General features: G+C 39.7%; 1 protein-coding gene and 2 long non-coding RNA genes across 4 annotated transcripts in view; 1 reads left to right on the forward strand and 2 right to left on the reverse strand.

Moving 5' to 3' along the window:
* The first annotated feature begins 1,885 nt into the window (after positions 1 to 1,885).
* Positions 1,886 to 14,984, forward strand: LOC137849964 (uncharacterized). Of its 2 annotated transcripts, XR_011092205.1 has the most exons (4): positions 1,886 to 2,763; positions 3,259 to 3,436; positions 4,938 to 5,011; positions 12,833 to 14,984. It is a non-coding gene; the product is annotated as an uncharacterized lncRNA (long non-coding RNA). The 2 variants fall into 2 exon arrangements; XR_011092204.1 differs by lacking the exon at positions 1,886 to 2,763 and having other exon boundaries at positions 2,772 to 3,436.
* On the reverse strand, positions 9,113 to 18,517 carry LOC137849972 (uncharacterized). The gene is made up of 2 exons (XR_011092207.1): positions 18,306 to 18,517; positions 9,113 to 12,597 (listed from the first exon to the last, which is right to left on the reverse strand). It is a non-coding gene; the product is annotated as an uncharacterized lncRNA (long non-coding RNA).
* A 36,065-nt stretch (positions 18,518 to 54,582) lies between these two features.
* Positions 54,583 to 56,711, reverse strand: part of LOC137849957 (matrix metalloproteinase-27-like) — a 7,158-nt gene continuing 5,029 nt past the window's right edge. Inside the window, exons 8-10 of the mRNA XM_068670157.1 lie at positions 56,384 to 56,543; positions 55,063 to 55,166; positions 54,583 to 54,836 (exon numbers count right to left, since the gene is read on the reverse strand). Coding sequence (XP_068526258.1) covers positions 54,736 to 54,836; positions 55,063 to 55,166; positions 56,384 to 56,543 — 365 coding nt within the window. The 3' untranslated portion in view covers positions 54,583 to 54,735. The remainder of the gene's footprint in view (positions 54,837 to 55,062; positions 55,167 to 56,383; positions 56,544 to 56,711) is intronic.

Consider the following 56,711-nt stretch of genomic DNA (forward strand, 5'->3'; position numbering starts at 1 on the left):
GAAAAGAAAGTGTAGTAGAAAGTAGGAAAGAAAGCAAATATGGACTTAGAACACACACGCTTTTTACCCAGCCTCTAGCTTTACCAAAGATACTGTCACATTTTTCCCTTTCCCATGACCCCAGTCCTTTTTCCAAAAAAGAGGCACATTGGCTTGTGGCACTTTTCTCAAGCCTTCCTTGAGAAGAATAAGTAACACCAAGCAGAGAACCAACCAGACTTCCTTATTATTAGCCAGTACTGCTGCACCACTCTGAGCCATAACACAGACCAATTAACTCAAGATTGCATCAGATCTAGACAACACACTAAAATATGGCTTAGAGCTTCAGCCTTGTGTCCTGGTTTTGTTTGGGATAGAGTTATTTTTCTTCCTAGTAGCTGGTATGGTGCTGTGGTTTGGATTCAGGAATAAGGCTGATAACAAAGGGATGTTTTAGTTGCTGTAGAGCAATGCTCACAGAGCCAAGGACTGTTCAGCTCCTGGTCCTGCCCTGCCAGCGAGGTACCTGGGGGTGCACAAGGAGCTGGGAGGAGACACAGCCAGGAGGTGGCCCAGACTGACCAAAAGGATGTCCCATACATGGCATTGTGCTCAGCAACAAAAGCTGGGTAATTTGGCTGGGGAGGGCTGCCATTGCTCAGGGACTGGCTGGGTGGGTGGTGAGCAGTTACATTGTGCAACACTTGCTTTGTTTATTATTATTATTATTATTATTATTATTATTATTATTATTATTATTATTATTATTATTATTATTATTATTATTTTTATGTACCATCCCCCTGTGTCCAGTTCTGGGGCCCTGTGTAAAAGAGGGACATGGACATACTGTAAAGGGCCACCATGCTGATGAAGGGACTGGAGCATCTCTCCTGTGACGAAAGGCTGAGAGCTGGGACTGCTCAGCCTGGAGAAGAGGGGGCTTCGGGAGATCTCGTCAATGTCTATAAATACCTGAAGGGAGGGTGGAAAGGAGATGGAGCCAGGCTCTTGTCAGTGGTGCCCAGTGCCAGAACAGGAGGCAATGGGCACAGCTGGGCACACAGGATGCTCCCTCTGAGCACCAGACAGCAACTCTGTGCTGTGCAGGTGATGGAGCCCTGGCACAGGCTGCCCAGAAAGCTTATGTATTCTTCTCTTTGGAGATCCTCAAAAGCATCCTGGACATGGGCAAGCTGGTGCAGGTGTCCCTTTTTGAGCAAATGACCTGCAGAGGTCTGTGATTCTATGACTTAGAAATTAGATTCTGTGATTCTGAGATAGCTAAAGTTGCACAGATGAAGGTGTACTGAATTGTCTTTAAAGGGCAACCACAGAAATAGAAGCTATACTGTATATTAACCTAATTCAGTGTTTATGAGGTGCTTGAAATATCAAGTACTATTAAATCCAAAATTATAGCAATAAGTTAACCTGTGACTGCTGTAGAGAGAGGAAAATGACAGACAAATCCTACAGCAAATCTGTCCTTAAAAAGAGTTGCTGTAGTCATGTGAGGTGTGTGGAAGTTTGGTATGGTTGACCAAACCATTTGAACATTGTAGAGTGAGGGAAGAGGTCACAAAACAATAGTATGCATTTTTTTTTAGATCTCAAGAAATCTAATTTTAGTAAGTTGAGTAATAAAACATGAAATGTGGCAACACCGCTTTGAGACAAAGATTGGCAAAACAACTTGCAACATTCACTTCCCTCATGGGATCACATTGTCCTTTACAGGCTCAGGCCCGGTGCATGCTGTGGTTGCTGATCTTCCAGAGCAGAGATAGAGTCCCTGGAGAAGTCAGTGTAGTACCAGTCATCCTCTTCCTCAGCTCTTTGGCCTAACTTGGTATTATGATTTCAACAGCTACTCTTATCCAATGCTGAAGGCCTGTTGTGAGAATTATAGAAAATGCTTTAAATGACCAGGTGTGATTAATATTAGACCTAACTAAGCTACCACATTTTAACAAAGACCTAGCCAAGTTCTGTCTGGCCATGTTATTAAAAATTGGGATGATTTGTACTAGTATCTCATTCAAAATGCTTAGTTTTATTTTCTTAGAAACACATGTGAATTCTTCTTATTCTTCTACGTAGAGCTGGAAACAGGGTTTCCATTTCATCATCCTGCACAGAGTAATGCAAGGGAAGCTGAACAGCATGGAGGGCAGTGGTTGTTTTTCTGAGGTTTGGTTAATAAACTATTGCTTAATATATCTCTATTTGGAATAAATACATGGACATATCAGTTCTTAGTAGGCTTTGTGAATGATTAATACTAGAAGTAGGGCCTCACAGACAAAAGAATATATAATATATATTTTTAAAATAGTGTTTTTAAATAGTGGAGTTAGGAAACAAAACCAGCTATCAGTTTTTAACTAAGCATGTAATATGAAGTACAGGTGTTATGTATAAAAGCAATGAAAACTTATGGAATTTACAGGTGCACATTAAAGCAGACTGAGATATGCATTTAAGTTCGATCTTCAAGACATGAATAGAAAAGGATGCAGTTTATAAAGGAGTTTAAATGCTGTGTCTGTGGTTAAATATTGCACATTACCATGCAGAATGAGGAATTGCTTAACAGTTGATCACAAGCTTAAAAATGTTTTCATCTTTTGAAGAAGACAAACATCATCCAGGAAGTAATACAAATGAAATCATCATTCTGCTCCATAAGGTTCTGATAAGTCTCCGAGGAAAGTTTCACGTACAGTTTTGTGCACCATGCATCTAGAAAGGCGGAGACCAGCTGAAGAGAGCACAGAGGTGAGCCACAGGAATGTTATTTAAAACATATCCTACATGGAAATGTAAGGCAGTGGGATTGCTAAGTCTAGAGGAGAGGATTGAAGAAAGATGTGACACCACTCCACAGATACATGGGTTGTACTGGCAAAGGGGAAAGAAGGAGGGAAGTTTTCTTGCTCTCTGCTGTGAAAAGACTTAGCTTAGCAGTTAGGATAAGTGCTCTAATGCCAGGGTAGTTGAGTGGTGCAGCAGAGTACCTGGTGAGACTTTAAATCTCCATTCCTGGAAACATTTAAGAAGAACAGGTTAAAAAGACATTAGTCACTTACCTACTACTCTTCTTGGAGTTTTGGAACCACGTGCACATTGGGTTTTAGAAAGACGGAATGACAACCAGAATTCTGAGTCTCTGAGCTTTAGATTTGTGGTACAAAATGAAGTGAAACATTTTACAGGTACCAATTCATTTGAACAATTATACATTCCCTGCATCATTTTCTTGCAATGCTGTAGATGCTAGTATACTGAAATATAAGTATACTTACATGAATACACACGTGCTCAAAGCTACATGCATGCGAAGGAGTGCTCAGCACTGACAATGTCCTTTTGATGCCTCTGAACATCAACATCCAAACAGGACTTTTTCCTACTTACAATTGCTTGCATGTTCTTCAGAGTCAGTAAACGGGTAAGTGAAATCTAGGAAAAAAAACTTAATCTAGCTTTACTTGCTTGCAGTTCCTATAAATACTGTGTAAAACAATTAAGTTTGTTAAAGTTAAGAAAATAATGGGTGTGCTGTACCATGGCCATGGTACAAAACCATGTACCATGGTTTTGGATCACTAAGTGTTGCATACTGTGAAAATAAACTTTTACATATCTTGAGAAAAAGATCATTTCCAAAAATAGTCAAATGTTATGAAATAGCTTCGTTTCTCAGTTTTCTTCTCTGGAGGAACTGGAAAATTTTAAAAACAAAGAATTTAAACTAATGTATAACCTGGTAGTAAATAAATGTTTTGTGTTGTTGCTGTTTTTTTTTTTTTTTCTTTTTTTTTTTTAATTTAAATTTTTATTTTTACACAATCAGGGACATAAGTTTTGGGCTTTTTTCTTCATTCTTTTTATCCAGAGACAGATTTTGGAATATATTGTCTCATTTTCAAGGCTGTGTTCTCTAAAGAATACTTACACCTGCAAAGCATATATAAAAAACAAGGCATAATACTGAATTAATCTATATTTCTAACATGTGTTACAGAAAAGCAACACAATTCTTGAATGTGCTTTACTCATCATCTAAAGATGATCCCGTTTAATCTTAAAATAAAACTTGGAGACCATCAGAATATAAATTGTATATTCAGTCTTCTCTTCTTTTGCTTTAAAACATCTGTGCCTTCAGGGTTTAAATACTGAAATAAAATGTTTGAAAGAGATATTCACCAAGCAAATACACAATTAAGCAATGTGTCCAGGTCAAGGCAGCCTTGCTTAAAAGCTCATTGTCATTAATTATGCCATTGCAGGAGCTATAAGTAATATTGAAAAAATGTTAACCAAGTGCTATGGACTATGATCCACTTTACTCTCTCACTGGCTGCAAGGATGAATGAAGATCCCTCAAAAACTTCCAGCAGTAATAGGTCTGTGTGCAGTGTCATTTAATAGACCATCACAGTTCTGGATTTACCAACCTGTGTGACTCAACTACTGAAATGTTAAACCATTCTTGCCTCTCTTGCTCCTGCCATCATTCAAAAGATGGCTGTTTTGTATTTGGTACACACTTTAAATGTATTATTTATTTATTTTTTACTGAAGCCAAATACTTCCAATGAAAAAAGACCTTACCTACATATTTAGGGAAAATGTGCACATATTTGAAAACGCTGCATTGCCCCTCACTTCTCTAAATCCTGAAATGGAACCAAAATGCTTGGATTTGTTCCAGAATACTGCAAAGTGACAAGTAATAAGAGCTGAAAATTTTCTATACTATGAACATGAGAGAGTCTGCATTTCTGGAGTGCCCTTGCCCAAGAGAACTGTCAAATTCATGAGCAGTCACATTCCAATGAACAGATCATGTCCTAACTATAGAAAAAAAGATCCATTAGGCTTAACATCAAATTTGAAAGTATATTTCAGGTTTCATAATAAACTTACTGTTTCTTATTTGACAGATGGTTAATTTGAGTCTTCTGTGATGTATTGCAATAAATCAATCATGTGGACCTCGGGATTTTTAGAGCAGAAGGTACAGTAATCAGCTATTTTGAATTTTCTCATAGTGTTAAAAAAAAAAAAAAGAAGTATTTGCTCAGGATTTACAAAGTTAATTACATATGTTTTGCCTTTTGTTTAAACCATCTTATTTACTTTTTTTTTTTTTTAATTCTGATTTGAAGTACTTACATTATGGAGAATCTTTGTGCACAACACAGTATGATATCCTACTGGTGGATCATCATTAACAACAACAACAACAAAAACCACCACCAACAACAATCAACATAAAGGAAAAAATCAGTTTTGAAATAAATATGTCTTTAACTACTGTCATTGAATTCTGTTACGGTTTTGTCTGTGGTTTCCTAGGGTACCAGCCCTGTAGTTATTTCCTTGGGAAAAGTCAAATTTGTCCTGAAATCAGGAGCACATCTGCAGAAGGGATTGAAAGGAGGGATATGCTTCAAAAGAAATGTGTATTTTTGGTCAGATGCAGTAGCAGTGTGGATGGGAAGCTGAGAGGGGTAAATGACAGAGAGAATATGTGCCATAACTTTTAACCTCCCAAGCAGATAAATCTGTTCCTGACCAGAGCTAGGAAACAGAAAAAATCATTCCTAAAATGATTCTTGTAAACTGATTGATCTTCAACCCTTTGGCATGTGTCAAAGTACAGAACTCTTGGTGAAAAAAAAAAAAAAGTAACAGTTTTGACTAATGGTTGATGTGAATATTCTTGCTGAATTGCACAGTTAGCTGCTGCATGCAAGAGGTTTTGTATTTTCACACTTCCTTGTTTGCCACATCATTGTCCTGGTCGGGATCCAAATCTCATGGAGATTAGCAGAAAGATTTCACTGGTAAGAGGCAGATGATTGAGAAAAGGGACACTTCCCATTGTCCAAAATTCCTCTTCATCTCTGTATCACCTCCTGTTTCTCTTTCACTTCCTTATAAATAACTTAGCTTAACACGAGGCTCATGAAATGGGAAAAATTTCCCATGTTGTAGTAAAATGCACAGTGCACTTTAGATGGCAGTTCTTGGAATCAGCTCCACCAATAACTACTGTAATTTGAACCCAGAGGATAATAACTGTTGAATTTTGTTAAATCGACTTTCTTTCAAGTCTATGGTACACGTTAAGTCAACAGCTTCTATGTTCTCATCTATGATATGAGCAGTACAAAGAGCTGCAGGGAATTAAAAGAATATAGGCTGATTAAACCCTCTTTTTTTTTTTTTTTTTTTTCCTCCTCTTAAAAGTGGGAGTTTCTAGGGGTTAATTTCTAAGTGCACTTATAAATAGATTCTTCTAGGATGTCTGTTTCCTGTTCAATAGAGCAAGAAATGGATCATGATTTAGTTTGCTCCTGCAATTTCTCTCTTTCATTCTCACTTGCTCCTTTATGTCCAATCATATTTGCAAAGGGTATTTGGGTATTATTTATTTTATTTTATTTTATTTTATTTTATTTTATTTTATTTTATTTTATTTTATTTTTTTTTTTCCTTTAATGCACATTTTCATTGGCTTGTTCTATTCAAACCAACACAATTGTTACAAGAGAAGGGAACTTATAGGAAGAACCAGAATAATTTAACTGTTTTGGTCATCAGACTTTCAGGACTTCTGAACATTTTCTTATCTCATTCATCAGGTTCTTTGCACAGTCAAATACAAAGACACAGTCACTTCCAAGGGGCAGATTGTCCTGTTTCACAATGACAGACACATAGGTGGGATGAAGGATCCTCTCCATCTTGTTCTCTCTCTATTGGCCATTGATGAAGTCTAGGCTAGACACCAAACTTTTACATGCCTAGACCTGAGTGAGATGACTGACTGACATTCAGTAAGAATTTCTCCCATGAAAAGGTTTTCTTTCATATAGCACGTACTACAAGCAGTTTTTGCATGTTCCAAGAATTAGGTAACTAATTTAAATGCCCTCCCATTAAACTACCTGGAAATATGGGACAAGGTGCAGAAGAACCCCCTACAGTTCAGGTTCAAACAGTTTGAGATTTGCTGGTCCACCTGGACTGTCACAAGTCCATGGGGCCATATGGGATCCATAAGAGTATGCTGAGAGAGCTGGCTGATGTGTTTGCTGGGACACTTTACTTCATCTATCAGCAGTCTTGGTCATCCAGAGAGGTCCTGGATGACTGGAGACTTGCTAACATGACACTCATCTATAAGAAGGATCATAAGGAGGACCTGTCAGCCTGACCTTGGTGCCAGGAAAGGTGATGGAATAGGTCATCTTGAATGGAATCAAGCAATGTATATGGGACACTGGGGGGTTAGGCCCAGCCAGCATGGGATCATGAAAGGCAAGTCCTGCCTGACCAACCTCATCTCCTTCTGTGACCGGGTGACCCACCTGATGGATGAGGGAAAGTTGATGTAGTCCACCTAGACTTCAGCAAGGCCTTTGACACAGTCTCCCACAGCATTCTCCTGGAGAAACTGGCAGCCCATGGCTTGGACAGGTACACACTTTGCTGGGTTAAAAACAGGCTGGCTGACCGTATGCAGAGTAGCGGTGAATGGATTGAAACCCAGCTGGCAACTGGTCACCAGTGGTGTTCCCCGGGGCTGGTGTAGTGGCCCATCCTCTGTAATATCTTTATTGATGACTTGGATGAGGGAATTGAGTGTACCCTCAGTAAATTTGCAGATGACACCAAGCTGGGGGGAAGTGTCGACCTGCTGGAGGGTAGGAAGGTCCTGCAGAGGGACCTGGACAAGAGGGGTCAATGGACAGAGGCAGAAAAGGATCTGGGAGTGCTGATTGATGCTTGCCTGAACATGGGCTGGTAGTGTGCCCAGGTGGCCAAGAAAGCCAACAACATCCTGACTTATATAAGAAACAGTGTGGTCAGCAGGACTAGGGAAGTGATTGTCTCCCTGTACTCAGCTCTGGTGAGGCTGCACCTTGAGTACTGTGCTCAGCTTTGTGCTCCTCACTACAAGAAGGACATCGAGGTGCTCGAGCATGTCTAGAGAAGGGCTATGAAGCTGGTGAATGGCCTGGAACACAAGTCCTGTTAGGAGCAGCTGAGGGAACTGGTGGTGTTTAGTCTGGAGAAGAGGAGGCTCAGTGGAGATGTCATTGCTCTCTGCAGCTGCCTGAAAGGAAGGTGTGGGGAGCTGGAGACTGGCCTCTTCTCACAGGTAACTAGTGATAGGACTAGAGGGAATGGCTTCAAGTTGCACCAGGGGAGTTTTAGGTTGGAAATTAGGAGAAATTTCTTCTTAGAAAGAGCAGTCAGGCGTTGGAACAGGTTGCCCAGGGAAGTGAAGTGATTGTGCCACCATCCCTGGGAATGTTTAAGGAAAGGTTGGTCGTGGTGTTTAGGGACATGATTTAGTGGGTGACATTGGTGGTAGGGTGATGGTTGGACCAGATGATCTTGAAGGTCTCTTCCAAACTTTATGATTCTATGATTTTGTGATACTTTGTATAAAGTACCTACCTTCTGCTCAAGGGTAGGAAGGCTCTGCAGGAGGATCTGGATAGGCTGCACCGATGGGCTGAGGTCAACTGCATGAAGTTTAACAAGGCCAAGTGCCGGGTCCTCCACCTGGGATGCAATAACCCCAAGCAGAGCTACAGGCTGGGAGATGAGTGGTTGGAGAGCTGCCAGGCAGAGAAGAACCTGGGAGTGATGGTGGACAGTCAGCTGAATATGAGCCAGCAGTGTGCTCAGGTGGCCAAGAAGGCCAACGGCATCCTGGCTTGTATCAGAAACAGTGTGACCAGCAGGGCTAGGGAGGTGATCGTCCCCCTGTACTCAGCTCTGGTGAGGCCGCACCTCGAGTACTGTGTTCAGTTTTGGGCCCCTCGCTACAAGAAGGACATCGAGGTGCTTGAGCGGGTCCAAAGAAGGGCGATGAAGCTGGTGAGGGGCCTGGAGAACAAGTCCTACGAGGAGCGGCTGAAGGAGCTGGGCTTGTTCAGCCTGGAGAAGAGGAGGCTCAGGGGTGACCTTATCGCTCTCTACAGATACCTTAAAGGAGGCTGTAGTGAGGTGGGGGTTGGCCTGTTCTCCCACATGCCTGGTGACAGGATGAGGGGGAATGGGCTTAAGTTGTGCCAGGGGAGTTTTAGGCTGGATGTTAGGAAGAACTTCTTTACTGAAAGGGTTGTTAGACACTGGAACAGGCTGCCCAGGGAGGTGGTGGAGTCACCATCCCTGGAAGTCTTCAAAAGACGTTTAAATGTAGAGCTTAGGGATATGGTTTAGTGGGGACTGTTAGTGTTAGGTTAGAGGTTGGACTCGATGATCTTGAGGTCTCTTCCAACCTAGAAATTCTGTGATAATGGTTCCTTTCTATCATGATAGAATTGCACTTTTGATGTTGTAATACTGTATAAAGCCCAAACCATTCTCTCTCCTCTATTGTGGGTGAAAGCTGACCTGTGTATCTGAAGGACCTGAGGGCAGAGCATCCACTGGCTCTTTTGCAGACCTCCCTGCTCTGCAGGACTGTCGTGGTTTAACCCGGCCGGCAGCTAAACACCACGCAGCCGTTCGCTCACCCTCCCCCCTACCTCTCTGGGACGGGGGAGAGAAATGGAAAGTGAAGCCCGTGAATTGAGATAAAGACAGTTTAATAAGACAGGAAAATAATAATAACAAAAATAATAATAACAATAACAATAATAATAATACAATGGTGATAATAGGAAAGTAATAATAATATGTACAAACAAGTGATGCACAATGCAATTGCTCACCACTCGCTGACCAATGCCCAGCCTAGCCCCGAGCAGTCCGGCCCCCTCCCCCTGGCTAGCCACCCCTATATATTGTTTAGCATGACGTCAGATGGTATGGAATACCCCTTTGGCTAGTTTGGGTCACCTGTCCTGGGTCTGTCCCCTCCCAGCTCTTACTGCACCCCCAGCCTGCCCGTTGGCAGGACAGAGCAAAAGGCTGAGATGTCCTTGGCTTAGTATAAGCACTGCTCTGCAACAATTAAAGCATCGGGGTGTTATCAGCACTCTTCTCATCCTAAGTTAAAACACAGCATTCCATCAGCTACTAGGAAGAAAATTAATTCTAACTGAAACCAGGACAAGGACACAGCAGGAAAGATGGCAGCAACCAGAGGGAGAAGAGAGCCAAGATTTGGGTTTTCACACTGGAGACATTGTTTAAGGAGTGGGAACAGCTTGACTCAAAGGCATACTTATGTACTGTGCGTTAGACTCACAATACAAAATTCACATGGAATACTAGGTATATTTGAGTACCCAAGGAAACTGTAGCATACACTAAACACATTTGCACAGAGTTTTTTTAGATTACTTTGATTTAGGTTTTGGTATTTTGCCATAGGCAGCACTTGAAGTTCATTTGGGGCTTGCACTGAAACAAGATATCCTTATTCATCAGCATTTGCGTTAGAACATGAAAATTCTTATTGCTCTTCTTAGAAGGAAACATATCCCTTCAAAATGCCTTTTGGCCAGGGGATTTACAAGAACACATAGGAAAAGCAAACACCGTCAGAAGCAGTGGTTATCCTGATACCAGAGTCTCTATTCTGCAGCTGCGCAAAGTTCAGAGTGTGACATCACCTGAATTTCTTAGAGATGTTTTGACTATTTGAGTCACCTCTTCCTTGTGCAGTTCTATATCATTGCACATAAGGAAAGTTCCAAAAATAACTGCATTGATATACAAATATTTTATTTGAGAGACTGACTCTGGAAATTCCCTTTTTGTGTGAAGAATTGCCTGCAGACATAAGGAAGCCGCAAGTATTTCCCTCCTTCAGCAGATCCTGAAGAGTTACTGTAATCTGCTTTTAAGTATTGTTTAAACAAAATGATACATTGTTTTCTCTAATTTTCCCTCTAATATGAATTCATTGTCTGAAGGTAATGGTGCATTTCAACCTAAAATCAAGGAGACAAAGATATTGACTACTGCTCAAAGTCTATCCACATCAGAGAGAAAAGGTTGCACTCTGATTAATATGAGGAAAAACAAACCAAACCAAAAAAGGCTTCTGGCTACATGTTTTTAAATCCTGCTCCTGTTCTGGAGAGACCATGAATCTATATATTTTAAAATAACAATTCTTAGTGGTCTAATTACTCCAATCATTTGAAGTTGACCAAAGAAGAATTTTGACTGACTACATGGCTTCAGGAAATTTTTAAAAATTGAATTGTTAGAATTTATTTTTTTCTAAAAATGCTCACATTCCATATCTCTCATTATTCTATATCTAGAAGCAAAATAATCAAATTTATTTCATATACTTAGTTTGAATGATGATAATAACATTGTTCTAATTTACAGAGCAAAATGGTTCTTGCTTTTGGATTACATTCAGTGGTATTTTATTGTTCAGCCCATTCTGTAAAATAGTCTAGCTGTGACTTCTGTCACTTTGTGAATGTTTTGAATGGTGTCACCACATTATGTCTTCATAATGAAGATATGAATAGAGACATAATTAGAATTTCATCTCTCCTCTGACAAGCACTTCTGAAAGTAAAAAGATATATTTCAATTATAATGTGTTAAAAGGAACATGTGTCTTCACAGTGCAGGAAGTGTTGCTCAGGCTGTTTCCTGAGCAACTGTATGAAAGTGACAGGATCAGAAGCTGTTCAGGTCAGGAATATGACAGTAGAAACAAGAGGTAATATATCTAACATCTGAAAGAAAACCTAAGAATATTGACATTTTAGGCCAATAAATAAATAAATAATAAAAGCTTCAGAATAACATGCTTTGTCATTTCTACTTTGCATTGGCACTGACTTAGGAAAGATGAGTAAGGAATGTGGCATGCAGGAACGTGGCATACAGGAAATTGCTAGTAACAGAATTTGGAGAACAGAGGAATCCTCACACTCAGACAGAAGTGAGGGCATTACTAACATCTAAATGATGGTAAGGCCCAGTCTCTTATATGCTTCTGCAATATCAAATATTAATCCTGGAAACAATGAAGCAAACAAACAAACAAAAAACCAAAATGTTTATCAAAGGCCAATTCAACATCAAACCATGACATTTCAAAGGATGACAAGAAGTATTCTTCTTACTGTTGTGGTTCAGTCTGAGCTGACACATTATCAAAGGTTGTTCCAAAGTCAAACCATGACATTTTAAAGAAATACTTGTCTTACTGTTCTGGTGGTTCAGTCTGAAGCTGACGCACATGTTATTTGTTTTGCTTTTTCATTTCAGCATCCCAGTCATGTACTTCGTCTTATATGGACTTCAACTACTGTTTTAGTTAACCAAAATAACCCACTGGAGTCAGGTTAATTCCTGAGAGCTCATGTAGGCCCCTCCAACAGACAACTTCTTCTTTCAATCTGATTTATCTCAGCAAGGACTACAGCTATTGCCTCACAAGAGGCATCAGCTCTTGCTGGCAATACTTACCTTTTCCCAACAGCTTGGTGGTCTATCTGTAGAGTCCTGCAGCTTTGTCAAGGGAATGAGAGATGAATCTGGACCAAAAAGTCTGCAGCAGTCCTCAGAGCTGACATCTCACATGCGTGACCCAGAAATCTTTCCTTCTTCACTTCAGTGTTTCTCAGTCTGTGAAATGGTCTGCAGTTACTTTGGCTGAGGGAAAATCATGATGAGTTATTCCTTTGGGTTTGTTTTGCATTTATGCAAAAATACAGCTCTGAAAACAAAACAAAACAAACCAACCAACCAAACAAACAAAAAAAACGGCCTACAAAGTTTCATGTCTTCTAACTGAACTACTCACAACCAGTTTCCTCCGCTGCTTTTCTCTGGCTCTGTGGATGTGATTCAAACTTGTGAGTGATTCATAACTACTTATATTTTACAGAGCTTAAAATCTATCCCTGAGCCCAAGATTATTATGGAGACAACAACAGGGTAATAGATGGATCACATACTTTTGGAAGAATATTGTGAATATGCTTTAAGGTTGATGAACGAAGCACTTGCACATTACAGGTGATGACTAACTCAAAACCATGATTTTGTCCAGTCATATTTCCCCCTTTTGTAATCTTACCATTAAAACCTGCTAATGTGTGGATACATCTTCTGCAAACGCAGTACAATGCATAAACATAGAGAGGTGCATTTTGCTAATACATTTCAAACACTCACAGAAATAGAATCGAGGGAACTTTTCCAGGTAAGTAAATTATCCACTAAAATAATTCATTTTCATGTTGAATAGAACAATTTGTGAGTTCAGCCTGAATTCATTAAATAATTTCATCCCTTTCCAAATGTTTTTTTTTTTTTTGTACAACTTTTAGATAAAAAAAGTACATATATATATAAACTTTTATATACATAAAGTTTTATTCTTGTTACAAAATGATGCTTCAAAGCTACATTTACCTGAACTTATTTTTAAAATTTAAAAAACACAAATGAAACCCTTCAAGTCAAGCAAAATATTTTGTTTGACTAACACAAGACACTTATAAAATTGTTTGTGCAATTTGAGCATCGAAGCAAATCAATTTATTCATTATCCAATGTCCAAATGTGCATTTCTACTCCTGAGAGGTTTCAATTAAAATATACTGCTCCAAACAAATAGTGCTTATCACTGTATGTAGCAACTCCCTTAATAATAAGTATTCTAGGATTTAATTCTTGGGTATTTGAGTGTTTTCCTTCAAACAAAGCTGTACCTTCAAATATGTTCTTTATGCCTTGAGAAAGGGAGGTACTTCATTTTTCTGAGGAGATCTGACTGGGAAAATGGTCCTTCAGATATTCTGACTGGTAAACCTTAGATTTGTATAACCAGTTCCTTGTATTTGAAATGAGATAACATGAATGTCAAAACTTTGAGAGGCTATGTCAACACATGGGCTGAATGCTTAACTTCTTTTGGTCTTACAGGCTCATCCCTGTGCGTTAACATGATTGTACATCCAGCATTGACTTAAAGCAGGAAGAACTACAAAAAGGAACAACTTTGAGTTTTGTCTGTACAGTATGTCCTAAGTTGTAGTCTCTGCAGTTCAACATATCAGATGTACTGACCCACTTTTCCTTATGTATCAATTTCTGTTAAAAAATTTGCATTTACCAGTTGAACACTTTTCATGGCAAACCAAGTGTTTTTGCTTGATTGTTCCCCATTCAATACAACCAGAACAATTATGTCCCCTAGCTTCTGGATTGTCTCCAGAACTATGTAACCTAAAGAAACTAGGACACATCAGTTTAGCATTATGAAATTTAGTGGCAGAAACAAACAAACAAACAAACAAACAAACAAAAACCACAATCTTTTCTTCTTCTCTCCCTAACCACTCAACAAGGAGGAAACAAAAAAGAAACACTATGCAAATTAATTGTTAATTAAAACCCAGTCCAAAAAATTCAGTGGAGGTGCAGCTGTGTTATATGAAACAGTGAAACAATCACTTCCTCCAATTAGAACTTAATCATGCAAAAACCAAATTCTTTCCTGAGAACACCCAGGACTTCTTAAGTTAACCATCATTTAGTGAGGATGCCAGCCCTCTGTGGTTTAAAGAAAAGAATTCTGAATTTCCCACTGTGAATCTTACTCATGTCCTCAAATCAAATTTTCCAGCCCAGTTCCTCAGCTCTAGATTTGACAAGAGTTACACAAATACACCCAGACTAGAGATTTCAAAATTATCTTGTTATGGAAATAACAATCAGTGTATAGATCTGCAGTGTATGTAGATTTGACCATTAGATTGCTAATGAGTGTGTTCATTTTTCACAGACTTATTGAAGACATGGTGGCTTTTTCTGAACTGGTCGCTTTGACAAACTCAGCTTGGCAAGTGTGATTTGTATGATTTGCAACATTGCACATAGTACATGAATTGTGCTTCAGGATTTGGCAGTAGAAGTTTGAATGACAAAACAATCAAATTATGTTGAGTTTTGTGTTAAAAGATGCACAAGCATAATTACATGCAGTGTCTGATAAGAATATTGCTGAAGTAAATCCTTAAAGATAAACAAGACATACAGTTTTGGGTTCTCTCCTTCACAGACTATTTCATAATATAGCACATTTGATTAGTTTTGGTCTTCAGATATGCATGCTTCATGTTCTGCACAATGAACAACAATCAAATAGTCATTGGGTACTGACGTTTTTGCATTGAACAAAAGGAAGAATCAAGCAGCTATTTAGGAATATGAATAAGACTTAAAACCTATACCTTCTGCCAATTTTCTAATAATGAACTGGAAATTATCATTTTGACACTAAATATGTAGTTGCTCACTTATAACTAGGATGGCAGCAGAACTGATTTGCACGGTTAGTAATGTTCAAATTCTCTTTTTGTTGCTGAGCCTACTGACAAATCAGCGCAGAAGTTTCTTTCTTCCCACCCTATCATGATATTCAGCAACTGAGAGTAATCCCTTGATCATGTGTTGCTTGATGTTGTTTGATGTTGTTTGATGATAAGACCACCTCTGATCTTAGCAGTCTGTCTTCACTCTCTTCTGATAGAATCTTATTTCAGTCGTTCATGAACAGAGTCTGAGACCTTTACAAGATGCAAAGTCAGATAGCATTAGGATGTTTACATTTTCCACATGGCCCAGTACTTCTATTGGCTATTGGTACTATTGTAATATTCCTTCATATTTATTCTTCAAAATACATATTTATTTTTTGGTGGTGGTGGTGGTGTTTTTTTTTTTTTTTTTTTTTTTTTTTTTTTTTTTTTTTTTTTTTTTCTTTCCCTTAATGTTCTATGACTTGAGTCCAGCCATTTAATTTTATGCCAGTTAAATTTATGTCTTTGATTTTTTGTTTTCCTTTGTGGATGCATCAGAGAAGGAGTGTGCAGATGAGCGCAAACCAGTTAAATGGAAAAACTCCCCACTGCCTGATTGCCTACAAAGTTTATGAGTAAGGGACTTCTCTAATATTAGCTGGTCATGTGTACTTTGTCTGTTAGCAAGAATGAAAAACAGCAGTAAGAAATTATTTATCTAATGTATACTAATGTAGGCAATAATAAATGCTTCAATCTCCTGAAACAAACAGCAAAAAATGTTAAGTCATGGGTCTTGTCTTTCTCCCAAGTGGGGATTATCTCATCCATTTCTGATCCTTATCTCAAAACTTCTTCCATGATTGAGAAACTGTTCAGCTGCTACTACCAAAGTTACACTGAGAGAGGAAGGATAATAAGTTGGGCAAATGTCTTTAGTCTAGAGATTACTTCACATGCTGGGTGGGAGGAAACCTAGATGAGCTAGACAGAGAAATGCTTAACTTTGGAGCTAGAGCATGGAAGAGGCACCTAGCTGCTGGACATAGTGACCACAGATGCTTATGGACATATTTAGAAGCTGAACTTGAGCTGGGATATGAGTTTTACTTAGCTTGAGATATCTACACTTAAGGTGGCCAATTTAAAAAAAAAACCTCTTGAGACTTCTTTTGTAATTGGTGGGAAGAGAGAGACACTCCCTATCTGCCTGCCCAGCTCACAGCAAGGCAGTCTGTATTCATTCCCATGGAAACTTTTTTTTCCTATGTCTTTCTGCTCCTACAGAAACCATTAGTAAAATGCTAGAATGAAGGATAGGGAGAAGGTGTCAAAATATTATTTGCAAACAGAATCAGTAGCTGTCCCAAAAAAACTTTGTGGAAAATATCACATCCGGCCTAACAAAGGACATAACAGGCCCACATTACTACTGCTGAGCTGGTCCTGTTCTTCGTTCATGTGATGATGAGAGGCATGATTTATCTGCTTTGCTCCAAAAGACCTCACTCGACCTTCAAAAAATTGCAAGTATTGCTATGTTTTCTTTCATAGAATCATAGATTCATAGAATGATTTGGGTTGGAAGAGTCCTTAAAAATCATCTAATTCCAACCCCCCTGCCATGTGCAGGGACACCTCCCACTAGACCAGGTTGCTCAAAGCCCCATCCAGCCTGGCCTTAAACAATTCCATGGATGGGACATCCACAAATTCTCTAGGCAACCTGTGTCAGGGCCTCACTACCTTCTAAGCAAAGAATTTCTTCCTTATATCTAATCTGAACCTACCCTCTTTTTGTTTAAATCCATTCCCCCTTCTCCTACCATTACACCCCCTGAAAAAGAGTCCCTCCCCAGCTTTCCTGCAGCATCCTTTAGGTACTGGAGGGCCATTGTAAGGTCTACCCAGACCCTTCTTTTCTCCAGGCTGAACAACCCCAACTTCCTCAGCCTGTCTTTGTAGAAGAGGTGCTCCAGCCTTAACCATCTTCATGAACCTCTTCTGGACTTGTTTTAATACTTATGTGTCCTTCTTGTGCTGGGGGCCCCAGAGCTGAATGTAGTGCTCCAGGTGGGGTCTCATGAGAGCAGAGTAGAGGGGGAGAATCCCATCCCTCACCCTGCTGGCCATGCCTCTTTTGATGCAACCCATGATACAGTTGGCTTTCTGGACTGCAAGCGCACATTGCTGGATCATGTTGAGCTTCTTGTCAACCAACACACCCAGGTCCTTATCCTCAGGACTGTTCTCAATCCATTCTCTACCGAGCCTGTATTTGTGCTTGGGATTGCTGCGACCCAGGTGCAGGACCTTACACTTGGCATTTTTGAACCTCATGAGGTTTGCACAGGCCCACTTCTCCATCCAGTCCAGGTCCCTCTGGATGGATGATATCTCTTCCCTCCAGTGTGTCAACTGCACTGCACAGCTTGGTGTCATCGGGAACCTGTTGAAGGTGCACCCGACCACACTGTCCATGTTGCCAACAAAGATTTTAAACAGTGCTGGTCCCAATGCTGACCCTTGTGGAACACCACTCATCACTGATCTTCCCCTGGATATACAACTGTTGACCACAACTCTTTTAATGTGACTGTCCAGCCAATTCCTTACCCACTGAGTGATCCATCCATCAAAACCATGTGTATGCAATTTAGAGACAAAGATATCATGAGGGACAGTGTCCAATGCTTTGCACAAATCCAGGTAGATGATGTCTGTTGCTTTTCCTCTATCCACCAATGCTGTAACCTCATTGTAGAAGGCAAACAGATTTATCAGGCATGATCTGTTCTTAGTGAAGCCATGTTGGCAGTCACCAGTCACCTCCTTATTTTCTGTGTGCCTTAGCAGAATCTCCAGGAGGATCTGTTCCATGATCTTGTTGGGCACAGAGGTGAGAATGACTGGCCTGTAGTTTCCTATGTCTTCCTTTCTTCCTTTTTTAAGAATGGGGGTTATGTTTCCCTTCTTACAGACAGTGGGAACTTCACCAGACTACCACAGCTTCTCAAATATTACGGATAGTGGCTTAGTAACTACACTCACCAGTTTCCTCAGTACCTGCAGATGCATCTCATTGGGTTCCATGGACTTCAGGTTCCTTAGATGGTCTTGAACCTAATCTTCTCCTGTGCTGGGCATTTCCTCATTCTCACAGTCCCTGCCTTTGCCTTCTGGGGCCTGAACCATGTGGCTGGAGCTTTTGACAGTGAAGACTGGGACAAAATAGTAATTAAGTACCTCTGCCTTCTCCCTGTCTCAGGTGACCAGGTCTCCCATTTCCTTCCAGAGAGGACCTACATTTTCCCTCATCATCATTTTACCACTGATGTACCTATAGAACCCTTTCTTGTTGCCCTTGATGTCCCTGGCCAAATTTAATTCTAAAAGGGCTTTGGCTTTACTAAACTGATCCCTGACTGTTCAGACAATGTCTCTGTATCCCTCCTAGGCTATCTGTCCTTGCTTTCACTCTCTGTAGGCCTTCTTTTTCTGTTTAAGTTTGGTCAGGAGCTCCTTGTTCATCCATGCAGGTCTCCTGGCATTTTCACCTGACTTCTTCTTTGTTGGGATGCATTGCTCCTGAGCTTAGAGGAGGTGATCCTTGATTATTAACCAGGTTTTTGGGGTTCCTCTTCCCTCCAGGGTTTTGTCCTATGGTACTCTACCAAGCAGATCCCTGAAGAGGGCAAAGTCTGCTCTCCCAAAGTTCAGGGCAGCGAGCTTACTGTGATCCTTCCTTGCTACCATCTGAATCCCAAACTGCACCATTTCATGGGCACTGAAGCCAAGGCTGCCCTTGAGTTTCACCTTTCCCACCAGCCCCTCCTTGTTGGTGAGAATGAGATCCAGTATACCTCTCCTCATTGGCTCCTCTGTCACTTGGAGATGAAAGTTGTCATCAATGCATGCCAGGAACCTCCTGGATTGCCTATGCTCTGCTGTGCTGTCCAACAGTTGGCTAAAGTCCCCCACAAGAACCAGGGCTTAAGAATGCAAGTCTGTTTCTATCTGTCTGTAGAGGGCTTCATCTGCTTGGTCTGCCTCATCAGGTGGCCTGTAGAAGATGCCCACTATAATGCCGCCTATTCCTGCCCTCCCTGTAATCCTGACCCATAAGCTCATTGTCAGCTCCTCATCCATCCCCAGGAAGAGCTCCAAGCACTTCAGCTGCTCATTGTCAGCACCGCCTCCTCACCTCCTCTCCCTGTCCTTCTTAAAGTCCTTCCTTTGATTCAGTCCTTTTTCTTTTAGGAAATCCCTTTCATCTTGGCAATGGCATCTTGAAAATGTTTGAAACTTGTGGCTTATTTATCTGATGTTTTTGATCTCTATGCCCCTTCGCTAGAATATATTGCCAGATGAATCTTTATCAACCCTCTTCCATTTCACATTAATCTCTTCCTTTTTTGACTTCACCATACATCCTTTGTCCCTGTCTCCTTCTATGAGTTCTTTAGCAATTGTCACATTAGACAGAGGCTCCTCAAACATACATTCTCTTTGTTTACTGTCTTCTTTATCCTGCCTATTCTGATGACATAAATACTATTAACATTGGTAAATTCTAATGGGCAATGGAGTAAATGAGAATGTAGAAGGCATGGTGACTTGGTGTGTCTTCAAGTGCCATGATCTGCTGAGGTGAGAACATCTCTCTGTGAAACGAAAAAAGAACCATATAGTCACTCAATAAAATTAACATAACACTTACATTTTTACTATTGTGGTATTATTATTATTATTATTATTATTATTATTATTATTATTATTATCCTTGACAACAGAAGAAAACATACACAAAATCTATAAAAGATGCATTTTATTTCAACTTTTTTTTCCTCTAACATTGCATTTTGAATTTTTTTCCCTTTTCTTGTTAGTTTTGTATGCTATAGATTATAAAACATGTATGCTATGATTATAAAACATGTCAAAATCCTTGTATTAAGAAAAAATACCTTGATATGTTGTGTGCAGTTAAAGTTTCTCAATACAACAAGCTGAAAGTCACTCGTAACAGATAGTTAATTGTTTCGGATTCAAACAAAAGCCAGATTGTATCTATTTATTTTAAGTCTTAGTTAAGAAGAAAAAACAACCACACATCCCTTTTCTTTTGCCTGTTTTCAAAACACATTCATTTGAAAACCTTCAGAGGCTGATGAATGTCAGAACAAATTATATAAAGATCAGAAAACCAATAGGATACAAAGAAGACTAAAAATGTGGAAAATACAAGTTTCAGGTACCTCACGAAGAGGGAGCTTTTTAGTTGCTACTAACATCCTACCAACAATCTACATCCAAATGTCCACAACAGTATCAGATTTGTGGTCAAGTGTATAAGATTTAAAAACAATAATGAAGTGCAGAAAATCTGTTTTGGTAAAGAAGACAGCTAACATTTTGCAGAAACCTACTGAAACTTGATTTTTCTTTTCTGGTTTGCTTGTTTGAAAGTTAGTTTTTAAAAAAAAAAACCTTTTTATCTTCTTTGGTTTTGCATTGTGTTGAAGACCTGATGTACTGGTATTAGTTAAACACACTGGGCACTTGGCACTGAAAAGGCTTCCTGTAGCCTTCTCCTGGCTGTAGCATTCTGCATCCAGGGGAAAGTTGAAGGCAGGAGGAGAAAATCACTTCATCCATAAATCAAGCTCATGCAGAAACAATGTTTGGAGAACTGGCAGAGAGTGAGAGGGACAAAAAGAAGTCTGAAAGAGGCAGAGCCAAAGAGATTACAAGGATCCAGCAAGACCAAGAGGATGAAACATTTCCTAGAAGACTACAGCTACCTCTGTAGTTTGTCATTGTCAAGAGAAAGCTGTTGGACAAAGAAGAAAGGACTTGTTCTAATAGAATACAGTGAATTGGGGAATATTTGGTTTGAAACCCCATTTATTTTGAATTTCTCTTTTGCAAAAGTTTCTGTTATAATCTTGCATAGCATTCAAAATGAAAACCCTTTGGGGCTTTGTTTATGCTTTTAAAGAAAAAGTAGAAATATTTAGCTATCCCAGCTTATCCAGATAGATCCTAATAGGATAGCTAATCTCTCTCTCTCTGTTTATCTTAATGTTTCTGTGCCTTGCTGAGGAAGACATGGAATAAAGTAAGTACAATGTTTTTGAACAGAATGTTTACCACATCTGCCACTTGTTATTTGCTGCATATAGTGATCTTCTCTTATATACATGTCTTATATATGTCTTATATACATCTGTACAATTCAATAGATTTTTCAGCATGGACTAATTACAATTTTTGTAAATTTTCTGTAAAACACAGAAAAATGATGTAAAATGATGATGTACAATATTTAATAGTGAATGTAACTGGCAGTTGCCAAAATTGTGTCTGTTTTTGAAATGACAGTAGCCACAGGGTGGGAAGTCTTGCAGTCCCAATGAAAAGTGCATGCGTAGAAACATCCTAGGACTATATCAGGGCTGGAGCACTCTTGCACTATCAATTTTTCAACAAGAAAAGAGTTTAGCTCAGCTGTATATCAACAATTAAATACACTGAAGAGTTTAAGTTTTTTGGACTCTATTTTTCAAATAGATTTCAGCTAGAAAAAAAAATCATCAAATAATATTGTTTTGAGCATTGCAATAGTGTCTATTGTTACCAAAAGATATACATATATTTGATGTATGTATATTTTATGTATACACACTTTTCGAATGCTAAAGGGTTTTATATAAATAAGGAATAAGTTCATTTTGGAAAATATATAATGTTTTATTGAGAAGACTTAATAAGCAGTAATGTTTAAGTCTGTAGTAAGTTAATTCTGATAAAACTGTCTTTAACTTGTGAAAGAGATGTATGCATCATGCTGACATTTCTTGAGAGATGAAAAGATTTTTTTAAAAGTTTGAGAGTATTGTCGATATTAAATGCTCTGAGTGTTTTTATAAGAACAGGAATCATAATTTTTCCCAAGATAAATATTAACTATGTCTGCTTTTGTATTTTCCATTCTTCTGCTTCTGTTTTGGTCACAGTCTATGTTTTTGTTACTATGAGTACAGCATTCAGGGATAAGAACTTGGTCTGGAAGAAAAATATTTCCTAGACACAAGTGACACTTCTTCACTTATAAGAGTGATCAGAAAAACCTGTTTCTTCAGGATTACTGAATTTGAACTTCTCCCTGTTTCCCACAATTAGTATGGTATAATATTTACTATACCTGTTTCTGAAGAATACAAGAGTTTTCCTCTCAATTACTAATAAGATCAAATGTTAGGTTAGTTTCATCTGAGGATTTGGCTTGATCATTCCCAAGAAATATAAAATGAATGAAATCATGAACACATATGGAAAAACACTAAGGCTATTTGCCAGGGCAAAGACTACTGTTTATGTTTTGCCTTGTACTTTTTATTCCAAGCAACTGCCACTGGCTGTTGTGGACAGGATCATGGAATCTTGTCCAGTAAGGCATTACCATGCTTTTCTTAAAGTCAGTGGCAGCTTTGCTGGTGATTTTCAACGGGGCCAAGATTTCAGTCCAAAATGGGTTTTGGTCCTTGCGAAATCTTTGAAGTAAGTAGGAAAAGATTTTATTAATAAATATTTCCTGTTGACTTTTCACAGCAGTCAGTAAGGGTGGAGAGTATCTCTCATGTCAATGTCAAATGAGGTGTGTTATGTTTGCAGCCTGAGATGCAGTGCAGATGATCTATAATGGTGAGGGCCTTGAGAAGCAACCACACCTGTTGAATTCAATGCTTGTGTCCATTGAAGGTTATTATCTTTTCTGTGATGGGTTTTATTCTCCTGGTCACTTCTAGCTGTTTTATTTCATTTACTAATTTATTTCATTTTCAGTGGCACTGCATGAGATTTACAGCACCATAAGCAAAGGAAAGATCAAGACAGCTTTTTAAAAGCTCCATGTTCTTCACAGTCCTTTGTGTGTACTTGACTTCAAGCATGTATGCATTTTCAGGTGAAATCAACAAGACTGCTCTGAGGAAACACATTTCTATGTGCATAAGTATTTCCAGAACCAGGGTCTGAGAAAGGACACTCATTTACTTGCAAATAAAGGTATAAAGAGGTGTTTATCAGGAGGGATTTGCTGAGTTTGGCACCCTTTATGGTTTCCTCAAACTTCACATAATGTTTGCTTTCAGAATGAAATCCTAGGGTTCACAAACATTAGCTTTGTATTAGTGTTCCCTCCACCACATAACTAATCTTTGTGTTTTGCTATTAAACGAGATGACGCTGTTGGCAGCAAGCCCAGTTGGGTAACATAAAACGTACTTTGATGTACTGAGCACAGAGCTGTAAAACATAGCTTGTATCAGTCAGTGTTTGCGATATATGCACGTCCTCATAAAAAGTCGTGGCCTAAGAATGCTGTATTTTCAGTATGTAGGTGCTTCAAAGAGACAAAGAGGCTTGGGTTTTTCTTGAACAAGGAAGTCAGACTGTGTGGTCAGATTTATAAGCAGTAAACAAACGGCAAGTTAAAACCTGGGAAAGAAAATGCAGCTAATGTAGAGGAGATATAGCAGTTCATAAAGCTGAATAGTATGTCACAAGGAAGTAGGATATAGTTACAGTCAGGAAGAAATATGAAGCAATGGCTTGGGAATTTTTGTTTTAATACAGGATGCTTCTGAAAATATGTGGTCATGGCCTGTTCTAACCATGCTCAGCTCCAAAGATACCAAAGATGAGTTCTTCCCCCTGTTTTTTTTTTTTTTTTCTTTTTTCCACACTACACAAGACTTCATTTTTCATTCTCATCATAATATAGAATATAGATCTACTTTAGGTCAAGAACCAACCACATGAGCCAGCTTCTTCCTTGATTGTCCAAAGGGTAGGGGTTTCTATGAGCTACAAAGGTATTTATAAAAATACACTTTATCTATATTGTGCACTAACTATTCTGTTGAACCAGCAAAGTAATCCACCACTGAAGTATCTGTAGCAAAATTCAATAAGTTTGCAGAGCAAGGACAAAAGTATGCCTTCCTCTTAAATACCTTTGAATGACCTTTCTTTCCAAGACACCACTGTAGCAGCTTTTCTTGCACTGTGTGCAAGAAATATCTGTGGGGTAATAGAATAGAATAGACCAGTGGCAATAGACCTTCAAGCCCCAAATAGTCCAACTGTCTGACAACTTCAGGGCTAATAATATCACTCAAAACTTTCAAAGCTGAAGTTAAGTACTATTGAGTATACAGGCTCTTTGCTTTCTGCTCAGGAGCATTTCTGTTCATCTGTGTAAGGAAAGAAAGCCATACTGGATGGCAGCTGCTAATCTCATTAGCAAAATCTAAACACCTCTAGTTGACATCAATGATTTTAATTGTTGCAATGAAGATGAGATACAATTACTCTCTTCAAACTAAGACATCAGTATTTAAAGGATATGGAAATTTATAGGGAGAAAATAGAAGAGAAATAACAAAGAGGTTCCAAATTACCAGATGAATGAAGTTCTGTAAGCTCTCTAATAAGAATAATAAGTCTGTTGCAGTGGAGAGTTGGTGGCACAGCTTCATATATCTAGGTAGTGTATTTTTGAAAAATACCAGACTCAGTTTAAGATTTTGATGATGTGGAGAATTAGCTGTTAAAACAGCACCTGCTTTTCTTATCTTGGGAAAACTGTTTTCCTTTATCATAGAATCATAAAATCATCCCCCTACCACCAATATCACCCACCAAGCCATGTACCTAAGTATCCCACCCAACCTTTCCTTTAGTATCCCCAGGGACGGTGGCGCCACCACCTCCCTGGGCAACACATTCCAATGCCTGACTGCACTTTCTGACAATAAATTTCTGTACTTAAAGGGGTCTTATTAAAAAGATGAAAAAGGACTCTTTACTCAGGTAGATATGATACGATGAGGGGGAATGGCCTTAAACTAAAAGAGGATAGATTTACAATGGACATTAAGAGGAAAGTCTTCTCTGTAAGTGTGGTGAGGCACTGGAGTGGGTTGCCCAGAGAAGCTGTGGATGCCCCATTCCTGGAGGAGTTCAAGGCCAGGCTGGATGGGGCTTTGGAAACCCGGTCTGGTGGGAGGTGTCCCTGCCCGTGGCAGGGGTGTTGGAACTGAGTGATCTTTAAGGTCCCTTCCAACCCCAACCATTCTATGATTCTATGACAACACAATGACAACAGAAGGCACCAGACATTGTGAGTATTCATACTTTACCCTATGATTCCCCTGTTTTCAACAGTGATATGCAAATCCTCTACCAATGTTTTCAAGTAAATAATTGAGTAACCACTCTGTCAAGCCTCTTTCATGAGATTACACAGTAAATCCTTTCAAACTAAAGTGGAAGAGTGGAGATTATCTTCTGCTTTGTAATCCCCTTTTCCCTTGATGAAAACAGATTGTGCTGATGAAATGTCAGACTGAAGAAACAGTGTAACGAACTCAAATGATTAGACATTGGATGGGTGTGAATATTTGCCTCTCTGTTCATTAATCTTGCATAGGATCACTTAAACCACAAGAGTGTTTCTTCCTTCTTAGCTGCTCTTTCTGAAATATTTGGCAGGTTCCATGGTGAAAGTGTCTGATTAATCAGCTTCTGCAATGGTTTCCTATTGTGTCATCTTGTTCCCTGGAAATTCAGATTTTTAGGAAGTGGTCAGAAAAGACTCATTGAATTTCATTACAATCAATTCCAGTTAGGAGAAAATTATTTAAATTATGGGCCCAGGAATTTCTAAGGTGAGGCTGAAGTTCTTTGAAATGCCAACACATGCATTTCTTGGAATAGTCTTAAATGGATTTAGTAGCATTCCTCCTGCTCTGTGCCAATGTAAAAGGAAAAGTTTGGCAATGGAGTAACCTTGTTTCTGGTCCTCATAGTCCAATTTCCATTTCTTTTCTGTTTCCATCTGATGATCTACTGAGGACTGTAATTGCAACCAAACTAGGAATTGCCTTTCACAATATTAGTCACATTTTCGTTCTCTCTGTCATATGCATAGGCTTTTGGGCCAGGGAAAGAAAAGGAAAAAAAAAAAAAAGAAGAAGAAATAAAAAAAGAAGTGTTCTTTAGATGAACTAACTCATTCTAAGGGCTCTGCTGCAATAGTTTGTAGCTAGACATGCATGTTACATAGTGGCTATAATTTGTGTTATAGTGGTATTTACATTATGGAGCTGTAAGAGGCCTCCTGGAATTTTAAAAATACAGAATTAGCATATAATGGTAAATGAGTAGTGATATTTTTTAAGGTCTGGGATGTTAAGATTGGGAAGACAAGTTCAAGCAGAAGTTGATACCCATGCATTTGTAGTTCAAAGACAGATGAGTCAGCTTTAAACTGAATTGCCTGGGTACCATTAAAAGTATAAACAGCTTGAAGATTTTTGGAGCTGAGGATTTACCCTATTCCTCTGGCATGGCTTGAAGGCTGTACTGAGCCTGATGCTGCTGCAAATCTAGGCTGTTCCCAGGGTGCTTCATCTAAATTTAGCCTAAATATCAAGGATGTGTTTCAGACAGAACAGACATTCATTTTCATGCATCTTTAAAATCCTTTCATGAATCCTTTCATGATCTTGTTGAAGAATTTCTGGATTTGATCCTCAGGAATGCCACATCCTGCCAGCATTCATGAAATGCCCCTACGGCTATCAGCAGGCTAAAGCATCTGTTGGCAAACCTACATGTATGTATTGTGTCAATGAGAAGGGTGACACAACCAACTCTAGACTGAGCTCCCAGGAGCAGTTTTGCTGTTGGAGAGTATGCAATGTGAGCCGCAGTGAGCACTGTTTGGTGCTTACAGACACATCTGAACATTGAAGAACATTTTATGTAATGAATGCATGTCAGTAGTGATTGCTACGTGCCACAGGAAAAACTATATTTTGCTGGCTGCTGTCAATCCTTACAGTGTTCTTATGTTCTTGGTGAGTTGTTTATAATGTGAAAAAGAAAATCTTTCTCCTCTTAACAATTTAATAACTAAGTTTGTTTTTCTGACAAAGGGTTATTTTTATAGCCAGTTTGGGACATCTTTATCTATTCCTTCTTTGTAGTGGCTGTCACTCCACTACCTTGCCTCAAAGACTCAGTTTATACCATTAGCCAACACTCAAATCTGTGTTACCCCAGCTCTGGTTTTAGCAGTACCTGGGCTGTTCACATGTAGTGTACACAGGCCACACAAGCTTGGCTAACCTGACTGCACAGACCGTAGAATATTGATGCATTCATTGTCAATCAACTCAAATTCCTTGTCAAATTAATTCTAAAATTATGTTAATAATAAGCATTCATGGCTCAATGTGGGCCAGTCACTTCTTCACTTGTTATACTAGGTCTTTATGCCAAAATAAACAAAATTGGGATTCAAAACTTCCCTGTTGGAGCAATGTGTATGAGATTTCCAAGTCATTTTTAAAGAGGTAATATTTCCATTATGCAATAAATATACAACTTTTTCCTAATTGGAACCTCATCATGTAGCCTTTAACACTGAAGAGAATAAATATTAAAAGTTTCTTAGCAGTTTAAAACTAAGGGGGAGAAAAATGATAAACTAAATGCAAATTATACCTTGGGATTTTAAATCATCTGGTGACTAAATTGTTCAGATCTGGATCTGATACATTTCAGAATCTTTGTTAAAACAGATGTACAGGAAGTCTTGTTCAGCTTCATCACAGAAATCAAACAATAAAGAAGCAGACCTCGTGCTTATATTGACTTCCTTACTTCCACAGAGGACAGACTGACAGGATCAGGCCTGTTTGCTGTGTAGTTAAATACTCACCATTCCCTTCCAGTGATGCATCATTTGCCATCTGATTTCTATGAACTCCTTATCAATGCCCTTTGGATAGCCTTTTCCCATCGTTCTTTGCCTTTCATCATATGTTTGGAAGAATTATGTTATGAATGCTATAAATGGACCAGTGTTAGCACTATTTTCTCATATATTTAAAAATATGTTTGGGATGACATGACTCCTTCCCTGCAATCAATAATTAAGATCTAAACCATACTTCTGGTACAGAAATTTGAATACGGGATATCAGAAAGCAGACAAAAGACTTTTCAGTCTATTGGTGGTGTATGAGGAGCAGTAAGACAACAAAGCTACCTACTTAGTCCCCTCTGCTGCCTGTCCCTCAGAGTAGCATGCAAGCCTTAATGCTTGCTCACTCCCAATAACCCTGCTATGGTTTCCTAGCAAACCTTTACTCCTCACCTCTTCAATTGGTTTAAGACTCTTTCACTTGGATTGTGCAGTTTCCATAGTATGGTCTGTATGGACACAGTAACACGTTCTGATGCCTTAAAAAATGGACAGCATTGGCCAGAAAAAAAAAATGTTTGAAGAATTTGGTTAAAGGAAAAAATTTGTAGAGATCAATAGGAAACTGATCGATCTTAAAAAAATATATAGAAACTGCAAGTATGAAACATAATTAGATTTGGGATAATGGAAGTTTTCTTGGGCTACTAGAAAAAAAAAATATCATCAAGATCAACTCAGTGTCTCTTCCTCTAAAGTCAGTTTTCCACTGTGAAATCAATAAAATGGAAAATCAAATTAAAATCTTAAATGCTACTTTTAGTGTTAGTCTTCAGGGAAACTCAGGTGCACTCCATAGGCTGATAACTTTACTAAATAATAACTACAGTAGCACAGACATCTGGTTTAGTTTCATCCTTATTTATTTTATTACCAGTGCCCGTGATAGAATATACACATGCTCTGTGTTCACCAAGTCAAATTAATTTCATACCTCCTACGAAGATTTTACAGCTTTTCCATATGTGGTTTCTTTAGAATGAATCAATGTGTTTGCTCAGTGGTTTACTCAGAACAGCTGTAACAATATTGCGTTCACTCTGCATCCTTATTTCATACGCTTAGTAAGTGTGAATTGATTTTAAGACAGGTGGGTCAGAATTTTCCCTATAACTTTTATTGGAAAAGTTTTAGCTATTTTCCCCCTAACTTCAACCCCCCTCCCCCCTCCCTTTTTTTTTGAGTAACTGCATTTTTTTTCCCATTTAATTTGCAAAAGAAAAGAAGATTACAAATTACTTAGACAGGTCAGAAAAAAATGCAATATATTAGATAGGAGAGAGAAATAATCTTTTTTTTTTTTTTTTTTTTAGGTATGCAGATATATGAAATGATTTTTTTTTTTTTTTTTTTTTTTTACGGATGTTATCTTTTCATTCTGCCAATTTTAAGATATTTTTATTCTTTATTTACTTAGCTATTGTAAGTATTTTGAATTGCATTTCTACTCCAAATTTGCCAGAAAATTTTAAGGACAATTAATTCTATTTTAAACGCAAGTTTGATAGGACTGTCTTCTGGACTCTGCTTATTTCTCCAGAGTATCTTCCTGGAGAGAGAGTGTATTGAGGGCAGAAGAAGTACGCATGGCAAGAAGGGATCTACTACATGTATCTAACAAGTTATCTGTTGCATTAAGGCACTTCAGATACCTGCGAACTCTCTCTTTCGGTGGTTTGGTGTTTACAGAAGATCTGTAGATGAATAGTTTATCTCAGGACTATTTTGAGCACTGACTGTTTGGAATAGTGTGGGATAAAGATTTTGTGGGTCTTTCTCAACATTGGTTTCTTATTTGCCTGACTGCCAAACTGAAGGAGCCATGATTTTATGAACCATACTTGTGTGTTCTGTTTAGCTAGGACATGAGAATATATCTCACTGAGCTTATGAAGACACCAGCCCTAGGGAGGGTGAAGAGATGGCAGAGCAATCTCTGCTTGCCTTTAGCTGTGCTCAGTGGAGGCACCCTCCACATTATTATTCAGAGACAGTCTAATATGTCCATGTTATTCTTGTGCTGGGGGTTCCAGAGCTGAACTCAGGGCTCCAGATGGGTCTCAGGAGAGCAGAGCAGAGGGAGAGAATCCCCTCCCTCATCCTGCTGGCCAGGCTGCTTTTGTTCCACCCAGGATATGGTTGGCTTTCTGGGCTGCTAGAGACATTGCTGGATCATGTTGAGCTTCTCATCAACCAACACCTCCAAGTCCTTCTCCACAGGGCTGCTCTCAATCCGTTCTCCACCCAGTCTGTGTTTGTGCTTGGGATTGCCCTGACCCAAGTGCAGGATTTTGTTGTTGGCCTTGTTGGGGCCACCTTCACAGGCCCACCTCTCCATCCTGTCCAGGTCCCTCTGTATGGCATCCCTTCCCTCCAGCATGTTCACCACACCCCACTTGATGTCATTAGAAAACTTGCTGAGGGTGCACTTGATCCCACTGTCCAGTTTCCAACAAAGATGTTAAACAGCACTGTTGGCAGTGCTGACATCTGAGGAACACCACTTGTCACTGGTCTCCACCTGGATATTGAACCACTGACTGCAACTCTTTGAGCATGACCATTCAGCCAATTCCTTGCCCACTGAGTGGTCCATTCAGCAAATTCATGTCTGCCTAATTTAGAGACAAGGATATCATGGGAGACAGTGTCCAGTACTTTGCACAAGTCCAGGTAGATGATGTCTGTTGCTCTTCCCCTATCCAGCAGTGCTGTAACCCCATTGTAGAAGGCCACCAGGCTTGTAAGGCATGATCTGCCCTTAGTTTAGCCATGCTGTCACCAGTCACCTCCTTATTTTCTATGTGCCCCAGCAGAATTTCTAGGAAGATCTGTTCCATGATATTGCTGGGCACAGAGGTGAGACTGACTGTCCTGTAGTTCCCTGTGTCTTCCTTTCTTCCCTTATTTTTTAAGAATGGGGGTTATGCTTCCCCTCTTACAGACAGTGGGAGCTTCAGCAGACTACCACAACTTCTCAAATTAGGTAGTGGCTTAGCATCTACACCAGTCAGTTCCCTCAGGACCTGCAGATGCATCTCATCAGGTCCCATGGTTTTGCACATCTTCAGGTTCTTTAGGTGGTTTCAGACATGATTTTCTCCTACAGCGGGTGGTTCTGCATTTCCCTGGTCCCTGAACCGCAGTCCAAAAGGGTCAGACTGTCATGTCATACACCTGTAATATTTGTCTCCCATAAAGAAGAGCATCTCCTTTTCATTCTTAAGGTAGACTGGTGAGAGGGGGACCCTGCATTTGAAATCTTTAAGTCCCCCAATAATGATGGCCTGAAAAAAGGAAAGGTGTCATAAAAAAATTGTCGGCTTCTCAGTATTGCAGTAGCAGATATGGACCTTGAATATGAATTTGAAGGAAAAAGATGCCAATGTTATGATTCAGCACAAGTGAGAAAACAAAAACAACAAAAACTGCTACATGGTGCAACTGATATATGATGTATTTCCTTGGGATCTTTTGCCACCAGTGCAGGGTGTGCACTAGTCTTCCTGCATAGCTTTAGGATCTGACTAATGACACTAAAACCCTAAGGAGTGTTAGATCTGATTGAAAATGTTTTATTTTTTTTTCCATTTAAGCTAAGAGAAAATAGTTCAAATCCTAAAACATCTAATTTAATGTTTGGAAATTCTTCATCACTTCATGTCTTTAGGTAAAGTTTGGACTGATTTCTTAAAACAAACAAACAAACAAAATCAACAAAACAAACAAACAAACAAACAACTCAACTGTAAGTCCTCTTGTATGGAAAATAACTGCTAGAGAAGTTCATAGTCTCTATATGGAAAATATGATTGTAAATGGCTCCTTCCATATTTAAACTTTTGGTATACTTACTTTCACTTAGTGTTCAGCAGTATTAACTTGTCTTCAGTAAGTGTTCTCCTCTGCAGGCATAACTTTCCTATACAGAGCTAGAACTTCTGTACAAGACATGAAATCCTAATTCACATATAATTATTCCAGTAACTCTTTAGGAAACTAGGACATTGTTATAAATGAGCAAACTGCAGACAATATGAATAAAAGGTAGCTTAGAAGTATGCACAATTTATTTTAATTTTGTGTTTTGGTTGCTAAAGATAACCTTAACTGTCAGATCTTTCTCCATCTCCAGCTAACTGATCCACAAATTGTCAGCTAGCTTTAGAGATTTGCAGTCGCAATGATGGCTCTGTACTCCAGTGAACCAAACTAAAGATCTAAGTTACAGACAGCTGTGGTTGTCTTTCAAGAGGCTAGTAGGATTGAGAGTTTTTCTTTCCTAAACAATTTTACTTTTTTTTTTTTTTTTACTTTTTTTTTTTTTCCTCTGAAATAACTGGTCTTTGAAAAAATAAGACAAACCCCTCTCAGGAACTTCATAAAAAGCATCAACATATGATGCAAGCTGAGGAAAGGAACTCCTGATGGCCTTTGGCTGTACCTTTGTGGTCATCTGACCCTGCCTACTCCAAAAGAAGCTTTTTGGGAAACAGCCTCTGAGAAGGATGGTCAGTGCTCCTCACAGTGTTTTAGGGGGTTCTGCTTTGATCAGTGAAAATCGGCAGTGACTCTCTTGCCAGCTGCAACCTTGTATTCCCTTCAGATGCAGAGATTCAAGAAACCTGTCAGAGTTGTGCCACTGGACTAGCGAAAAGGAACTTTCAGAAGCAGTTTTGGATGTCAAGCATGGATTCATCTCTCCTGACTTCAGAATGAAACATCTCGTTCCCCCAGAATGTTTCTCTTCACTGCCACTAACATGCAGAAGATTAACTTTCATGTAATCACCTGTATAATAATTTCAGAAAGGCTGAATGAAGGTTAGGTGAAACAGATGTCACCCTCAGACTTCTTAAAATTAAACATCCTGCCTATGTTTTACCACCTGCTGCTAGAATGGTCTAGCCCAAGATGCTTCATGTTAGATAACCTGGGATGGCACAAAGTTCTGGTTGAGAAAGCCTCCTCTTTCATGTTTCAATCCAAACATATGATTCAAGTAGAACAACCTAAAAGACTGATTTTGCCGGCTTCCACCTAGCAGGCAGAAAGCCAGGTTCACCTTGTAGCGAACCCATTGAGAGGAGTCCATAGGAAATCTGCACTGTATTTGCTGCAACCGTGACTGATTCTTTGGTCACAGTGAGCCAATAGCTACCAAGATAAATGCTGTGTGGACCAGGAGTGGGAAGAGTAGCATAAGACAGTTGAAGGACTACAGACAGGACTACAGCACCTCTGCGGTATGTTGGCTGAGTCCTCCTCAAATGTACTGCTGCATCTTGAGTAACATGTGGTGACCAACACTTGTTGCTCACGTATATATTCCTACACACCTACATATACACACATAGATAGGCCTATGCACTTAAATGTATGCATACATATATATATATGCATATATTCATCTGTGTGTGAAAGTATGCATGTTGAAAAAGATTCTGTTTACCAGCTCTCCAAGGTAATCCTGTGTCTGTTCATCCTTCCAGTAGACCAATATGTTTCACATTTGTTTGAATGAACAGTAACAGTCTCCAAAGGATATCCTGCTTTATAACTTCTTTCCTTTTTATTGCGGTCTTGTGGCTTCCTATGAGCCACATGTTATGTTGTCTCTTGTGAAATGGCTGCAGCAGCTGCCACTGATTGAAATTCTTGTCAAAGTCATCTAAATTCTCTTGTCACACTGCCAAGAATAAAAATAAATGGAAGCTATTTAAATGGGCATAAAATTAAAAGGAAAGAGACAAGGCAAGAAGAACAGGGAGTATTTTGTCTTTGGCCTCACTGGAAGCTGCTATACTGGCATCTGTGAGCCTGGTGTTAGAGGAAGTTTGAGAGAGATGGGTGGATGTTCAGGCTATGGATGGTATTAGTAAATTTTGTGGTACTGAAAAGCATTCCCAGGACAAAAATCTCAATCCAATGTACTGCTATATTGCTGGAGTGGCTCCTGGGTGGTTCCATAGAATTATTAAGGTTGGAAAAGACCAGCCATGCCCCTATCACCAATGTCGCCCACTAAACCATGTCCCTAAACACCACGACCAACCTTTCCTTAAACATTCCCAGGGATGGTGACGCCACCACTTCCCTGGGCAACCCGTCCCAATGCCTGACTACTCTTTCTGAGAAGAAATTTCTCCTAATTTCCAACCTAAACTTCTCCTGGCGCAACTTGAGGCCATTTCCTCTAGTCCTATCACTAGTTACCTGTGAGAAGAGGCCAACCCCCAGCTCCCCACACCTTCCTTTCAGGTAGTTGCAGAGAACAATACGGTCTCCCCTGAGCCTCCTCTTCTCCAGACTAAACACCACCAGTTCCCTCAGCTGTTCCTCAAAGGACTTGTGCTCCAGGCCCTTCACCAGCTTCATAGCCCTTCTCTGGACACACTCCAGGGCCTTGATGTCCTTCTTGTAGCGAGGGGCCCAAAGCTGAACACAGTACTCGAGGTGCAACCTCTCCAGAGCTGGGTAGAGGAGAAGCCTAAGATGTAGGTTGCCTGTCACACAATGGCTTCCAGCTCCTCCTGTTTGTTGCCCATGCTGTGTGCATTGGTGTAGATGCACTTCCATTGCACCACTGACCTCACCCCCAACCCTGGCATTGCTCCCTCAGGCTCATCTCTATCGAGCCTCATTTCATCCCTGTCTCCCTTTGTACCTAGTTTAAAGCCCTCTTGACGAACCCTGCCAGCTCCCGGGCTAGGATCTGTTTCCTCCTTTGAGACAGGTAGGCCCAATCTGAAGCCATCAGGCCAGGTGCTGAGTAAACTGTCCCATGGTCAAAAAAAGTAAATAATAAAAAAAATTCCAGCTATGGCACCAGCCTCTCAGCCATAGAGCCTCTCAGGCATTTCATCCCAATCCTCTGAATGATTCCCAGGAACTGTTTGGTATATCTTATACATCAAGGGCCATTCCCAATAACTGGTTTGGATGCTTCCAACCAATTTCAGAGAGTGAGCAAGTTAAATGGTGTGTCCGTTAACAATTCCATGCCTGTTCACAGAATCACAGAATTTCTAGGTTGGAAGAGACCTCAAGATCATCGAGTCCAACCTCTGACCTAATGCTAACAGTCCCCACTAAACCATATCCCTAAGCCCTACATCTAAACGTCTTTTAAAGACTTCCAGGGATGGTGACTCCACCACCTCTCTGGGCAGCTTGTTCCAGTGTCTAACAATCCTTTCGGTAAAGAAGTTCTTCCTAACATCCAGCCTAAAACTCCCCTGGCGCAACTTAAGCCCATTCCCCCTCGTCCTGTCACCAGGCACGTGGGAGAACAGACCAACCCCCACCTCTCTACAGCCTCCTTTAAGGTATCTGTAAAGAGCAATAAGGTCACCCCTGAGCCTCCTCTTCTCCAGGCTGAACAAGCCCAGCTCCCTCAGCCGCTCCTCGTAGGACTTGTTCTCCAGGCCCTTCACCAGCTTCATCGCCCTTCTCTGGACCCGCTTGAGCACCTCGATGTCCTTCTTGTAGCGAGGGGCCCAAAACTGAACACAGTACTCGAGGTGCGGCCTCACCAGAGCTGAGTACAGGGGGACGATCACCTCCCTAGCCCTGCTGGTCACACTGTTTCTGATACAAGCCAGGATGCCGTTGGCCTTCTTGGCCACCTGAGCACACTGCTGGCTCATATTCAGCCGACTGTCCACCATCACTCCCAGGTCCTTCTCTGCCTGGCAGCTCTCCAACCACTCATCTCCCAGCCTGTAGCTCTGCTTGGGGTTATTGCATCCCAGGTGGAGGACCCGGCACTTGGCCTTGTTGAACTTCAAACGTTGAAGTTCAAACGTTGTTGAACGTTGGCCCCCATGTCAGAGAATGCTCTCAAGTCTATTTGTTTTTCCTGCTATGGATGTAGCCTTAGCTTTTAGACTCCTTTTGAAATGCTGTTTTATGTGCTTCAGTTTAGTACCTCATCATATCAGTCCTTTGATTTCTCTTTTATCTGGTAATATTGGTTATATCTGTAACTGGAAATCGCTCCCCAGCACTGATTAATGCATTAGTCATTTTACTTCTTGTCTGTCACATGTTTTCACAGGTGGTATCTCCTTCATGAACCTCAGAATGAGAGACTGAACAGCAGTAAAAGCCATGTTGTTTTTTTTAAATTTCTTCCTTCTACAAATCTAGGCAATGACTCACGGGCCACAAAAAATATAGCAACCAATTTATGAAATCTGGGGCATTTCTCAGTTTCCTGAAGAAAAGATTATATAAAAAATAATACTAAATTGCTTTTTATTATTTTTATTTTTTTTTTAAATATTAAATTACTTTTAATTTTAGGAAGTTTTCTTTATTTTCTGAAACTGTTTTTCATGGCACCATGACATGTTCTCAAAAAACAGAGTATTTTGCTGATAATCATTATTTATAGCAAGTGTTATTAGGGCACAAGTCCAATGATATCCTGCTTGACTCCCTGTCAGCTCATGATAGGCTGTGGTGAATTTTGGCTGTAGTATATAGTATTTCAGTGGGCTGTTGTTCCGAAATAGTAGTAGACTGCTGATTAATCGTTATCTGAAAGGACTACACTTTTTTTTTTTCTTTTTTTTTTTTTTTTTTGGGGGGGGGGGGAGGGGAAGAGATTCTTGGTCCCCTTAATCCCTGGCTTTGCACCAATGCACCAGCTGAAGTGGCAGGCCAGCAAAGGAGAAGTTGTCTCAGCTCAGCTGATGAATCAGAATTTGCCATTTCTGTTGTAAACTTGGGCTGGAATGGATCCAAACAACCATTTGCAGCCCTTTTCAAAGTGATAATTTTATTAAAAATTTTGCAGAAAGGGCACGCATCTGCCTTTATCTTCTGCAGTCTCTGTTGTATCTGCTCTGGAGCTAACAATTCCAGGTCAAACTGTGTGTTTCCAAACATCTTATAATCAAGGAGGGTCACTTGTCCCATAGCTCAGATCCCATTGTCTCTCAGAATATTTTTATAGAGAAGATATTGGAATCCTTAGAAGGCAGAGTGTCCTGTCCCATCCCATACCATCCCATTGTCTGTCCCCCTCCCCCTGGAAAGCATACATTTTTCATGTCTTCCAGAAGCTTATTGCCAACACAGAAACTCAGGTTTCAGTTATTCAAAAATGAAAATAAAAAAGACATTGAAAAACTGTGAAAAAAAAAAAACAAAAACAAAGCTGTACCAAATATCTAGAAACATTTATTGAGTCAGGAATACACACTGGATGACAGAGTGTAAACCTTACCCATCTCCGAGGAAGAGAATTTCTTTTTCCAGGAATGCAACAATTTCCTAGAAATTCAGAGGAGATTCTTGAAATCTGTGCAAGCGGTGATGTTTTTGTCTTTGGGAATGCTTTCACTTGGGTCAGATAACTGTGACTGGAGTCAGGCCTCTCTGGTAAACTGAAGGAAACAAGGAAGGAAACAAGGTAGGATTAGGCTCCTAAATCCTTCAGATGAGAAAATTTATATGGATGCTGGAATCAGACAGATGACAGCTGCCTGATCTGCCTCTGGGGCAGACTGGGAAAAAGATAGTCCAGATCTTTGAGGAGCCTGAGGCTTGGCAGAGAGGTCTTTAGACAGAGTCTTGTCAGATGTCTCATACATGTTGAATATTGGTTGTTTTGACTAGGACCCAAGTGACAATGAGCAGAAGACACCAGTGTCGGATCTGACTTACAGGGAAGGGGTTTAGTGAGCATGGTTGAACAAGAGTTATCAGGAATTGAACGGGACCTCCAATGGTAATAGAGTTCAGTGGCATAACTGAGCTAACCCATCCAAACGCGACTAACAAAACGTAATGGTATAAACAAGAAAGCAGGGTCAGATACATCATGCTACTATCCACATGAGTGTGGCAAGCTATCAAGGTGCAATCACTGACTACTGCTATACTAATAAAAGAAACAGGCTTGGAAACACTGTCCACTTATCTAAAATTATCTTTCAGAACAGAAAATTACTGCATGAGGAATTTCCCTGAAGTATACTGACTCCTGAATCATGCCCAAATGTCAGTTTGTTCAGGGCAAAGCTGTGCCAGGGACCAAGTTAATAAATTAACAGTATAGATTATCACTTCTCTGGCACTACTTAAGTTACTTTAATTTGGATAAGGATCTAGTATGTCCCACAGACATTTCTGGACATTTCTGTTTCTCCTCAACACTACAAGTTGATAAATGTTTCAGCACTGATCTATGTGGTGTTTTCACACTGATGGGCAGCTATGCTCTGCCACGCCACACTCTTACTTCCCCTCCTCAAAAGAACAGGGGGATAAAATACCATGATAAAATGCTCATGGGCTGAGACAAGGACAGGGAGATCACTAATGAGCTACCATCACAGGCAAAACAGAGGTAATATTAGGAGATTAATGTAATTTATTAATTGCTAGCAGACTAGTGAGAACTAAAAACAAAGTAGAACCACCTTCCCCCCATCCACCCTGCTCTACCTCCTCCCCATGAGCAGTGCAGGAAAACAGGGAATGGGGGCTGCAGTCAGTCCCTGGTACTTCGTCTCCGCTGCTCCCTCATGGTCCCTCTCTGCCCCTGCTCCCTGTGGGCTCCCTCCCACAGGATGCCGTCCTTCCCGAACTGAGCCTGTGGGGGCTTCCCACAGGCTGCAGCTCTTCAGGAACTGCTCCCACATGGCTCCGTCCCACGGGGTCCAACCCCCAGGAGCAAACTGCTCCAGCACGGGTCCCCCACGGGTGGGTGGCAGCTCCCCCCAGATCCCCTGCTCCTGCGTGGGCTCCTCTCCACAGGCTGCAGCTCCGGCCCGGGGCCTGCTCCTGTGGGGGCTCTCCATGGGCTGCAGCCTCCTCCAGGCCACATCCACCTGCTCCACTGGGGGCTCCTCCACCCATGGGGGGGCTGCAGCGTGGAGATCTCCTCCATGTGGGACCCATGGGCTGCAGGGGGACAGCCTGCTCCACCAGGGGCCTCTCCATGGGCCACAGGGCGACTTCTGCTCTCTGTCTGATTTTTATTTTATAATACTTCAATGAGTTTGTTTCGGATTAAGGCTTATCAGTCTGTTCATGTAGTATTCACTTTCCATACTGACCTCAAATATATCTCCTAATGTTGGATTTCATATTTCTGTAGTGGGTTTACGTGGCAAAGTTTTGGTAGCAGGGGGCCATAGGGGTGGCTTCTGTGAGACGAATCTAGAAGCTGTCCCATGTTAGGTAAAGGTCCTGCTGCTGACCAGAACCAAGCCAATAAGCGATGTTGTTTGTACCTCTGTGAGAGCAAATTGAAGAAAGAGAAAACAAAACAAAACATACCAACCAAACAAACAAACGGCAGCTCGGAGAGTGAGAGGAGTGAAAAACTGCCTTGCAGGTGCCAAGGTGAGTGCAGGAGGGCAGGAGGTGCTCCAGGCATGCAGCACAAGTTCCCCTGCGGCCTGTGAAGAGGAACATGGTGGAGCAGGCTGTCCCCCAGCAGCCCATGGAGTACCATGGCAGAGCAGATCTCCACGCTGCAGCCCATGGAGGGGACCACAGTGGAGCAGGTGGACCTCTGCTGACAGAGGCTGTGGTCTGTGGAGGGCCCCTGCCAGAGCAGATTCCGGGCTGGACCTGTAGCCCGTGGAGAGGAGCCCACGCAGGAGCAGGGGGTCTGGCAGGAGCTGCTGCCCATGGGGGACCCAGGTTGGAGCAGTTTGCTCCTGACGGATGGACCCCATGGTATGGACCCATATCTGGAGCAGTTGTCTAAGACCTACTGCCTGCGGGAAGCCCACACCGGATCAGTTCGGGAAGGATGGCATCCCGTGGGAGGGACCCCACTGCGCAAGAGATGAGAGTGACTAAGAAGGAGCAGTGGAGATGAAGCACTATAGACTGACCACAACTCCTATTCACCCGTTCCCCTGCAACACTCAGGGGGAGGAGGTGGAAGAGGGTGGATGGGGGGAAGGTGTTTTTTGTTTATTTCCTTTGTTTCTCACTTCTCTAGCTTGTTTGTAATAGGCAATAAATCTTATTATCTCCCTACTCTGAGTATGTTTTGCCTGTCACGATAATTGTTGAGTGATCTCCCCATCCTTATCTCAACACTTGAGCACTTTGCATTATATTTTCTCCCCCTTCCAGTTTGAGGAGGGGGGAGGGGGAGCGAGAGTGTGTCTGTGGTAGTTACACTTTTTTTTTTTTTTTTTTTTTTTCCAGCTACCTCAGGAATAGACTGATTTCTGGATGTTAATTTCAAGGACCAGTTCATATTTAGTTCCTTAAGTCTGAAAAATTAGAAGCTGTTTCCATAAGTTATTTTCATTTGTTCCAGTGGTCCACTTCTCTGCTTTAAGTGCCCCCTCCCAGTCCTTCAGCTGGGGCAAAAGCATGCAACTACTGCCCATGTGGGCCATCAGAGGGACAGGAGTCTTGATTATTTAGCAAATTATTGTAGAAGAAAGAGAAAACACACCACATGGGTTCAGAAACTATATCCGTACTGAGTACTGATGTGCATTTTTCTGGTGAGGAAAGCACATGCAACGTTAACCTAGGAAGCATAGACTGAGAGAAGGTGCCTTTTCAGAGCTGTGATCATGAACAAAGACGGAAAATCTCTGGTGAAAAGGATTTATTTAGACACTTAAGGGAAGGAGAACAAGATTTAGAAAAGAGGTCATCCATATCCCTAGTAGTACAAACACAATGATTTGTGTCCACTGAGAGCATTCATCTGAAGGGGTAGGGCTGTGCAATGTCATGAAGTAATATTACAGTGTGGTTCTGAGCAATATAAAACCATTTTCTCATTCCAAGTAATTAACTCATGATTTGAATGTTATATGCATTCTGCTCCATGGATTTACCTCTCTAGCTAGGAAGGGATAAATCTGATATCAGCTGTGGTCTTCTACTGTCAAAAGATATCATAATAACTGCTTCTCCTGTGCTGACTGACCAAGTTCAATGGGGCTACAAAACTTCACATTTGTAACACCATCTCCATGGCCTTGCCCAGCTCTGCATGATAATCTGTTAGTCTGGGAATATATTTCATTATCCTATGATGACAAAAATCTATTAGTGTGCCTTCCATTCTTTTGTATAGTTCCTCAAAATAAGCATTCAGATACTAGAATATAATTTATTCATTATTTTTTTTCTGATAGTGTGGACATTTTCAGTTTGTTTTGTAAAAATAACAGGAGTTTAATGGTGTTTTTCAGTGATTCCATTTTTTTTTTTTTTTTTTTTTTTTTTTCCCCCCCAGGAAATGGCACTTTCTACTAATTTTTAGAAGTTAAGTGGGAATGCCAGATGTTGCCATGAAATTTGGATAGTTCTCTTTGATTCAATTTAGTTCTCTATTGATTCAATATCGAAAGTCCTGGGGTTTAGTGAAGATCACCTGGGAATTTCCACTGTGGTCCAGACTGCCTGTAACAGCCTAGGCCATTGTGAGACATTCAGGGTAACTCGAGCCACCACTAAGTAGAATTCTAGCTTAGAATGGACTGTTTTTAGACTCTTTACTGTGTACTAGTACCCCAAAAGACAGGATTTTGCATGGCTTCTCAGTCCACTATGTATGTTAATAAGAGGTGACTAGAGCTATTATTAATATTATTTTTTTGTATGTGTGTATGCTGCCTGGCAACTCAAGATGTAGGACAGGAAAAAGAATTTATTTTTTCCCAGTTGTTAAAGAAAATAGAGCCTTAGATTTTGGACCATGGTGAAACACAACTGTCCCAGAATATGCATTGTGGACAAGGATACAAATTTAAAGGAAAGGAAGCCAGTCTGTCTACATCCATTTGTAGCCAGAAAGGGAAGGAATTCATTATGTTGTGGTAAATTCTCAGTGAATATCACATGAGTGTTTCCATGCCTAGGCTTCCAATTGTGTTGAAACGCTGTTGGGAAAGTTTGCAAGAATATTATTTTTTGTACATGCTGCTCAGACCTTCCTAAACTGTGGTAGGAAAATCCATTTGAAAAATGGCAAAAAAAAAAAAAAAGTTGAAAACCTGCATTCTTCAGACTAAAAGACTTTACAGTGGTTTAGTATCATTCACTGTGATCTAAATTCATTTGCATAATTCCAGTTTACACAAGGTACTCATAAATGAAGTTCTAAGAAACACATTTTTTGTAAATGTAAAAATGGATAGAACAACCAGATTAGACTGCTATAATCACAGAATACAGAGATTTTTCTCTCTGGTGAGAGTGGGAAGCTTTTTTGTCTTGTATTTTTATGTAGAACATTGCCTTTTTCCTGTCCCACCCATCTCTAGCTCTTGTCCTGGGAAGCTGTGACCATCATGACATTATTCAGGGCCCAAGGCTGGTCCTTCTGTTAGATAGCAGGATGTGGTCCAGGGCTGTCTCCATAACTCTGATATTTGTGTCAGGTTCCTTAGCCTGTTCTGGAGAGTATTCATTAACTGTGTTATGGCACAAAAGTTGTACCAAATCTCCTTTTATTTATTGTGTCCAGTTTGACAACCTGCTTTTATGTATACATAGCACAGTATTTTATCAATGAGCCCTTATAACAATATTTTATCACAGCCTGTAATCTAGTTGTGAACATGTATGGGGCTGAAGAGCAAGGGCATTGAGCCAGCTGAGTATTGAATATAGGCAAGTCTATGATGATTGAAGGAACTAGACCTTTTTTTTTTTTTTTTTTTTTTTTTCCTTTATACGATTTTAATTTGCATTGGGTAAGTTACGTGTCTCTTTTTTTTTCCTATCATTATTTAGTATTAGTATTGTGGTAAGGCCTAAGAGTTCCAGTAAGAGTTCCAGTAAAGAGTTAGGATCCATTTTGAAAGATTCTGTAAAAATATTGTAATAGCCCAGGAAAAAGGTGGCTTCATAATGAGCTTTCTTGTATCATCATGTTGCAACAGTGGAGTCTTCATAGAAGACCAATAATTTCCTACTGCCAAAAGCTAAAGATCAACAGTTACTTTTTTTTTTTTTTTTTTTCTTAATGATTATTTGTTTATTCCCAGCCATTCCCCTTGTATCTTTACGTGCAATACTTTCCTTCAATTAATCTGTTGACGGGATTCAGACATATATGGGGACTAGGTGTCTGCTTTATACTGTGACATCTAGTGGCAGTGTTGTGTAATAGTAATGAGATAAAGCAAGAAAAGGTTAGAAATGTCATACCAGGGAAAATTTTAGTGATTAGCATATCACAAGATCATTTAGTGATATCTAATCTGTTTTTAAATATAAAGTCTTCTTAATGTAATGTACTTACTGGTATAGAAGGAATTGTATATTTCTCACTAAAACAAACAATCTTGTGTCTGAATTTGTGCCCTTTTAATAATACAGTTCTTCTGTAATTCCAAGTACATTATGATGAAATCATAGAGACTCACTATGAAGTTGTGCTGAATTCATAATGAAGATAAGAGATATGAATAACAAACAGTAGATAATATTGATAAAAATTAAAAATGGTAATTATCCATTTAAATCATCCAAGCAATGGCCTACATGTCTCTAGGCTTTCTTGTCAACAGAATATCAGCTGCTGCCATCTCCCCTGTCTGATGCCTTCCCTTTGCTGTTTAATACTTGTCAAGAGAGTCCTAAAATCCAGGAAAATAATAATAAAAAATTGCTCATTGACACATAAACATATTCATAGAAATAAATGGAATGATTTTCACATTTTACTGTATGAAATGCTGACTTAAAAATACCTCAGGTGAACATAGCATTAATAGCAAAGAAAATGGAGCAGTTACCAGCACATAGAGAGTAAAGGTTATTTTTGCAGAAATTAGATCTTTTATTATAAGCATTGGTACTGTCTTTACAAGACCCCTATCACAGACCAAATTTCAAATACATAATTTATCTTAAATTACCAGTCTGCTCTTTTTAGTTAAAATCTAGAATATAGTTAAAATCTAAAATCTTCCTTGGTACTGTGCATTTTCTCTATTTTCACTGTTAGTACTGTGGGTGCCTACAAATATCACTTCATTGAAAACAAGTGAAAATCACTCATTGCTCTTTGTCCATCTTCCCTGTTTGGACAACAACCTATTTGGAAGGTATATGCTCTTCTGCCATCCTTCTGCACTGAAATTAGAGCTTATCAGATTGATCTGATAAAATAATACAAATAATATAAATGGAATTTGTGCTGAAATATAACACTAAAATAATTTTTGCATTGGCTTGATTTTCTTGAGAACTTATAGCAATAGCATAAACTTGCTATCTATCAATGAGTTTAATTAGTATATCTAATTCATAAAGTTTGAAAAATATGTTAAACCTATATCTGACATAATAGTCTATAAATTAAAAACAAGCCATTTTCTCTCTCTGAAATATTTTGTGCATTTTGAAATACACCCTTTTTTTTTGTATTGTCAAAATGTTGCTTCTAATCCAGTGACCAGTTGGAGAATTATTTTGCTCTTAACCTCAATTGTTTATTGTGTGTTATGTCATCCATTCTGTATGTATGCTATAAGCAATGTATGTATATATCCATTGTCCAAAGTGAGACCATTCTTATGTACATCTCTATCGTACATGAAAAATAAGAATACTCATTATATCAAAGTATATCGAAAACTGAAATATGTTTATTTCAAATTCTGGTATGAACAAAATCTTATTGAAAAGGAACAAGACTCACTGAACTCTCATAACAGTATATTCCACTGCAGGTCACAGGGGGATTCATCTGATGAAATGTAGATATCTAAAAAGAATGCTTTTACATCTGAACTAGAGAAATAAGCACTCACAGGATGCAATCTGTCTCATCCTGAAGTTCCTAAAAATGGTCATTTATCTTTATTGGTAATACAGGGAATCGAGGATAGCTTGTTGAGATGTAGTCATGTGCATGGACAATGTCTAGGGATAGTGACATTAATCCCATCAAAGTCTGACTTTTTCCTACTCCTGGAGTATCCTGGCTATGAAATTTCCACTGAGGTGTCTAACACTACTGTAGCCACTCTTCATTTTGTATTAAGTTGTTCTCTCAGTTGCAGCTGTTCAGTACATGAGATAGAGGAAAAAAAGGAGTGAAGAAGAAAGGGAAAGGATTTCCTTAAGCAGCTGAACACAGAACTTAGGCCTTAAAGTCATGTGGAGGTTTCTACAAAGGCACAGTACATAGGTGAATAAGAATAGTCAGTACAGAAATATGAATGTAGTTCTGTGTTTTTTTTTTCTTTTTTTTTTTTTTTTTTTTCTTCCATCTGAGAGCGTAATAACTTGCCTTTTGGAGGAGAAAAAATAACTGAGGCCTAGATAAACAAAGAGGCCACTCTATGACCCAAGGTTGTGTAGAAGAAATGCAGAAAAAGAGCTCAGTCTCTCTGCTTTCCATGTTTCTAGAAGAACACATTGGCAGTTGTTATTTTGGCCAAATGATAGACCTCTAATATTGTTTTAACTTAACAGTTTAATAATTAGAGGGCAATCTAAACAAAGATCTCAGCACTTCCTAGGAATCAAAATGGGACTTCTCTACTGTATCACGAGTTTTCTTCTTTAAAGTTTGAAAACAAGTGATATATTTAGTTCCCCGGTAAAGCACTATGACGCTCAATAGTATCAATAGATAGTTCCTGGTGTTTATAGCAGTTAAACTTGCTTCAGGAATAGCAGCTTTCTAATCAGGACTGAAATCCAAGTGGTCTAAAATTTGAGCACCATGTCTCCACCTCCACATGACTATGTAATGGCTTGTATAGTTCACAAGCCCTTTATTGACCGTTTGTATACAGCTGACTTTAGCTTTTTTTTCTGCTAATCAATAAAAAAGACAAATGAAAAGTAATGTACCCATATTTTAGTAACAACACTCTGTATGTTATCATGTTACTATTTCATGTGATAGTTCAGTATGCTTTATTCTCTTAAGTATTTCTTGTACTTCTAACAATAAATCTTTATTACACTGAAAATGAGATGGGGAGAGCCCTTCTATAAATGCCTCTGTTTATAAATGCCCATGTTTATAAATGCCCATGTCCATCCTCTGCCACAGACCTTCAGGTCCTCATCTGCAGTAGTTAGTCCTCAGTGCCCTCCTTTGTTATGTTCCTGCTTTCCCAGTAAGGTGGGTTTGGTTTGCAGAGGAAAACAAAAAAATGTGTCTAAACCACTTGGGAAGGAAACAGTAATAAGTGACACACAAATCTTGAGAAAGAGAAGGGATTGGTAATGAATTAGGCAGGGTATGAACTCTGTGAACTGCTAAAGGACAAGGGTGTCAGCCATCCACTGACTATAACAAATTTTTATGGCTGTCCCACTCCTTCCTGCCTTTCCGAAGGCATAAGTGCTATGGAATGAGCAGCCCTTCAGGCCCTTTGCAAGTAGCAAGAGAACAAGAGTCTGAATTTAGATGTGAAATTCCAAGACCTATCTTCTAAAACATAGCCGGGGAGTGGAAAAAAAAAAAAAAGGACGGTGAGGAGTAGGGCTGTAGGGCTATAGAACAAAGTAGACTGGATGTGACTCCCAAAAGAAATACATGACATCTTGGACCCAGTAATAACTTCTAAAGAAACGTCTGATAATCTGGGATCAGGGGATGACCAGGGATACATGGAAGGAACACGTGGATGCCCAGTCAGGTTTCTTACACAGATTTTGGCTGCTCACTTCTCTTTTCTACAGCACCATCACCTTTTGTGTAAAACAGAGATCAGTCCTTTGATTTTCCAGCAGAGTTGTTGGATTCAGCTTGCACTGCCACACTTGGATGCTCACACAGAGCTCAGTATTGTTCCTAGGACTTTTGGATAGGCAATAACCTTTCAAAGCATGGCCCTGAAATAAAGCTTTGGGATTCCAGATAGCTGCAGGCAACCTGTGTGGGATAGCTACACCCCCTAATTAGGCACACAGACTTTGGTTCCCGTTATTTCTCTTCCCTGCACATTTTTTTTAACTGCTTAGCACCTATGTGTTATACTAGATGTTTACTCCTGTCAGAGACTTTACAGTTGAGTTGCTGAAAAACTGACTGATTTTGCAATTTCTAAGCAAATAAAATTGAGTGAAGGCTTATGTATGATATTGATTTAGATGATTGTGGTTACCGCCAGCAAACATAAACACACACGTTTGTCAGGAAGAGCTGCCCAGACTGTGTACTCATCTGTTTGCCTTGAACACCACAAACATATTCCAGCACAATTCCAGTCATGCACAATTACACTTATATAACTGCTGCTGATAGAAACATTACCAGAGGACTAAATCCATCTGTTTTATAACTCCCACTGTTAGCTACATGTAGACAAAGCATTCAGAGGAGAATTGGGACTGACTTCTGGTGCTAAAGCTCTTTCCTGTGACCATATGGTTGGAAAGTGCCCAAAGGACCATTTTTTGGTTCAAACCCTGATACCTCTTTCAATGCATGGGCATCTGTGGCAGAGTGTCCTCCACCAGGGATCTGATTTCTGTGGCCCCAAACTGCTCTGCAAGCTGAAACCATGCATGGCAAGTGAGGATGATAAGGAGGTTGGCTTCAAAACCACACTGCTGCTCTCAACCAAAATGCTAATGTAGATTCAGCCTTTCTAGGCATGTTTATCCCAGTTTATTAAAATCTATGGTTCCCTTGTGCCCCATACCAAGCAGATGTTCTAAGAGATATCATCCTTATTCTTGTCCATTGCGACTGTGTTCTTAGTCAAAGTTCAGTATCCTTTCTTATGGATATCCTTATCTTCCTTCTACACTTATTTTAAAGTTTTAAGGATGAGGTCATGGTAGTCAAACTCACCCCAAAGTGCAGAAACTAACATTTTCCTTGTGACTAAGCATCTTTGAAGGCTCAGAACCATCCAATAGGACACACAGACACAAGAAAATGAGTGGAAATTAATTATCAGAACTTAGTCTTCACAGTCTAAACAAATTCTTACAGAAATATATGTATGCAAAAATATCACAGACTCACAGACTGGCTGAGGCTTGGAAGAGACCTGTGGAGGTCATCTGGCCCAACTCCCTGGTTAAGCAGGGACACCTAGGGCAGTTTGCCCAGCACCATCTCCAGATGACTTTTCAACGTCTACAAGGAGGGAGACTTCACAGCCTCTCTGGGCAACCTGTGCCAGTGCTCAGTTAGTTTCACAATAAATAAGTTTTTCCTGATGTTCAGAAATATCCCACAACATAATCAAAAATAGGGAAAATAGTGACCTCTGTATTTTCCTTTGTGCAATTAACAGTTTATTTAGCCATCTCCCTTTTATTGGTTCTCAAAATTATGACCTCCAATAATTTGAACCTGCAAATAACCTGTTCAAAATCAGAGGCAGAAGGGTTAGTGCATTGAGAGCTTTAGCTATGTGGATGAGACTCGAGGGGACCACTCAGGGAAGAAGGATGGTGGGGTCCAGGCTTGTTTCATGCAAAGCTAAATAGTCCACATTGCTGAAGTATAGGATTTGATGTATTTTCCCACATATTCCCGTGAGTTAATTCAGTCCTGTGAGTCCACTGGGTACTTACTGTCCACCTGCTACCATCCTCCTAGGCTTTCTTATAGAAACTTAACACTGCACTTTACTTCTTTTTCTCTATACAGAGAATTCTGCACAAGGCACCAGAAATTGATAACTTCATTCTGAATGTAACATGTAACATATTTTGATGCTTGTCTAAGCTGATAAAAACAAACAAACAAAATTGTTTAGTTGTAACAGTTTGTGAACTTTGGTTTGAAGGCCCATTTGTTCAGCCAAGTGCTTGAGGAATGGACGCACTTTGTGTGAGCTTTGCTATGGCAGTACATTTCTAAGGTCATAAGGAACACAGATGTTGCCACTAGGATTCTGACTAAGCAAAAGATATCAGAAGTAGTGTTACTTAAATAAGTGTTTGAATTTTGGCATGCCCTTTTCTCTAATTAAAGCCTGTCCACTTGTAATGATTTACACAGGCTGCACTGTGATCCTGGAAAGGAAGAAAGAGTTTATCATTGGAAATGAAAGACTTCTTTTATTGTAACCATTCTCTTTCCACATGCTAATTAAAATACACAGCTGTGTGAAATTTCTGTACATCTGTACACAAACTCTGTACTCTGTATTTATTAACTCACAGCATGTTGCTCCAGAACACGCCTGTAGCAGTTTGATCTCTTTCTAAGATCAGTGTAACTTTTCCTTGCTTATTTGAACAAAGTGTATTTCATTTGTACTGAGGGCCTGATTTGTTCACAGTAATCCAGTTTTGGGTAGTATGAAGTGTTAAATACTCTGATCAACTGCTTGGAAAAATACAATAACCTAAGCTATAATACTGTAAATAATCTATTCATTTTATGAATCACTTCCTCTATACTCCTGAGAGAAAATCAAAAGCAGTGCTTACAAAATTAATGAAGATAGTCTGAAACATAGTTAGAAATAAAGTGCATGTATATTTGTATTGCATATACATACATAGTTTGAAAAATATTCTTCAGTGATGTTTGTAAACTATGTATTTTTTACCTTTATTACCAATTTCTGTTTAATAATGACATGTAACATCATTTTTTTTTCCACAAAACACCTTCAATTTCAAATATTGATTTTTCAACTTAATCAGTGTAACTTTCTAAATCTAAAGTAAAACGTCTTTTTACCAGTTCTTGTAGTACCTGATGACAATTTAGGGTACTCAGTCCTTCAGGGCATAGTTTCTAGTACTCTATTTTTTTATACATGTTTTTGAATCACCAAAAATGTGGTAAACACACCATTCAGTTTACTTTATTTGAAATTATGGTACTAATTAGATTCAACAAAGCATTTTCATTATCAAATCTGTCATTTTCCTTGTAGATTTTTCTCTCTTTACAAGAAATATTACTTAGTGATATTACAAGTAACACCAAGCCCCTGAGGAGCTGCGCTGACTGGATCAAACGCTGAGCAACCAGCAGCGGGGCCTGCAGTGGGCAGGCGGCGGGGCTGGAGGACATCCCCACGGCCTCTCCCTTTTCTCAGCCCCTGGCCCCGGCCCTGAATCCATCCCAGGGAGCTGCTGCTAACCCTGAGGAGATGCCAAAGCAGCAGTGGCCACTGGATGGCAGCCGTGCACCTCCTGGCCCAGCACTGAGAGGCCTGGGTGCTGGTGGTGGTCGGTGCCCACAGCTCCTTGAAGCCTTCTGCCATGGGACGCCTGCCCTGCCCTGCACTATGAGCTTCTTAGCGCCAGCATATTGTAAGAATCAGCATTTTCTCTGTCAGCCTGTGCTAACTTTTCATCTGATAGTTTTAAGGCTTGTAATGGTCAGTTGTGAGGAAGCTGTATTGCCCGCAGTCTTACCAGCAGTATATTTTGCAAAATACTCAAAAGGCATTTCCATGTAGCTGGTGAGATGCCCTCCTCCTTTAGCCCCCTTTGGGCCTGTGGAGCCCCACAGAGGCTGCCCAGACCCACACACACCTGTGGGCTGGGAGCTTTTGTGGGACACACACACTCCCCCACTCCAATGTCTAGTGACACACAGAAAGGTAGCAGGGCACAAAAACACATGAAACACACGAAGCATGAGGAGAAACTCCCACAGCCACCTCCTGCTCTCCTACACCCCATCAACTACTTTAATTAAAGAATGCAGGCAGACCATGAAAAACTCACAGCCAGAACCACGGAATTCACGTCTCAAAACCTCAGGTCCTGTCTATAAAATAGGTGTACTGGACTTGCTTGGCAGTGTCCCTGAGATGTGTGTCATTAAGAGTAGTCATTCTGCAAGGGTCTTTGCCTCCATATGTAGCCCTCAGAAACCTGTGGCACCAGGTACATCATGAAGCTCATCTGCGTTTCTTACTGGCATCCTCCCTTGGCACCTGTATGGTCAGTACTGAGTGTCAATGCCCTGCTTTGGGTATACCCTGCTTTCGGCATGCTGAAGGGCCAGAGTTCAAAAAGGTTAATTTCATTAAGCTGTTCAAAGAGTGTGTTGGTTCTCAGTGCTTAAATACTGTTCCTGCAGTTTTCTCTTCTGTTATCAGTCTGAGCAATTAACAGCAAAACGCATGAAATTACCACTAAGTGCAAGGAAGAACTATGCACATACAGGTAATAACAAGTTCTTTCTTCACAGACAAGCTCTGATGCATATCTTTTCTCTGATTTTAAGGCACCAGATCCTTACATCCCATAGGATGAGTTTTCTTGAGGTTTTGGAAGACAGAGGTATCTGCCTACCACTCAAAAGCACAGGAGATAGGCTGTTCATCTGAAAAGAGGAAGAGGAAGAAATGTTCATCTGAAAAGGGGAGAGGAAGAAATGGGTTTAAGCACTACTAGTAGCTGAAGCACTTCCACAGACGTTCTGGGAATCCAGGTTCTTGCATGCAAAGAAACAAGCAGGGACTTTTCAGGATAACCCACCACAGACACTGTCTCAGCAACACATTGCATTATTATGCATAATTCCCTTATTTCCTAATCCAGTCTCATCATCACCATCTTACGATCTTTTTAAAATACAGCTGTTAAAAAAGCATTAAATATGAATTGGCTAAGAAACAATCTATCATGGTCTCTTTGTGATACAAAGCAACTGGAAAAACAAGTGTGGGCTGGCTTTCTCCTTGGTCTCATATGTCTTTTTTTCCTTGCCTTGCCTCCCCTTCCAAACTCCTCTGGTTAACAGCAGGGGGAATATAGCATTACAAAACCAAATAGAAATGTGCAGTGGAAAGCAAGAAGGATGTTCAGTGAAAACACTAAGAAAATTATTTCAGGCTGACCAAGTGGGATCCTGTTTTCTGTTTGTGTGTCCCTCTGCTCCCACAGTAACAGCTGAATGTACCGGCGAACTTCAGCCAAACTGAACCAAGACACTGAAGTTCCTAGGGGTTTTGTGGAAATAGCAGCTGGCCAGAGGAGAAAACCCCTGTTACTGGAGGAGGGAAGGAAGATTCATTCCTTGCCTGGGCTGTGGGTCCAGCTGTCTGGTCAGCCCATGACCGCAGAGCATTACCCAGCTGGTAACCTAAACGCAGTATGGGAAAGTGGTAAGAAATTATATGCATTATGAGGAGTTATAGATGGTGCAAGAGAGTGCTGGGGAGATGCTGTTTGGAGCTCTCAAGGGCTGTGGGAGGGTGGGAGGCTGCAATGAGGTACAAGACATAATTCCACATTAAATCCCACATTAGCTAGGCTCCTGGCAGAGACTGAGGGGAAAGGATTACCAGTGAGCACTCATCACTTACTGGATTTCTGCTGTGATGATCCTATTCCAGTTGGTTTTTCACCAAAGAAACAATGAATGAAGAGGGAAAACAGTGTGGCCATGCTGTTATCACTAAGCGAAAGTCAAGCCCTTTTGTGTTGGGTGTGACTTTTCAGACCTTCTTTGCAAATACAGGAAAAACAATACTCATTGATTTATTTATTTTTGCAGGTGACCTATGAACATGCGCCCTATGTTGGTTTAACATAATGCCAAAGCTGCCAGTCAGAAAGCATTAAGAGTATTTTTCTGTTAAAAATTAACTTTCCTTGAGACAAGTTATACAAGTTGCGAAACAATGAAACACCTGAGAAAAGAAGGGAGTACAGATAGTCATGTTTGTTTATGTATGTGAAGTAGAGGAACTTGCCCAAGTATTGTAAAGCACTGAGTAACCTCCTTGATGACTCAATGATTAAACGTTCCTTGCAGTTTAGATTACGATTGTGTTACACACCAAGCAGAGAGTGTGTGAAAGAATAAGTTTGCCTCTGAGTATAAACATTTAGGTGTAACTGGCGTGGCAGCTTCTGTGAACATGATGTTCAGCTGTGCTTTCTAGACAGTTGTTGTCTGTATTATGTGGAGAAGAGTTTAAGCAGGCCAGGACAGAGGAACAGGTAGGGAACCATCTCCATCCTGACTGCTTTCAGTGTGTTCTTCTCCTTTTTATTGTGGCCACCCTCCAGGTATTGGTGGTCCAAGCAGGTGCCTTCAACTTTAACATTGGTTTGTGGTCATATTAAAAGCTGATGATTTATCTCACCAGAAAGTGAATATCAGAGTGGATAAAAACAGCATGTCTTTCTGTTTTTGATCCCATAAAAAATAAAATACACAAGCAAAGACACTAGTCTTTTCAACACGCTTAATAAACGTTAGCTGTCTGGAAACTTAGCTACTCTAATTGAGTTGACTGGCTTGCCTCTGCTAAGAGACGCTTTCTCCAGAGGGTGGAGGTGCTGATTTGCCCTTGGACAGTCTTTGAATGAGATGAGTAACATTGTGGAGAATTTCCCTCTTCTTTCCATACAGGGATCTTCCCTAATTCATGTGTAGTAAGTACACAGAGAGATAGAAAGTTAAAGCTGGGAGATGAATCTCACTCAAGCATCTACCATTTTACTCCACTTTAAGTTTAAATTTTGTTAGGGTTATAGAGTATGTTGCTGTTCACCATGACTACCTTTGTAGATCAGTGAGACAGCACATCTGAGCCTCTCTTTTGATTTCCTGGTGGAAAACAAGCCAGAGGAGCTCTCATAATAATAGCAGCAACATAATGACAGCACCCTTTAAACCAAATTGTGTAGGTAAGGTTCAGGTGGCAATCATTGCATTGTTGCACCTGGCACTGTAAAAGCACATAGCAAAAAGAAAACTTTTTACTTGAATATGGAATAAGTGTGTAAAACAGCCAGACATATGAGAACTAGGGAGCAGGGGGACAAACCTATACTAATGAGACCATATTCTCAGATATATCCAGCTGTGCACATGATATAGCCAAGCATTTGGAAATTTGTTCTGGGCCTCTTTCCAGAATTAAATGTAAAGGAAATACTTGAAGAGGATATGGCTATGACTTTATAGATTTGGTTTGGTTTTGTGAGGAGGCTGCCCTGTGTGCTGTGACAGCATGAAATAATGCATTTTGTACTCAAAGCACATGTTTTGTACTAGCAGAGCAAAGGTTGTGCACTACAACATGGTGAATGAAAGTATTTCTTGATTAGGACAGGGCTGATTTATAAAAGAAGTCATTCATAGATTCACAAAGGTTTGCGAATTGGTCCTGAATAGCTCCTGATGAAATGCTAATTGATACACTGGGAAAACATATCAGGGTAAGTAAATGTACTTGGACACTGACAAAGAGGTGATTTTTGTGACACAATATTGATTTGATATGAAAGGGACAAGGTTGTAATAGCCAAAGAACAGGACAAGAAGACAGGAGATGAGACAGAAGAATAATAAGGTAATGAAAAGCCTGGTTCTTGAAGATGTCTGGGGACAAAAGGAAAATACAAATATCCTAAGTTGGAAGAATATTTGAATACTAGAGTTGGCACATTAATATGTAGTCTTTCACACCTTCTTATAGATATAAAATGCTTTCAAGAGATGAAGCAGAGAATACTTGACTTCAAACTTAGAACTATATATTTCCAAATTATTTGTCCCCTCCTCCCCACCAAGTATAAAACAATAAATTATGTCATATGTTTTGCACTTAATCAGGGAAACAGAGTTTACATACTGTTTTATTAAAATAGTAGACGTATATGAAAAGTAGTCCCATAGCTTCTCCCATATAATAGTGTATACATGAACTACCTTTGAGAAATCTAGAATGAATTTTTATTCTCATTTGTTATGTATAAGAAAGTTTAATGACATTAACAGTTAAACCAGCTGTTACTCTTCATTTCACGAATAACTTTTTTCGCAGTAGTGTCAAACTCCCACTGCCTTGAACCATGGAAGAAGTAGAAGAATCCTAGAAATAAAAAAGTAAAACATTATGTTATGTGAATAAGGAGCTTCATTCTTACATAGTGTCATACATGTCTAACATAACACCATCTTTGTGCACACAAAAGAGCATCTGTTCAGTTCTATCTTTTGCAGAATACACCAATAATGACATCAATAATAACTCCAGAACTTGTACTCTTTAAAAAGTAAACTGATTTTACTTAAAAGCCAAAGCTTCTTTCATTTACCTTTATGTTGAAAAACAGCATCAACCTTCTGGCTAATTCCTGGAAAGTCATTGACTGTCCGTCTAGGATAACCCTTTTCCATGGACTGGCTGCGTTCATCATATCTAAATCATATAAAAGGAGACATGTAGCTTTACAGAATTTAGTCACAAATTCTTCAAAGAATGAAGCAGCTGCTGAATGCTATTCACCATCTCTATAGTGACTGCACAAATTTATTACATGAATTTTATACTCCTCTTAGATTCATATAATGTTGTACATAGAAGAGGAGGCTTCAAGTCAAATCAAGTTGTACAATTTTTATAATATGAGACTGAATTTGAGGGCTGAAAGGAGGAACTAAGGTCCTTGAAGATCTGAGAAAAAAAATTTTTGAAGAATTTGAGGAAAAAAAACCAAACAAGTAAACAAACAAGCCTTTGTTTTACTTCTTGTTGGATACAAGAAATACTTTTCACAAGGATTTGAGACTTAGAGAATGGGTGTTACTAGGTAAGAAATCCATGCCGTGGTTTTCTTACATGCCTTTGTCTTGTGACCAAGGCAGTAAAATAGCAGCACAAGATATTGTGAACATTCTTTCCAAAACTATCAAAAACAAAGGGCAGGAAACCACATGCGGCCAAAAATCCAGCTGACACTGTATGCCTCACTAAGGAGCAGCACAAATAGTCATAATAAAGTGTATTTGACCTGTACATGCTCCTGATTGCCTGCAGAAGCCTTTGCATCAGTTTTCCTTGCACATGAGAGGAATCCATCAGCTTCTCAAAGCTGACATTTTGCTTCTGTTTGCTTGGTGTTCAAGAATGGGGAATCACTCATACAGATAGTGAATAGGATTTAAAAGAAGCACATTGTAAATCTAATGTTAATCAGCCAAAGGAAGGAAAATGAACTGTGATTGGTACTTTTCTGAAAAAGGTGAAATAATCTAGGACTTTTCAGAAATCACATAAATACTGTACACGCTGTCCCAGTCAGCCTTCTGCTGAAACAGGCTAGCTCTCTGTTCCTTATTTTCTAGAGATAATTTTGTCTACTTTTTTTTTTTTTTTTTTTTTTGTAAGAATAGTCTACATGTAGGAACTTTTTCAGCTTCTAGGTATAATGCATCAAAATGAGTGAGCCATCTTAAATGGCTGTTTCAGCACACCATTAAATTCTCAAAAGTCAAAGCTATATTATTCTCCCTGCAGGAGTCAAACAGACACTTCTATGTGTTACCTAATGTTACATAATGTCTAATGTGCAATTTTAATTGCATATAGATTATATTGGAGTCAATCATAACAAAATATTTGTCTCTTTTTCTTACCTCCAGTATTTGTCGCCTATGAAAAAGTCTGTCTTCCCTGTATTTTTATTACAAACAACTGCATCAATTTTCTTAACACCTTTAGGAAATCCCAGTGTGTTGATGTTCTTTGGATAACCAAGCAACACCTGATATCCACTGATAACCCAAAACATATTGCCTATTGAAAAAAAAAAAAAAAAAAAAAAAGGCAAAGTTTTACCATTGATGTTGTGAAACCAAATGAAAGAAAAACATACTTTCTCAGCATAGGCTGTAGGAAAACTAGATGAAAGACATTTAGTGTTATTTATTTATTTATTTATTTATTTTAATTTGAAAAGTGAAT

The sequence above is a fragment of the Anas acuta genome, chromosome 1 (genome assembly GCF_963932015.1).
Source record: "Anas acuta chromosome 1, bAnaAcu1.1, whole genome shotgun sequence".
NCBI classification, from domain to species: domain Eukaryota; kingdom Metazoa; phylum Chordata; class Aves; order Anseriformes; family Anatidae; genus Anas; species Anas acuta.